At 37.3% G+C, this 72,089-nt stretch overlaps 4 protein-coding genes across 4 annotated transcripts; 3 read left to right on the top strand and 1 right to left on the bottom strand.

Annotated features, from left to right (window-relative positions):
* Nucleotides 1–1,609: 1,609 nt before the first annotated feature.
* Smp_063380 (hypothetical protein) lies at nucleotides 1,610–3,958 on the top strand (the record flags this gene model as incomplete). Its single annotated transcript, XM_018799405.1, has 2 exons — nucleotides 1,610–1,649; nucleotides 3,690–3,958. 2 exons carry the CDS (start codon nucleotides 1,610–1,612, stop codon nucleotides 3,956–3,958), a joined length of 309 nt encoding a protein of 102 aa, XP_018651197.1.
* An 8,172-nt stretch (nucleotides 3,959–12,130) lies between these two features.
* Nucleotides 12,131–15,908, top strand: Smp_063390 (putative aminoadipate-semialdehyde dehydrogenase). The gene is made up of 5 exons (XM_018799404.1): nucleotides 12,131–12,416; nucleotides 12,453–12,666; nucleotides 13,236–13,360; nucleotides 14,474–14,677; nucleotides 15,625–15,908. The coding sequence occupies exons 1-5, from the start codon at nucleotides 12,249–12,251 to the stop codon at nucleotides 15,778–15,780; spliced, it is 867 nt and encodes a 288-aa protein (XP_018651196.1). The 5' UTR covers nucleotides 12,131–12,248; the 3' UTR covers nucleotides 15,781–15,908.
* Smp_156340 (hypothetical protein) lies at nucleotides 15,866–25,876 on the bottom strand. The gene is made up of 5 exons (XM_018799403.1): nucleotides 25,850–25,876; nucleotides 21,939–22,084; nucleotides 21,674–21,902; nucleotides 18,086–18,945; nucleotides 15,866–16,483 (listed from the first exon to the last, which is right to left on the bottom strand). The coding sequence occupies exons 2-5, from the start codon at nucleotides 22,077–22,079 to the stop codon at nucleotides 15,938–15,940; spliced, it is 1,776 nt and encodes a 591-aa protein (XP_018651195.1). The 5' UTR covers nucleotides 22,080–22,084; nucleotides 25,850–25,876; the 3' UTR covers nucleotides 15,866–15,937.
* An 8,343-nt stretch (nucleotides 25,877–34,219) lies between these two features.
* On the top strand, nucleotides 34,220–60,496 carry Smp_156350 (hypothetical protein; the record flags this gene model as incomplete). Its single annotated transcript, XM_018799402.1, has 9 exons — nucleotides 34,220–34,540; nucleotides 37,895–38,097; nucleotides 38,705–38,961; nucleotides 43,880–44,541; nucleotides 45,505–45,960; nucleotides 47,802–48,255; nucleotides 54,263–54,729; nucleotides 55,148–55,730; nucleotides 60,057–60,496. The coding sequence occupies 9 exons, from the start codon at nucleotides 34,220–34,222 to the stop codon at nucleotides 60,494–60,496; spliced, it is 3,843 nt and encodes a 1,280-aa protein (XP_018651194.1).
* Nucleotides 60,497–72,089: the final 11,593 nt, after the last annotated feature.

Below are 72,089 nucleotides of genomic sequence, written 5' to 3'. Positions count from 1 at the left end.
GACATAATTTACTCTCTTTCCTAAATTAGAACCGTTTAAATTGAACGCGAAGTTTGTGTTTTGATACAATTTAATACGAGTAACTCAAAAATGCTTTGTACGTTATACAGAAGAACGTAGTCAAACTCAATTGAATAAATTTTGGTTCGTTAGTCCTGGGTTCAAACCGGATATTGGCATTTCGGTCGTTACAATGTTGCGATCTTCTCAGGTACACCATAGTGTCAAAGAGGATTCCATGAGGTTATCTTATCCACACTGTCGAATGCTTTCCTATAGTCAAGGAAGTTGATTTATGATGATGTGTTTTTGTGACATGTATATTCAGTGAATTTCGTAACGACAAGAACAAATACCTTATTTTTTCTTTATTTGTGACACCTTATGTGTAACCACATTTATATTTGAAATCTATTGTTTATCTGTATCAACTGTGAAACGGCCACCATAAATAGTCAGTTTCAACACATACTCTACTGTCCGTATTCAAATAAGCCCTATCTCCGTCGTCTTTTCTTCTGCTTTAATAGTTATGGCCTGTGACTAAAGATTTTAATAGTGTTATAACGTTCTTTTAGCACACTCTACTCTATGTGTGACTTTTAATCTGCATTATTACTATTCAAGAACGCTAACGGATTTATATTTCTCTTCACGCCGTCAGTGCTAACCATGCAGAGGAACCTTTGTTAAGGGAGTGAACTTTGGTTGTGGATTTTATCCTAGAAATAGGCCACAGGCAGCGTTCATTTCATAACAGTTGTTATTATTTTTGCTATTTAATGTACTATTTTATTGGAAGAGCTATTCATTACTTTTTTTTACTTATTTCAGCCGATGGTATTTATCATTATTTCCCGATATATTGTTAGTAACTTTGGTCAATGTTACAACATGCATAAGTCCTCTTCCTGCGGTTCACTACAAGTTCTATTCAATTGATTACTTAACAGTGATCTGTAGTTCAGCAATTTAGTCTCTACACGATCAATCCTTAAGGAATCCAGTTTCTTGACCTCGAAATCGGGCACCTACGTCGGGTTTATCAACGAAGACCACACAGGTATTGTGGCTTGACAATACTTTAACCAGCAACACCTTCTATTATTGAATCGTCCCCACTCAGTGAAATCAAAAGTCAAAAGCTAGGATGTTCGAAGATATATTTTGTAAGTTATCCATATTTCGTGAAGTGACTGATCTAAACTGGCTAGCGATCACAGTAAAAGTTGAGCACGGCGTTTCCACTCGTGATCTGGTGCGGATGCATGACAGAGCGCCTTCAGCTAGGTGGGTTCATTAAAACTAATGTGGTCAGCATCTAATGTCGAACATTTACAAAGATATTGATTTCGGGGATTGATTTACCGCTACAGAATAATTTATTCAGCCCATCAACATTTTGTTAAAAACTTTTCCTGGCACTTACACGTTCAACTAAATGGGACATCAAAAACTCAGAAAGATAGGGTCACATATCGTCTTCTCTCTGTTGTCTCTACCTACGCCCTCACTGGTTACATTTCAAATGAAGTAATAGATTAATTTTGTAGAAAGCGTTCTACAATCTTTCATAAAGTTCAACGCTCAGACGTAGTCATAGTGGTATATGATTTTAACACCCAAGCAAGTATGGTGGTCCAGTCTTAGTAAGCTTAGAAAATGCAGTATCTAAAGTATTTGTCTCATTAATTACTAACACTTAATTAGGGCCCATGAAGAGAAAACTCTGAAAATCACCATGGTTTCAGACATAGACACGGATGTATCGACCAAATGTTTACCCTTCGTCAGATTTTGCAACATAGATATAGTTTATGACATCTGACTACAGCTATATTCTTTGACACTAAGGTATTGTCAGACTCTTGATGGAGAGGTTCTGTGCGTCTCTGTTTTTGAAAGATGTACAAAAGAAGTACATCAACCTTGTACAGCCCCTTTACTCGAACACTACTGATCGAGTCAGAGCTCATGAGAGACTGTCTTCGGAATCAGTTACTTCAAGTGTTGTTCAAGGTTGTCCGCTTCCCTCATTTTTACTCGACTTTATCATAGATATGCCACTTTGATCATCTGACTTTTCAGGGGTTGACATAACACTAGGAGATTTACTTGTTGACTTAGAATGCTCAGATAACATGTTCCTGTGTTGGTGAAGATCCCAAAAAACGCAGTCTTCCGACCACCTTGGGCAGCAATGTGATTGTTCCCCTTCAAATCCAAAATGTTGTTTCTGGACTGGTTTGTGTCAACTCCTGAATTAGTGATAGGGAGTGATGTAGTTAAGTGCCTCGACCACTTCCCTAATCTTGGAGGTCTTATCATCCCTGATAGGCTGCTGTATGACGAAATCTTGGCATGAATACTGAAATCTCGGTCGACGTTTGCCAGGTTGCGTCATTTGTGGGGTAGGCGAAATACCCATCTTTCAACGAGTTCACTGTTCACTAGTTTTCTCCGTTCTACTTCATGAGTGTGAAACATAGTCACTATGATTAAGGGATATTTATAGGCTATCACCATTCAATCATAACTGTCTATGGAGCATCGCTCGTGTATTTTTGGGCAAGTGAGTGGGTGGTGCCAAAGTTAGGTATATGGTACTAGGTAGATATGGCAGATTAGTTGATTAGGTAGTGAATATTCATTAGTTGAGGTGATTAGGACATGTGTTACCTAATCACCGACTACTTTGATGCGAGGAGTTGTATGGAGTAGGAATATTTCGGAAGAAAACTAACGGGTACCAAATACATACGTGGCACCAGTCCACAAAGTTATTGACATCTGGACTGGTGTAGACCAGCTGGTTAGAATCCATATAACTAGAGACTGAAGGAAGTCAATCAGAATCGGTCGCAATAGCGCGGAAAGATTCACTCTATATCTTTCTGTTTCTAAATCCTGAAATCTTATACTTTTTCGTTTATTTTTTTTCTACACCTAATCCTTTTCACTACTACTGTTACTTTATTACTTCTACTATTCTAGGATTTGTCTTGATGACTTTATCTCGCTGTGTTATTGTGGTATGTCAACCTAAATTAATCCACGTATGTGCCATGTTCCGAATCGCGTGTCACTCACTGAAAAATATTTAAAATAACTGTGAGTGTGGGGGATGTTCAGTGATGAAATAATAATTTGCTTCTTATTGAAGAATTCCTGTAATGAAAATAACTAATAAGTACTAAGTCACTACAAACTGATTTCATTTTTATTATAACTTAACTGTGATAATTTTTTCCAAATATCCGTCATAATGATATCGTCGTTTTGTTACAATTAGCAATTGTCTGGGGTTATTGTTGTTCCTTAGGAACATATTCGATAACCTAATAGGAAATGTGTCCGTAATATGTAATGTAGGTTGAAAAAGCTTCGAAGAATATTTCAACTGATGTACAACTACTCTCCAGTTGCCTATGGTTTAACTGTTCTTATAATAAACAATTCACATCATCCATACAACTCATGACTAAATTGAGAAAGCTGTGATGCATTTAACAGCAAGACGTGCTTTGTTGATGTTTCTTTGTACAACCTATCATCATGATGCATCGAACCATATCAATAGTATATTTAGACCACATTTTGAATAGAGCAGTGCTTTTAGTACTCTGAATATTATGGTAATTTTTTTTGTTCCCATTGTTTGGTAAACATTTTTTTAAAATTTCCCATAGGCACATATGTTGGATTGGATCATAATGCACCAACTAGTCGTTCTGATGGTAAAGCTTTAATCGTTAATGAATTACTGAATAAATTGCATACTCCAGTTATGATGATAGGTGATGGAATGACAGATGCAAAAGCTTGTCCACCAGCTTCTGTATTTATCGGTTTCGGTGTCAATGTTATTCGTCCTAAAGTTAAAGCTATATCCGATTATTTCTGTACATCTGTGGAAGAATTAATTAACTTGTTGAAAAACCATAAAATGTTGCTATGAAATTATATGTTGTATATATGATTGTACTTTAAATAAATTAATATTTCCCGTATTATATGTGGATGTAATGCAAATATTCTTAATCAACCATTCCTAAACGCTGTTCATCTAATATGTTCTACTACAGTATTTTATATAAAAATTAATTTAGTATTATTTTTGTGTTTGATAAAATAGTCTCACTATCGGAGAATCCTTTTTTTCAAAACGGCAATAAACAAGTATCATTAAAAAGAATAATAAATGCAGGAGAATTATAAACTAATTTAACAAGGAAAAACTTCGCACATGGTTCATGTTGATACATTTTATTCATAACAGAATCAGTAGAAAAGAATAAATCAAAGGAAAAAACCTCCGATACATACTTGCCCCCAAATGCTTTGGTACGGCCGAGAGTGGAGGGAGTCTGCTCTCCCTCGAAATGCTCTCACATGGCCACGCGTATATAGCCTCTGTCAGGGAAGTTCTACTCACTGCCTTCTCGTGGCGGGACGAAAAGCGAGTGTCCGGCGCTTTAACCGGGTTGGTGGACACCGACAGTCCATCTAGGGGAGTCGGAAAACCCCGATTCCAAACCAATGGTGCACATGGGCTCTTGTATCCTATGGGGACAAATAACGTATGAATCAATCGTTGGTCACCGGCTACCATGGGACTGCATCTGTTCACGATGCTCCACTGCCTTGTGGATCAGATCTTTAGGTCAAACGCTCCGGATGTGGCTCTCTGAGAAAACCACCTGCTTTGGTCCAGGCACTCGGGCAGTAACCAACCTCCGCACCAACCGAATGATGAATTGTGAGGCATATGTGTTCAGCGCCTCTTTGTACCAATATTTATGTGTTTGAATGAAATAAAATTAGTCCATTCAACTGATTGTTGTTTCGCAATTCGTGACTATGCGACTCGTTCTTTCAGAATCCAGTTTCTTGACCTCGAAATTGGGGGTCTACTGAATACTTTACTCAGTCTGGCAACATTCTGTTGAAAACTTTACCTGGCACTTACATTAGTGTAATATCTCTGTTTTTTATGCTTAGTAACTACTCCTTTGGTATTTTTATGAGATACCATTTAAAAATAGATTGAACATTCCTGTATTAGATTTCCACACTTGCACTGTTTTGAGTTCCAGATGTTCTTCAATTGTAGATACGCTGCTATTGCTTTGCTGACACACGCCTTCACATCTCCACCAGGCCCATCGTGTTCACTATTGATGCTGCCCAGGTATGTAAAGGTTTTCACATCCCCCAAAGCTTTTCCGTCAAGTGTAATTCGATTGATGCATCCTGTATTCTATCAGAGAGTCTTGCTTTTCCCTTTGTGTATATTGAGACCTGCTGCTGCTGAGGCTGCTGCTACACTGGTTGCCTTCTCCTGCATTTGTTTTTGCATGTGTGATAGAAGAGCCAGATCATCTGCGAAGTCTAGATCGTCCAGCTGCATCCTGGCTATCCATTTTAACCCGTGCTTCCCTCCAGATGTTGACGTCTTCATGGTCCAGTCGATCAGCAGGAGAAAGAGAAAGGGTGAGAGTAAGAAACCTTGCCTGACACCGGTCTTTACTTCGAACGGGTCAGTGAGTTGTCCTCCATGCACCGTTTGGCAGTTTAACCCATCATAGGACTTCCGGATGATATTGACTATGGTATGATGAGTCAGTTAATTTTGAAGTCGCACTTTGCGATCAGAACCTAACGTCGACTACGCTTTCGTCGTATCCAAGTATTATGGGTGTTTTGATGACCGTACAACGCAAAGGACGTTATTACAGAAATATATTATTAAGAGTAGGTATAATGAAGAGAGTGCGAACACCACTGTATGGACCAGTCTATGGAGTGCGATTAATTGATGTGCGTTGATTGTCCTTGAAATTCACGAGGATCGATGAACTGTTTGACATTCAGTGACTCGACTGCCGGATGATTTGGCAAGGGCTCAGTGACATTTCACTGGCCCTACATATTCGTAGAACTTGAGTAAGCAGGCTGTGACTAGAACTCCACTTATACTCCGCAAGTGGTAATAGGCTCATTGATAAAGAACAGAGTCTTCAAGGAAACATTCACTGTGGGTATCAATGAAGTTCACATGATATACTATTGCAGTTCCTAATTCCATGAGAATCAACAAAGGATGACGAGCTAAAAATTTGCATATTGTATTGTGCAACTCGGCAGAATGTCTGAAATTGCTGTATTAGTAAATCCTATGATAAGATGCTAATATGTAGTAGTTCGCGCCAGGGTTGAATGTAATTTGTGTCCTGAGGGAGCGCTTGAGATTAGTAAAAAGAGATTTAAGACGAAAGATGACTCGCTATGCAGAAAGAGTATACTTACACTCATTGGAAAAAACATTCGGGAACAATAATCAAGGGGCACAAGGGCAATATCAGGACTATCCGAAAATCGAAACTGAGAGCTGAAAGGGATGCAATTTCGAATGCGTTACAATGACCTTATCACTTCCAAGGTCAGATATTTGAGAGGTCGTTAAACTTGCGTAAGTTTCCTGACTATATTACTTCTTAACATATTTTTTGCTTAACCACTTCTTAACTCATTAAAGTAAGCTAGTCTGAATGCCATCAATTAAATTTCAACCGTATATCATAATGTTTCCACATTGCACACTTATGTAATACAAAACCTACAGTCAACTGATTTATATAAGGCGGAACTATTTCACCTGATGTTAATTTAAGATGGTCAGTATTGTGGTTGTTTATCGGGCATTTCCGCAGCAAAATTTAGAAGCTTGAGGACGGATGAGTATTTCCGATAACTCAAGTAACTGCTACGTCCTCATTTTCTCTTGGGGAAAAAAAGCCGTATTCGGGTTTGAAAAATCAGACGATAATAACAAAGAAAAATCTCAATCTCCTTACTTTGGGGGAAATTTCTTCCTTTTTTTGATAAATTTTGGAGAAGCAGCAATAAAAATTGGCGAGACTAGGCACAAAACTCCCGAGTTTCCACAGGTCTGGGGAGATTTCAAGTTTTCTCCAGAATCTTATGACACTGGGCTTTTTCCGCAAAGTTTGGGGAAAACTACCAAATTTATCACGACTTTAGGGAAAAACTCAAAATGTGGGGGTTGGGATCTTAACAGGAATTGCAGTTTGTGTTTTTTCTGTTTTATAATACTTAATGGGATGTAGTAACTATGCTAGTATAGAAACTGTAAACAGATCGCGTTCACTCAAGCTATCATAAGCGATAATTAGTTTGCACCTAGTTTGATAATGACCCCAGTGATCAGTCGTAAAACCATGTCATCCTAAAAATTATATCAGCTGTGTACTCACGAATCCTTTTCACAGTTTTCGACCTTGGATTAGTTGAATGTGTTGATTCTATCCCTATACGTTCATATGGCGCATACGGGTGAACTTTTACTAAACATTGAGTAAATATTAGGATCTTCAGCGTAGTGATCTAATTATTTGAGGATCTCAGCTTGGTTAACTGTATTAAGAGACGATCTGCAGAAGTAGAAATAAGCGCCGCCGAAACGGTTAAAAATCCTCTTACTTAAGGGTTTTCAAGTTGTTGAAATTCGGAGCAAAGCGATCCCAAAACCACTCTGGGTGGTAAGGGGAAGTTCTCCCCAGAATCAAAGGTGTCACACAAATGCTCGCAACCTACAAAATAATATGGCAGAGCTCAAGACACTGTTGGATATAAAAAACCTGGATGTCATTGCTGTCTCAGAAACATGGTCAACGTCACAAGTCTTTGATAATGAGATTCAGTTAATTGGATTTTTATCTAATAGAGCTGACAGACTAAACCGTAGGGGAGGTGGGGTTATCTTGTACACAAAAAGTACCTTAACCATACGAGCTGTTGAGACAGTGGTACATGATTCAGGGACATGCAAACTGGTGCATTGCATGCTAAAATGTATTGAATTAATTGTTGTATGCCGCAGTCCAGAATATGTAGTAGATGAGTTCCTCCTAAACAAACTTAAGTCCTAGTGTAATAGGGGGTAAAAGACCTTGTAGTAGGCGACTAATGCACCATGTATAAACTGGATAAACTTAAAAGTAAGGTCATCAACAACGTCATTTGATGGCAAATAGTTAAAAAACACAGTTGCACTAGCTTTATTCCAGCACATTAGTGATCTCACCAGATATGATTTACGAAGTTCCTCGTCTCGCTTAGACTTAGTCTTCACACACGGTGATGATGTCGGTCAAATGACTTTCCTCCCACTTCTAGGAAGAAGTGATCATGCAGTCATCTTATTCAAGTTCATGGCTGAGATGGCCTGTCAATCAGTTGCGCTGGCCCGTCCTAACATATGGAAGGCAGATATAGAGGCGATAAACTCTGCAGCACTGGTTGAAAGCTGGGAAAATGACTCAGGAGCATCATTAGAAGAGGTATGGACTCATTTCTGGCAGTTATACAATCAGGTAACCCAACCACATATACCCTGAACAGTTCCAAAGAAGAAGAAACACGGCCACCCCTGGATAGGCTTGGATATTCGACGTTTACCAAAACAAAAGAACAAATATTGGACCGTTGCCATCAGCCTTGGTACAACAAGTACGGTAAAACTCTATAGGTCGGTAAGAAATAAGTGTATAATTAAAATCTGGGAAGCTCACAGAAAATATGAAATGCGGTTAACCCAATCTGTAATCAAGCAGCCTAAGAGACTATTCTCGTACATAAATTACAAAACAAGGACGCAGCATTGGATTCCCAACCTAAGTACGGAAAGCAGTGGATCTGAAATGATAGAGGATAATCAGGAAGAGCGGAGGCTATGGCAAACTATTTCGGGGCAGTTTTCACTCAGCAGCCTCTTCTAGACGAAGAACTAGACTCAAATACAAAGTCAACAAACCGTCTGCTTACCGTGGACTTTAATCGAGACTATATACTCAAGGCTCTTAGCAATTTAGACACGGAAAAGTCAACAGGACTGGATGAACCACACCCCACTGACTGTGATATTCAACATGTCACTTGGCCAAGGTGTATTACCTACAGACTGGAAGGATGCAATCGTCACTTCCATACATAAAACAGGACCAAGATAACTTCCATCAAACTACAGACCTGTCAGCATCACCAGTGTCCTAGTTAAAATACTGGAAAGGATAGTCAAAAAGACCATAATGACATTCAGGGAAACCAAAAACTTGTTAAAGCAGTAAACAACATAGTTTCAGAAAATGTTTGTCTTGCACAGCAAACCTTATGGCAAGGGAGCAATAGATAGAGGCTCTTGACAATGGGAAATCAATGGATGTTGTCTAGATAGACCTCAGCGAAGCATTCGATAAGGCACCGACAAATAGACAAGCTGGAAAATCTACGCGCTGTTTGACCTCTTCTAAAGTGGACTAAGGATTTCTTGGTAGGTCGTGAACAGAAAGTAAGAAAAAATTCCAAGTACTTCTCCTGGAAACCAGCACTTAATGGAGTACTGCAAGGTTCTGTCCTAGGTCCTCTACTTTTTATACTGTCTGTAAATGAATTCCTAAGTATAGTTGAGTCACCAATGTTACTATACGCTGATGTAAAAATCTGTCGAGAAATAACAGGAGACGCAGATGCATACGCACTTCAGGCAGACTTGAATATTGTGATTAGCTGGTCTAAAGAGTGGCTAATGCCTATCAACTCGGCAATGCGCGTCCACATGCACTTTGGGGATACAAAAATAGATTGATACAGCATAGGGAGAGTGCCCGTACCCGTGGTCCGGTCTCACAAGGATCTTGAGGTACCTGTGAGTCATAATCTTAAGACCACGGCCTACTGCCGGAAGGTTGCAGCTAAGGGGTTTAGAACCCTATGAGCTTTAAGAGATACATTTGTCAAGTTAGAAACTACCATGTTCACTACAGTATACACAACCTTAGTGAGAACTAAACCTAAAAATTGCGTTCAGGCTGCAAGCTCCTGTTTAAAAGGTGACTCGGATATCGTGGAAAAAGTACAGAGAGCAGGTATCCGTATAGTCCCAGAACTCCAGGGTCTGCCATACAAAGAGCGGCTTGAAAAGCTAGACCTCTTTTCTCTGTCCTATCTCAGACTAACAGGTGATCTGATTTTAATGTGTAGAATACTAAGAGATGATTTTGGACCATATTGCCATCAGTCATCGTTGGAGAGGCTCGATAGAAGACCGCCGATCATTCTGGAATACATGTTTAGGCTCTAATCATGCTCTAGTACGAGCACGCCTTTGCTTGCGCCTCACTGGACGCAGAAAAACTACACTAAGAAGACCCATTAGAATTAAATTGGGCGACGAGAAAGCCAAAAGTAAGTTCCAGAAACAACTGAGTTCACATTTAGGCAGTTCTGTAAACGAGGCTCACCCAGATGTTTCTTGGAAAGATATACAAACAGTGCGGAAACAGCACTAATGTCTATTAGTAATTTAAACCAACGGGTTACAAAACAAATGGAAGGCTCGTTACTCGAACACTACCAGTCGAGTCAGAACTTACGGCGAACTGTCGTCTGACTTCGCAACCTTAAGTGGTGTCTGGCAAGACTGTCCACTATCTTCATTTTTGTTAAATTCCATCATAGACCTAGTGCTGGAAATAACGTGCTCGTCAACTGAATTTTCGGGAATTCATCTCTTCCCGAAAGGTCTACTTATTGACTTAGAATACACAGATGACATAGTCCTGTTTGGTAAAGTTGCTGATAAAATGCAGAATGTTTTGTTAGCACTGAGTAGCAATGCCAGAATGTTTTGGATGCATTTCTGCCCCTCTAAATGGAAGTTGTTACTTCACGACTGGCTTGCGTCAACACTTTAACTAAGGATAAGGAGTGATGGTAAATCAGTTGATGAGGTTGTGAATCTTCATAGACTGAGATGGTCGGGCCACGTGTTGCGTATGCCTGAACACCGATTACCACGACGCGCAATGCTGACTAGTATTGGGGATGGTTGGAAGAGAGTTAATGGCTGCCAAACCAAAACATGGTATCAGTGTTTGAAGTTACTAATTTCCGGTCTGAGCCATGTTAGTAGATTCAAACTACTTGGTTGGTGTCCGCCTGGCTATCGTAACCAATGATTGGGGACTCTGTGTGACATGACTCAGAATCGATCACAATGGCGTCGGTGCATACACTCTCTATCTTCATTTAAACTGTGAGATTGAAATTACTTTGTTTCTTTCTACGAACTAACCCTTCCTCCCTATATCATATCCTTATATGAAATCTTTTTTTATATATTACTACCATTGAAGTAACTACTTCTATGAATATGGTGTTCATCTTGTGATAATGAGGTATGGCAACTTGAACCGACGCATATATGTACCTGGTCCTACGTTGTACCTGCTTGATTGACTGAGAAAGGCCAAGAACGGACAAAATACCTGTGGCATACAGGTTTTTACACCGCGTCATTAATTCTTGGGACCTGTTACCCAAAGCAGTGTTGTCCGCACCTGCAATTGACTCATTCAAGAGAAGACTAGACACACAAAAACATACTAGAAGAGGAATGACATAGGCCATATGCCTTATGTCCTTGCTACACAAATCTGAAATCCGACCTGAATCATCATTATTATTTCATAGGTTTTAACATATCTTGGCTACCTAATCACAAATTAAGTGTGGTTTATATCTTGAGATATGAACTATTCTAGTTTTTAAATCGCCTTTAATGTTATAAAAGTCAACAAATAAGACAGTCGGCCATTTAGTCATTATAAATGTTATTAAATAGTTAATAAATTTGCCTCATCAACCGTCTCATTGATTTCCTTACTGGTATATTGCACGCATATAAGGACAAAAACATAATTAAAACTCACTTTTTAGATTTCCAACTGCTTGTCCATGGAATGTTTCGTATAAATGCAAAGCTGTGAATCATTAGGCTGTTCGAATGAGTTTTATCCATCATATAATATCCTCAAGTACTGTTCCACCTGCCAACTTTGGGTAGTATCAGTAATTCAACATGTGGTCATATTGTAACCCAGGGACGTCAATGTAATTTAAAAGTTGTTTTATTATTATTGATATGTATTTGCCTGAGTTGTTTATTCTTGCCAATTCCAAGATGTAAAACAAAGTTCCTAAATTTTAATCTTTCTAAATATTTCCCATGCCTTCGGATAAAATTGTTTAGATTACACGACCTTGATTTTTAGGTATGAAATTTATGCACCCAATTTGATTATTTTTCATATTGAAACGAAAAATAATTCAAAATGGTTTATTTCATCTAAAGAAGCCTGTGGATTTATGGCCCCCGACCTTCCTACATGTTTTATTCTACTTTCATGAAGGCAACAAGAATTCGAGAAGCATTTTGCCATGGTTTGTGGTCGCCTACTAAGTCTGACTTTCTTTTTTCCCTTAACTGTCTTTCCCTGAATGAACAACAAGTAGCTTTGCGTTTCGCTTACCAACGAGATGTACTTAGTTCTATGGTACGTTAATATTTGTATTTGTACATGACTTGGTAGGTTGGAAAGCTACTTATCCGTCGAACAGCTGTACGATACCTTGAAATTTCTCCACATGATGTTAAACTAGAACGTTCTCCGGAAGGAAGGCCATATATTTTGGGTTATTCTGATGTGTTGGACTTCAATATTTCACATGGTGGCGACTTCACCATAATTGCTGCAACTTCTGAGGGCCGATGTGGGACTGATGTCATGCCTATAGAACTGCCAGGTTAGTTCCTTCTGTGTTATATTTTACTGTTGTACACTTCGACATCGTGTATCTTGTTTTCTGTAATATTCCAAATACTTAAAAAATTAGTGGTTGGATATTATCAACCAGACATCTAGAAAGAAACAACTGTTTAAAAAGCCATACTTTAAAAATAAGTAATCTATTTTAATTTGAATGAAGTTATTTGGTCTTACACAATATCTTGGCTCCATATCTTCGCATTGTAATCGTATAAAAACACGTAGCGATATTATCAGAGATTTCGCCCCTTTAAAACTCGTATAGTTGATAATCTAGGGACATTTCTCTTTTCAAAAACAGTTAGTACTCAGGAACTATCCGAGATTCAAATAGGTTAAGTAATTTAGCAACTAAATATTTGCAAATATTTGAATCATATACTTATTATTACTCCACAATAGTAACTCTATCATTCAGATGGTATATAATTGACTAAGTATTGTTCTTTAAATCCACCAACTTACTGCAGTGATGTTACTAGACCTTTGTAATTCTAATCTACACTTTTCTTCCTTGAAATGTTTTGTTTGTAAATCTCCGGTCAGCATTTCAAAGGTCCGTAAATGACTTCGTTTTGAAAATGAAGGACATATTTTCCTCTACAGAAGTGAACCGTATTTTATCTTCTGGGTCTGAAGCTGAAAAAATGAGAAAATTTTATGAACATTGGGTAGGTAAAATTCCATCCCCAAGTAACACGTTTGATGCAGTTAGTACATTCCATGTTATTAGTCATGTAGAACATGCACATTCTTGTGTTTGTTAACAGCATAAGCATATATACGGCTAGCCAACTTGAAAAATCCATTGGACACTACTTATGATTTTTTCTCGATTAATATTGGAATATGAGTTGTCGAAATGCATATCGTTTAAGCCTGTTATCACTTAGTTAATAGTATTTGGTATATCTTCCTGATCTTAAAAATACTAAATAAATACCCAGCTGAAAAGGTTTCTCATTATTGGTATCTAGTATATTTTAAAAAAACAGTAGGGCTTTTGTGTCGTGACAAACGTACTTGTCCTGAAGTGATTTGACGTCAAATGAGATATAATATTTGGTCAAGAATTATAAAGATCAGTCGACCTCTGAACTATTGTTAAAGACATTAAATAACTAGAAACTCATTCAGACTGTTTTGATGCCTAAGAAAATTTAGTATTACAACATAGTTACTCTGATTAAATGAGGGTCTTCCAGGAACATGATTTCTTTAAAAAATACGGCTTTTCCAGTAACCTTATTTAAAACATCCAAATGTTACGCTTGTTCTTTGTGTTTGTAATATAGGGACACTAGCGCTGACGCTCTACTCAGTGGTAATATTTACTGACCAGTCATTTTTAAATATACCTGTACTATTTATGAGCTAAGCAGTTGCGAATTCCAGCTCTTTGTCTTAAGGCTATCAATTACTCCTCAATACGCCTAAATAGTTCTTATGAACAATTAGAATAAAATAGGTTTGATTCGAACTGGATTTAAGAAACGTGCCAATACCCCATTGTTACGTTAAACTTGCAGTCATTATAGTTCAGTTTATGGTTTCGTGTTGCTCCCTTCTTCCTCATATTATTAATAATTGTTTCATTTTCAGTCGACACATATTTGTTCTAATTCCATATTTTTAATGCACTAGTCAAAAAAATATTGCTGTCGTTTTAACATAACTTGGGTCGATTGTTTGATATTCAACTACCAATCACTGAATCCAACTAATGTCATTCTGTTAAACAAGAATAACAAAAGTTTTAACTTACTATTAATTATTTCTTTCAGTGTTTTAAAGAAGCTTATGTTAAAGCTTTAGGATGTGGACTTCGTATCCCCTTAAAAACAATAGAATGCCAATTTTCTGACGGTGGCAATGAATTGTCGCTTGCCAATGAGCTCATAAATCAGCCAGATAAAAATTGGGCCTTTGAAAAACATAATCTACCTCAAAATCATCTGGCAGTAGTTGCTTGGTCTGAAAATACATATGTGGCAAGTTCCTAAGTACTTTATGTTTACTATTTACTTAGAGAATTATTGGTTACTAACAAACCGAGCGAGCTATAATTTTGCGTTTTTATAATTATTGAACTGTAATGTACCAACTATGCTTCACCTTTCCCAAAAAGTTATTGAAGATCGAAGTATTTACCTTTATTTTCAACTGAACTATCTCGTTGATCTCATGTTACAACTCGCCTATCACTAAGTATTTTGACGTTATTAAAATTTTTATGATTTTCGCCCAGTTTTTTAAGCTGTCTTTATCCGGACGATGATGTCCGTCCACAATTCACGTTAAATTTAAGCCTTGTCGACCACAGAGAAATCACTGTCTATCTTTTCATCCCAAAGGACAAATGAGACTGGTAGAGACGTACATCTTGTTTTGTTATCTTTTTCACTCTGCTAATGCTTCACTTTTTTGATCTATAAACAACACCCTTATCATTGAACAGCTTTCACTAGGTGACAGTTTTTATGACAATACACAGAAATATGCTTTCTCATCGTTATACATTCAGGAAAATCTTATGTGACAAATGTCGATGTAGAGCATAATGATATTATTCTTTCCGTCGTATTTATCTTACTACAGGCTGCTTTTCGGGGAACAAAGATATTCCGTAGGACTTATTTTAGTGCATTTATACCATTTCCTATAGTATCCCGAAAAGTGGTTGGGCATCAATCATTTGGACGGATTCATCTTAGGCTGCAAATTATATGCACATGATATGTGAGCGGTCGTATAATATCCCTGACCTTTAAAAAAGTGGCTTTTGCCCAAAACCCAGTACAAGTAATAATATTTGGTTGCTGAGATATGGGAACTTTAATCGTAAGCGGTTTCTAACCATACTTTATTTTTAACAGCAGTGGTGATTTTTTATGTTTAATATATACTTCCTTGTGAATGTTTCTCGTTTTTGTAGGAGGCCAAAACCAGTACCTCATTCTCCCAGCTGACATTTGAACAGTTAGTGGATAAGTTAGCAGTCCTATCGCCTGTAGATAATACTGCTTGGGATCAATTTTTGAGGAAACCTCATTCACCACCATCATCTCGTCAACGAATTCAAGTTGATTAATTCAGATTTAATTCATTGTTGACATTTATTTAGTCGCCAATTGCATGCTAATCATTGATTTTGGAATATAAATTATTTTATTTAAGGGAAAATTTCGTATATTTATGAAATAAACATTTTACTGGCCTATTCAGTTTAATTCAAGCGTCATGAGCCGTTAAGGAAAATTGATTCGAAGATCAGCTTTAGGTAAATCATTGGACCACATTAAAAAATCGTCAGTGTAATCAGGTTTGATTTGTTCGTCTGTTAGATATGATTCCCAAGCAGTTCCGAAAAAATGTACCAAAGTTGTAGTTAGCATAAGATAAATGAATTGATAGGGTACACATACAGTGTATCTTTGAAAAACATTGTGCGCCCAATGTACAGGTAAACTTAACTCCAACATTGTCGAATTTCCTGCAGTGGGTAGTTTTTCAATGAAGCGACTTGGATCAAATACTCTGTGAGGTTGATATTTGGTAGACCCTTCTCCATTCTCATCAGCAGCCCATAAATCTGGATCTGAGTAGTAGGAAGGCTCATCAAAAAGCACTAGTTCTCCTTCAGCAAAGTCTTGCTTTAGTATTTCCCCATCGCGGAGGGCTTGACGTAAACAACCAAATGGCCAACCAGGTACACATAAACGCAGCGTCTCTTGAATTAAAGCCTTTGTCCAAACCAAACATTGTGTGTGCTCCAAAGACATGCAAAGATGTGACTAAAAGGGAAAATGCTTGGACGATTAGCTTTCAGGAAAAGTACGGAGCAAAACAACAGAACGTTGGTAAAATCTACTTACAGTGTATTGCAAAGCGCCATCTAAAATCGGTCTTGATCTTTCTCAAAGGTCATCGTAAAAGGATACAAAGTTGTTTCTTAATAGTCATTTGGATTAGATACAAACAACGAAAACAGTTCTATTTCCTGGATCGAATTTCCTCAGTATTACAAATAAACTTGAATCCAACCAAAAAAGATAACATAATCACATTAATTCAATCTAGTGGACAGGATGTGGTCTCTTGTGTTGGTGATTTCAAACTAATACTCATGGCTCTCAGTAGTATATGTTTGTTATGGTACTTTCCGTCGCCATACTTGTATGTTTAAACATTTCATTTCTTTTAGTTCTCATGAAAGGATCTTAAAGCATCGGCCAATAAGTGAATCATTAAGTTACTATTGTTTCACTAACATATTTTCACAGGTTGATGATTGGAGATATCGGTAGGATTGGAGCAGTTAGACATCTTGCCTTAAAATGTGGATTGGTGTACTACTGTCTCGTGATCTACCTTCATCCATTTAATTACTTCTGTCACTAGATCAAGAGAATATTGTGTTGTAATAGCCGGTGAGGTCAGATATCATATGGTTTCACAGGTAAAAAACTTTTCCGACAAATGAGATACAATTTCCTAAGTCTGTAAATATATCTGTATGCAGTCGGAATAGTTTAGCTTTGATGCATGTTTAAGACCATTTAAAAAAATAAGTTTTAACCTGACAATTACTTGATTGAAATCCATTTTTAGTAAAACCGATTTCATTTGTTTTGATTAAATTGTCACAGCCATTATTTTCAGACTGATATTTTGAAACACATACCAACTACATTCACATGGCAATTAGAATCGATTTTATTCTCACTATTATCGAAGGGATATTTTAGAAGCGATCATTAACTATCGTCAATTCAATCTGATTCACCACAAAACACACATGACTCCTCATATGACAGGTTAAGACTTCAATATCCAGTTAACTTAGCTTAGAAGTCGAATCGCAAACTAACTAATAAGTTCCTGTTCAAGATATGTAGAAAAAAGGTGCCCACTAAACTTATTATTATCAAGTAAACAACTTCAGTCCTCTTTACCTTTTAGTAATTTTCTCTTGGAAGTTCAAATGAAGTGCAAGACTGAATCTAAACTCTTTTACCTGCCAATATTCAACAGCTACGCATGTTCAGTGCTTGGGGAATTTCTACCCTCTTGTAATCTCAGACCTTCATCATATATCACTCAGATATTCCAATATTGACCCCCAGGCTATATTTTTTATAAAAATTAAATGTGCGGATTTTTGTGTATGTATTTATCAAGCTAAATAACATAGTACTGGTTCTTTGTGTTTATTAATAGGTTGGATTCTGTGAACCCTAAGGAAATTTTCTGTTAGATCTAGTGTAGACTATGATGGTAAACCTTTCACTGAATATTATTTGATCATCATCAATTAGTTTTTGTTTAAATCACTTTATATATGGTCAAAAAATGAAAACGTATCATATAAGTGAATCTTACAGAATTTAACTCACTATAGAATGGCTGCATAATGATGTAGACTTTTGTGTTTTATGATTATATTGGACTTCTAAAAACTGTTTACATTCTTTTCTTACATTATCTTGCCATTTTGGTTTAATAGCTAGAACTGTCAATAGAGTTTTTAAAGTCTTATTCATTATATACCTAGTTATTAAACAACATTCACCAAGTAAATGAATAATATGTGTTAATGTTAGGAATTCATTGGAACTTCCTTCCTCTTTCAAATAATGATATGTATTAATGAGTTGTAATAATAGATTTGTTGGTTTCTCGCTTGTTTGTAAATATTCTAGATTACCATCTGAATTGTTAATATTTTCTTTTATTTCACTATTCAGAAATTTATCCAAATAATAATGAATTAAGGGATATATAAGACTGTGAAACATGGTTATTAACTCATTCGTATTATGAGATGATGGGTTGTTGGAAAATGGCTGTAAGATTGCTTTAAATGCATCAGACTTTTTTATAAAGTTCCCATGTATATGTAAGGATTCCAGTGAGATTATGCATTCTCTTAGATCTAAAATGAATTTTTCTCTTCCAAAACAAAATGTATTGTCTGAAGCAGTTTCGCAAAAAATTTCTGATGGACCGAAAAAAAATACTTCTGAATACACACTACATATCCACATGTCTAGACGTTTTTCAAATTTTGCACAGTTGTTAGTACTAACTAATATAGAGCCAAGTAATTGAGGATCAGCTCCTAAATGGCCGATACGTTCGAATATCTTAATTGGTAAACTATTGAAGGCCAACAACACCAGCTCAATCAATTCAGATCTAAACTGTAAAGTATCATCAGCAATCATTAAGCCACACCATTTCCGTCTGAATGATTCTAAAGAAAAAATAAACATGAAATTTAAAACAATGTTAATTTCTGTTGATTTCCTTTTGTTTTTGAAGTAAAATACAATTTAAATGTAATTGGTAATACAATTTTGACGAGTTTCTTACTACATAAGGCTTTTTAACTAGATCTTAGGTTTTGATTCAAATACTTATCTCGCACTGTTTGTCGTTTCTTTCATTGGTATACACGCAGAAAGTTTGTACGATCATGTTGAGCTATAGCTCAAGGATTCAAACACTAGGCTGCTATAAAATAAGTTATATATCTTAAATTGACCAAGAGTTAAGCTTCTAATTTGCAGTTGTTACGTAAGAGGTGACGCTTATACCTCAGTAGGAAAATGTGGCTGTGATTACAGGATTCCATTACATACAGTAAGTCAGAATCAATATGGGATTTGGTGTGAATCTGCATTTGTCCAAATCATCAGATAACATCAGCGCAAAAATGAGATTAGCATGACTACACGTCACACTCTGACTTCCTAGTGTTATCTAAACCCTTGATCCCCAAACTTTCTTCTAAAACTTTTCGAAAGAATTTGTTCACCTAGCAGCAAATTACTTTCCTGATTAAAAGTATTACGAATATATTAAGTTAATTTAAATGCCAGCTGCTTATATATACAGTCTGACTGCTAACTCTGTATGTACACAGCAAATATCTATATGGTTTTCGTTCTCAAGAATAGCCTTTAAGTTTAAATTAGTTAAATAATCATTAAAAATTTGAAAACATTTACCGCTTGTGACACTCCACTCATGTATACATATTTGAATAGGACAGAAAGCGAAAGCTTCAAATCCCTTATCAAGCATTAATGAGTCCAAATCTAGTGGATGGATGTTTCGCTCTACGTAAATAAACAGATGCAGCGAAGCTTTTGGCAAGTGATATGAACTGACATCTACTATGGTTCTGCGCATTACCTTATACAATGAATCGGAATCGCTTTTAGCTTTCCAATAATCGGCTCTTTAGAGGCTTTTCATTATTTTTTAATGGTTATCTAACTAACCTGTTAATTTTAAAGATTGTCTTTATCAAGAAGTGACATCATTTTGAGCATTAAGTTAATTGTCATATCTTTTAATCTATAATAAATATATTTAAATATCAGCATAACCCCATAGCCAAAAACACGTAATCGGCTTTAAGATATTTGCCGTGTATTAGAAGTATCAGCCAACTGTGTAACACTCAAGTGCAATGGTATGTTACTTTGTGACTCAAGAACTGAAAATTGAGTGCTAAAATCAATAATAGTCCGAAAGACATAGAGACTGAGATGTGGGTGTAATAAGTCTTTTGCATATACTTACTATACAATCCATCCTAAAAAATGATCTTCAGCTTTGTAAATACTCGTCATATTTTGTATGTATCAAAAGCAACCAATCCAGTCACAATAAATACTGTGTTACTATTTTGGTCAATTTGGGGTTATATATATCTAGAGACAAATTACTGCTACTAGACCGGTCTTATTGTTGCTCTATCCATATTTTCACGAAAATAACAAGATTTAGTTTAAGCAACTTATTTAGTGAGTTTATTAGCCGTGAAAAGTGCTAGTAAGAAACCAATCCCGATATTCCAGCAAAAATATTTGACATTTCCAGATTAAAACTCCGGTGATAGCATCATTAGTTCCATTGGTTGTCGATGGAAACAGTGTACCGTTATACTTTCTCGTCCCAACCTAAGCCTGAAATGATAACCATTTATCAGTATGCTTTACATTGGCCCAAATAACCATTTTATCGTTAAAAAAGACAACAAATACAAATCTTTGACGAAATTTAAGCAACAAACTGAATAGTAAATAATGGATGTGGTTTATTCACTTTAGTGAATGGGTATCAACCAAGTCGTCTTTTATCAGGATCCTAAACGTTTTAGTTGTTTGGGTATTGTACTTAGTTCCTGTTGGACTTATCAATAACTTCAATGTATGGCTACCACTTTAGGATAACTACAATTTATCTCGATGGGTAGTGAAAACTGTTAAGATATTCAAACTGTTTTACCTGCCAATAAGAGACTTATCAATTGCAGTCCTAAACATCAATGGGAAGATTCAAACAAACAATGCAAAAATACTTTCCCTGTTATTTTAAGACAAGTAACTCTTGTAATTTCAACAGACTGATTGAGAATCATGAAACCCCTCATGTCTTCATGATATGAAAATAAAAATTTCAAATAAATATTCCAACCGGCTTGTTTAGCATTCTCCGCAATCTACCAGAAATATTTTAACCCAAGTTCTGAATTAAATTAGATGTATCGGTTCCTGATTGCCGATCTTTCAACAAAATCTCAGAACTGTTAACTGAGTTTCTTGATATGAGTGACCAAACGGTTTCTTCTTACAACACAACAGTACTTTTCCGGAAACAGTTTCCGTTCACATTTCAGAAATTTAACATTACTGACCTATTGCCTACTTCCTTGGGATTTAAAGAAATATATTTGGACATTTTGCACCATAGTTTGGTTGACTGTAGGATGAACACAACGTGTTATGTCGCCTGTTGAGCAGACATCTTAAGCTCGCGTAATAGTAATTCTAACCCTCTGGTAGGTATCATTTTTTTTACAAGCGATGTGATTCACTTTAGTCAACAGGTTAGTAAATTAAACAGTCAGTTGATATTTCGAAAGAAAATGAGTGGGAAAGCAATTGACAAATACTTTGTTTTAAACTTACTTGGAGCTGAGGAATAGTGTAGATCTAACAGAGGAAATCGGTCATAAAGAGTGATTAATTTCCAATCTTCAACAAAAAGGACATTTTGTTTATTTAAGTAACCCCTTACCAGGGGAAACTTTTGTCTTCTAGATGCATAGAATGATGTCAAGCGGAATGATCCATTTTGGCATAGATCGTTGAAACTGTGAAAACATAAACGCTTGTCTATCGGGGGATTATTATAATGCTTCAAATTTTTAATTGGATGATCACAATCACTTACTTTTTTTGAAATACGCCAAGCTAGTAAGAATAAAAAGACTAGAAAAGACAGTATAGTCGACACAATTTTTAGTGTTAAGTCCAGTGACCGACTTTCAGTGAACAAACCCTTGTAAGTATATAATCTAGGTGGAGGTTCCATCAATTCTGAAATAAAACAAAAACGGTAACTGAAAGGATATCTTCATTTAATAAACAAAATATTCTGCATCCAGATCTAACACGGAAGAACAACATGATCAATCCAAAGTATGGAGAATTTCAGACTACCTTTCACAAACAAAATATTATTTATGCGACAAATAAGATTATGCATAACAAACATTAAAATACATTATAAGCATGAAATCACTTTAATCCCATTAACAATTCTACCGATTTAAATTCTAGATCTTACTTTGCAACATTAACACATTATGTTAGTAATCTCAGAGCGTTACCCTGATCACTAAATTATTACGGTAATTAGAATTGCTCAAAAGAAATTTGAGGTATCAGTAAACTGTTCATTTAAATTTTACTGTAATTAGTATAACCGCATGAGCATTCACCGCAGGTGCTACGTAAACTAACGAGTAACAAGCCGGAAAATTTGAATAATGAATGAGAGCAAATACACATTTTTTCTTTGATTGTTGATGTGCATGCACTACTTCATTAAGACATGATATCAACCTATAAGTGCTTTCTGACTTTTCAACGATTGTTTAGCTAAGGTCGCCCTCTTATATAAACTATTTATAAATACATTATCTTATTCGCAGAAGTGCGTCAATAATCAAAATAAAATCATTTTGACAGTGTACCGAGTAAAGCTTATCGTCATTTCAACTCGCAGATAAAAATTATTCCCAGTCTCCTTTAAGTGTATTATAATGTTGTACTTCCCAAACGTGCAAAACATTATACCAATAAATATTCAGGAATTTTCTTGTTGGACATATTAAATTCTCAAATAGTCTTAATGGAAACTCGAAATTAAAACCACATTCGTTTCAAGTGGTTTTCGTTTAACTGACCTTCGATGCATACATTATCGGATAAATTAATTCACCATGGTTCTCATTCGTTCAGCCTAATATTTGCTTTCAAAAAGACTGTGTGACATTCATTCAGTGTGATGATTACTTTAATTAGTAATCATAGAGTAATCGGTATACAGTCAAATAAATTCGAAAGTGAAAAAATCCTCTTTGACTTTTACTAATAAATATTAATTAGAGGATTCATCTCTTAAAGCAGGAAAAGCTGTGAAGGAAAAGAAGCCGCAAAATCCTGATACAAAAGGCACAGTCAGGAGTTGATGTCGTTATCACAAATCATACCATTCCGAAAAGTTAGTCATCTGAAATAAGTATATCTTTGAAAAGTTTGACATCCCCATGAAACTCAAAAAGTAGCTCCAAAACTAGGGTACATGCTTAACAAGTGAAATTTGAAAAGAGCTACAAAATCATGTCACAAAATAAGTGCAGTTAACAGACACTATATGTTGTCACTCATTCACAGTGCAAACTATTATTGATCTACACTTTTGTGTCAATTAGCTGCTGTTATTAGCTCAACCATAATTTTCTCATAATTCATTGTTTATCAAAATCAATGCGGTGAACCTCTAATTTACTAGTATATTTCAGCCTCTAAATTCGAAAGCCTACTGCCAGTCTATATATCAGGCATAATATACAACAATATTAATAGTATAAATAGCATCTTTAACTCATCAGGTATACCAAAACGTATACTGTCAGTTTCTAAAAGGCTTTTATCCTAAGGTTCTTTCACTCCTCTGGAAAAATATAAATAATTGCCTTCATTACAATAGAAAATGATGTTTGCTGACGACAAAAACAGCTTTATTCTTAAACACAGCATTTTATAGAGAAATTACTTAGAAATATGTCGATCCATATATCCACCGATTCACAATCATATATTGTGTTCTCACTTTTATACAGAGCATAAAAAAATAAACTTTTTGAAGAGTTAAAAGGTGCTGTAACGAGATTTTATGATTAGCAAAAATGAGTTCAGCAAGCTTATTTGGAACGAGTTATTTTTGTATCTAGAATGCTAGTAAGTTATCTGTACCATTTCAATAATTTTCCCAGGTAATCCATGGCTTATATCTAGCAAAAGTGTAATCATCAAGCTTTACAAGAATATCGATTTGAAACATTTGACCCTTTATAGTTAAATGGATTAGACTACATTTATTTGATCTAGATATAAGCAACTAATTCCAAGAAAAAATCGCGCAAATTCCCAAGTCACTGTACTTTATTAAGAATTTTGAAGTATATGAGATAGAAACCACCTAAACAACAAAATACGTGTATTATTAATCAACTGTACAATTATTAAGAAGCTAAAAAGAGAACTAATATTGAAAAACAATAAAGACACAAAGTATGAACTTCGAGACTTTTCAATGTAACCAGAATATAGAGCTATCAGTTTTGTAACCTAGTATAAGATAAAGAGACTTAATAAATGATTTCCGTGCCCATAAGACTGGTCATAATATTATATCTGTACCATCTGCTACGCGTAACAACTCTGGTAGCTTTAGGGTCACTATATATTCGTCCCCAGTATTAAGAAAATGAGACGCCACCTGAATAGCTGTCATTGTTATCCGATGAAAGATCTCATTTGTGTCCCGTTGAAATGGCAAGGAAGCAATGATCATACCACAGACGCAACGTCATTCCCCGTGATCCCAAAATAATATAGCGTAACATCTATTGAGTTCTAATTCTAAGACGTTATTCCTCGTGCATTCTTTCAGTGGCACCAGATCTCACTGAAGCTGTACAGCCAGTGAAATGTCACTGAGCCCTTGCCAAATCATCCGGCAGTCGAGTCACTGAATGTCAAACAGTTCATCGATCCTCGTGAATTTCAAGGACAATCAACGCACATCAATTAATCGCACTCCATAGACTGGTCCATACAGTGGTGGTCGCACTCTCTTCATTATACCTACTCTTAATAATATATTTCTGTAATAACGCCCTTTGCGTTGTACGGTCATCAAAACGCCCATAATACTTGGATACGACGAAAGGGTAGTCAACGTTAGGTTCTGACCGCAAAGTGTGACTTCAAAATTAGCTGGCTCGTCATACAATTCTCGTCTAACTTGAGTAGGCTCCCAATCATTCGACAAAAATCATCTACATTAGTGATCTGCAAAGCTTCTGTGAGTCCTTTCAATGTCCAGTCGCTATTCATTGTGCGACCGTTAGAAAAGGTAGACACGGCTAAACTTTGTTTTCTGGAGTCTCTAATAAATATTAAGTACAAAAAGCCACAGATGGCTCCCTATTGTAACCTAAACATCGACCTTTTAGTAATCTGAAGTCGAGAAGCATGCCTACACGTCTTCAGCATACTGCTGATGACCCACATTGTCGCGATGGATAAGAACTTTCACTCTATGCACCCGACACGTTTTTATGTTGGAGCTCTGGAAAGAGCGTCCAAGTATACAAAACTTGTTTACACTGACTTTTATCCCAATCTCCTCATTTTGGTGAAACTTTTGTCTGTTATGGGGAGACAGCTATAGAAAGGTTTGGGGAAGTGGCACAAAAGCCCAAAATTTCCACAGGTCTGAAGAAAATCCTCAAAGGTTTGGAGAAATCCCCAAAATGTTTCGGAAAATATTTGATTCTACCCTATATTTTCACAGAATCTTATAATACTTTGAGGGTTTCCTCTAAAACTTCCCCAAACTTTGGGTAAAACCCCAAAATTTCCATAAGGTAGTGAGACTGGGATAGACTATATAAAACACGCTCTGAGAAAACTATGTAAATACTGAACATTTAACTAAAAAAACGTCATGCTAGACTGCTGAATTCGCGTCATACAGCGGAAATAAATTTGAAAACACTTTACACGTACACGAAAACCCCGAACCCAGCTTTTTATCCAACAATAAATTTAAAAATGTCACATTCAATGCCTTCAGTTGGACGATCTGTTGAGAGACTTCAACAAATTCAGGGAGTTCAATATCTGATTTTTACACTATCTTCCTTCTGTTTACTATTGGTTCCGGGTAAGTGTTAGTGTAGTTACTCAACTAGACTAGTTCTAGTCATTTTGTTAGTTATTCTTGAGTTTGTATGTCCTGTTGCCTGAATGAGTACGCTTGTCTCACTACAGAACAGGCTGTGGAATCGACAACCAATATATCATCAAACCAAAGATTAACTGTCTGAAAAATTAAAAGTAGTGAAGAAGAATTTCGGATGAATAACTAGGCAAAGACGATATTCGGAAGAAGTAAATTAAATAGTGATGCGAACAGTGTTAACAGACAGGAGTTTAAGGATAAAAGAATAACGGAGATGAAAAACTGAATGACGTACGGCCATCACAGAGGTATAAATGTTACGAGACGAGTACCAGGTATAGCTAATTCAAGCACTGGAGGGTAATTCATAAGTGAAAACGTGTTTGTCATGTATCATCTTGAAGCTATCCACCGAGGGGGCTTTGGTCACCTCAGCTGAGAAATCATTCCGCATAAAGCTGACTCATGTTGAAGTAAAGTCCGGTCGAACTCAGGTTTTTACTCTTCGTTGTGTTATTTTTTGAGCATTGCCTCACGGGGCTTGGTTATATGGTTCTGGTAGTATGTTTGTGTTGGAGTGGCTTGACGTTATCATTCTGTAGCGTTCCATTGTCAATTCACCTCCCTTTCCCTCATTGCTCAGCTAAAAGGATCACAGGTTTTGGTGTCTATCTTCTTTAAGAACGCTTCTTCCACTCACTTCATTGTTGGGATATGCACTTGGTCTAAAAGATTTACAACTTTTTTTAGAAGACGGAGGACCACAAGATTGCAACTATGGAGTAAAACCCACGCAACGAGTTAGATGTCAAATATTATCATGTGGAACTCCTGATATTAAAACGCTACTAACCTTGGTACAAGACTGATACAAAAGTAATGAAACGGATTTCTGTTGTTTTATTCCGGGTCCTTGTGATCGGACAGTAATGAATTGAAGCAAATTTTTCAGTTTATTCCGAACGTTTATCTGGTGCTAATGGACCTTGGCTAACCAGTGACACGATGATAGTGAGATAACAGCCGTAAATAACAATTAACGGCCCTCGGTCTAGAATGCAGTTCTCTGATCTTCGCCCAGGATAGAACTCAACACACCAGGCACAAACTTTTAATTACACGATTCTGCTGAATCAGGAGATAAATTATTGATAACTTCCGGGAAACATTTAAAGATTGTCACCATATATATATATACTGTATAACTATTGAGTGACTATATCATATGTAGTTATATTTCTTTTATCCTGAGAAATTGTTCGACCTTTTAGCTACTGCCATGCGATTTACCATAACCAATTTATTATGAATCTACTAGTAACAGTCTTTCATACTCATAGCCACTTCAAGCTTGATCCTTTATGACCTTTTTTATTCCATAGTGTCATGCTGTCTAGTCTGCTTGTATATAATTTACGTACACCTGAAATAAATTATTCATACAGTGGAGACGGATATAGTGTTCTGGATTCAATGGACAGAACTAGGCGAGGAGTTATTATATCGGGGACCATTAAGCATTCAGAGCTGATTGAAGGCTGTTGATTCTGGTTGACGTGTCATTGGTTTAGCACAGGGACAATGTCATAGAATTGACATTCTGATGGGCGAATGAACCAGTTCATACCATATTACAGAGTAAAATTTTAGCCACCAACGTAAATAGAGGAATTTATGACTTACGAAACTACGTCATAAGTGAAAGACGACTGAGAAACGGGTCTGAAGTTAAATAACAATAACTATAGAAAATTATGGCAACAGCATTTTATGCAGCACGCGAAAGCTAACGATTGATTGGAATTTAAAAATGTGATAGGTTTGTTATTTAATACAAAAAGAAAATACATTTAGAACATAAATTCAGGAGCGACCGTTCTTAAAGTTCAATTTTATTTGATTTTTATCCAGATATAGCAGAAGCATCTGGTTCTTCGGGTAATTCCGGAAAAATGAAAGAAGTGTTCCGGAGAACCCTAGTTTTCTCGACCTTTACCATAAGATGCGTGTGCAAAGCCGTTTTAACCACATCTTCTACTACTTTCCAAAGTATTATTAATGGTAATGACCGGAAAGCTAATATCCGGTTTGAACCCAGGACTAACGAACCAAAATTTATTCAATTGAGTTTGACTACGTTCTTCTGTATAACGTACAAAGCATTTTTGAGTTACTCGTATTAAATTGTATCAAAACACAAACTTCGCGTTCAATTTAAACGGTTCTAATTTAGGAAAGAGAGTAAATTATGTCAAGTGTACAAACAAGCTAGACTGGCACAGACTGTGCTATACAGTCAAGGGGTTCTCAAACACAAACTGGTGCGCTAAACAACAAAAGGAAGAGTTCAATTCACTTGGTATTGTTTGATTGAATCTTCCGATTGATGTTTAGGACTGTAATTGATCAGTCTCTGATTGGCAGGAAGAGTTAACAAACATGAATTCGATACCTGAGGATCAATGAAAATGTCCCCAACAAGATAAGATCACATATCTACCTGCAGGGATTTCAGTGACATTTTCAGGCTGACAGTCAAAGGTTAACAGTCGCGCACTGAACCACGCCGTGGACTTGGGCTTGGTCAAAAACGACCTTATTGTCAATAGTCCAGCATCATACAACAGTAAAATTAGGTAAAGAAAGCAGGTCTTTAATCAAATCCACAGAATAAAAGTTCAGATGAGGAAGACTGAAGAACATAGAGTGTGGTTAGAAGAGACCTGAATAAAGAGTAAACTACAAAACAGAGAGAAGAAACAAGTAAATGACAAAACTGTTTAATAAAATGCTATGAAGGGATTTTAGGAGTTCTTCGCTCTATATTATTGGAGTAACCGGTCCGTAAATGTAGCATCTCTCTTGCTCCTTCTTGGATGACTGGAGAGGGAACGGCCTATCTGTATCATTTTTGAAACTTCTAGGGCTCTGACAAGTGCCTGTAATGGTCAAATATTTGTTTTGTGATGACCTCTATTCATTACTTCAGGGTTAGTGATGCGGGTAACGTTACATCTAAACAATTATCGTGGCCTCAGCGATTTCATTTTCTTTGATACTGAGCGATGAGTTAAATGGACGTTTCTCAAGGCATCAGCTGATACTAGAGTGGAATGGCGTATCTCCCTTGTTTTTCCCTGTTCAATTAAGTGGTGAAATCGGAACTGAAAAGTGTTGCTTCTCCTATGTTCTCAAGATCTTCACTGCCAAACCCTTTAAAGGCAAATTTTTTCATGTTCTAACGTTTCTGTTTAATCATGAACCCATAGGGATATTTTGGGTAGCTTGTATTTTGGTCGAAAGCTTCATATGGAAATATCTTCTATTGCTTCGTACTTTGGCGTTACATCTCATCCATATTGCCAAGTATGCTTCATAGCCGGAATCTTCAAGGGAAACTTTTCATTCAGTTCGGGCTACACATTTCGCCCTAAGTAAACTTCTGTGTCTCTTCTTAAACGGAATGTTCCCTCTACATGTGTGACTTTCGCTCGGATTTTGTTGTAAAGCTCTGTGGCAGTTTTCTGTTAGCCTCCATCACACCTGTGCACGTGAGGTGTGTTGAAGATGCCGTCCCACGGCTGTAATTATAGTTTTCATAGTCCCACCTCTGTCGTAAGCTACGGCAAGTATTTAACAAACGATATATGCCTTCAGACTTGCTCACTTGTAATAAGTACGCGTTACAATCACTTTTCAACAAGCTTCGTGGATGGATTGCAGTAATTATGACGCGGAAATATCCATTCACGAACATCTAGTTTCATGTTTGTACAACACATTTTGAATAGACAAAACATTTTATTGAACCTGTTGTGATTTAGTGTTGTTTTGTAAATGCATGGTTTATCTTGAGATTATTTTTTAGTAAGCTGAGTGCCGTCTCTCTTATTCTGACCAGCTTGTTTTGTTTTGTACTTCCACAAAAATGATTTGACTGTGACCTCACGAGGGTGAGGCGGTTCAAGATGAATTATTGATAGCAGCTAACAAGACGAAGATGCACGTAGTACGTAAGGCACTTCAGAATGTCCAGCATTGTATTTCCTAGTTTCGGAATATTGTGAATTCCTGTGGTATTCACGAGGAGGTCCAGCGGACAGATTACGATCCGGTATTTAGTGTGCTAATATTAATATCGCGTTTCTGGAGTCTTTTAAGCGCAGAATCGAGATGTTTGTTGTTCTTCGCCCTATTCTCAATCGCAAAGCCGTGAACATTTGTAATCGCGATATGAAGTCAAGACATATAAAAGCACTGGTGGAAGGAGAGTAAAGTCATTGACCAGCAGGCATTAATGATGAAGGCAATGACTTCAATTCACCAATTTTTGTGAGGCAGAACATCTCGTTTATTTCAAACTCATTATAATGGAGGATGAGGCAATCGTTCAGAAGTACTAAGCTCGTTCTCCTACGCTCACTAATCAGACTCATAAACAGCCTTCCTTACTTTAAATTCTACTTCCTCTCCATTCTTTGAACCCATTCCACCTTGTTACATATCGCAACTCATTGTTCTTTATTAATGTAATCTCTTGTCTGAAGGCTCTAACTATACTTCACTTTGACAACACCAGTCAGTATGAGTTTTGCCTACTAATTTATCATATATTTGTCAAATCTACTACAAATTGGTAGGCATTGTTTGAGGTTTATATTCCAATGCCTTGGTGCCCCTTCGTTCCTCTTTTTTCAGCATCATATCCTTAGTGCACGTACGCGTTTTCCAGGGTCCCCGATTCATACCAAGCACACTTTATATTTACTTCCCCATTAAATTAAGACTTCTTAAAAGTGGTATTGCGCAAATAATTAGCATCACCAGAGATCTAACACAATAATTCTGAGTTTGAATCTGGTGTGGGGCATGAGAGTGATGCCATTTTTGAAACAGGTTATGGAAACAACACTCATAGTGCAATACTAAAATATAAACACTATCATTAATTCTCTGGGATATCTGCACGAATTTACTGTTCATTATTTTTATTGATTTTATTTATTTAGCAACCCTACATAGGAAGCATACTACAAGCAGACCAATGCTTTAAATTAAAAATCATGCCCACGAAAAAAGGGATATATCTTCTCCGACAGAACTGTTTTGTTTTATGCTATCTACAGCGTAAAAGGCATCAAAAATTCAGGTCGGAAAGGGATTTACATGACCATCCTGAGAATACCATCTACAACTATAGGAACCTGGATGTAAGCTTTTACTGACTTGAAAATACTGCCATATTTTTAAGGATAGCTGTCAAATCATTTAAGACAAGGAATAACGATTTGGGGTAGTCGTTTGGTCTGACAACTTATAACCTCTAGTTAGATGCTATACGTTGTGGTAATTTTTATTAACATTCCTTTCAAAGTCCAAAAAGTGGTAACAATTGCTTTTCGCCCTTAGCTTCTTGGTAGTCAACCTGCATGTCCTCGATAATATAGGTCATCATATATTCAGTGTGTGATGTGTGACATTTATAGTTATGCATCTCAATCCCGCTTGCTTGAGTTCAGGGAACTTGTAGAGGACTGACTTAAAGTACTGGTTTGACGTGCCCCTGACCGTGAATAAACGTCAGCTATTACTAAAGAACACTGTGAGGAAGGGTATCTAATTCTTTCTGTTTTCTAACCTCCGTTCGTAGGGTTATATGGGTACGTTGTGTATTCCAAGCAAATCCACGCAAACTGTAGACGAAGATGCATATAAGATACCGAGGGTTCGATGCGTGAGCTGTTGTAGACTTAGTGTAACGACTAAAATTACAGTATTTTGTCTGAACTCATAACTGACGAACCTAAGTTTATTTGATGAGACCAAACTAAGTTCCGTACAGCGAAAAGTTTTGGATGATTCATATCAAATTATGGTAAAACACAAACTCTGTACTCAACTTGAACGGCCCTATTTTAAAAAGGGAAACAAATAACATCAAAAGTACAGAATACCTCAGATGGTACAGCTTGTTCCATACAGTAAATTATTTCCCTAGCATAAAATATCCTGCTAAACAGCAAAAACGGATGGTTAGTAAATAAGTGTTTATTGGCTGAGAATCAATTAGAGTATTCCCAAGAACATGGGATCAAATCTCTATCTCTAATGATTCGAATAACCGTCTCCAGCAGGCTGTTAAATATCAACAATCATCAACTTGACCACGCCGTAACCTTGAGCTTAGTCAAACAAGACTCCATTAGCAATGGCCTGGCAAAATGAAACAGTAAAACTAAGTAATAAAGATAAATTTTTGACCAAAGCCAAATGATAAGACCCCAGACATAGATGAATGAGGAACATAAAATGTAGTTGCAAGAGACATTAGTAAATTTTAAGTACAAGACAGTGAAAAACAGCATAGAAATAACAATTCTGTCCAGTGAAACACTGTGAAGTGACTTTCAGTATATTCGGTCCGTTACACCAGGCACTGAAATCTCCAAACTTCATACGGACACTTTTGAGTACAGTCAGTCATTGCTATCCTAGCTTACTTGCCTACCTTAATGGGTAGTGCAGGACTCATAGCAGTACGCCAGTACATGTATGAACCTAACATACAACCAACGGTTATTCTGTTCCCTCCATAAGACAGCCTATGCACTTCTCTCATATCAACTTCCGTATGCACAATCACCGTTCTTACAAGACCATCTCCATCTACCTCGTACCTATCAATCAGTCCCACTGGCCATGAGCTGATAATGGTAAATTCGTTAGCCACCAGCACTACACTTACTTTCCTTAAGTTTGTGAAGTCATTTCTGTCTCACTTTCAGTAACAGAACTTGCTCCTTCATCCATCGACTCCAGAAGGTATCAGGTAGACAGATTTCCTGTCTCCGTCCTTCTGAGTCCCTGACCGTAATAGCGCACTTAATCCCCAAACAATCACAATCTTTAGTAGCAACAGGGTGTTGGGTGTGAACATCAAGTCACCGTTCTCGTCAGATGTCGGGGTATTTATAGGACGTTCTTTCTCTACAAGGTAGGCTGATAAACTGTTATCGTGTATAATTTGTTGGTTAGAAATGGTTAGGGGCATCCATGGGACGTAGCTTATCTGTACCAAAGTCCGCCTCAATGGCTAGCTAGTGGGATGTTGAAATACCGATGTATCTCGTGTGATGTAAAATCGCTTATCCTATACTTGTTCAACATACATCACTTCACAATCCAGAAGTTGCCAGGACATATTAATGATTCAAAAAGATTTGTAATTTCACTCTCGATTTTTTTATGCTTCCTGCTGTCTCAACGATAACCAAAGCTCGATGTTCAGAGAAATCTTATCCCTCTTCCTCGTTATTTTGACTAAGGACGATATCTGTCCTAACTTGTTATGGAATTTCGGATAGGAGAGGCTGTTAGCAGCATCGTAAGCTAGGACTACAGACAGTGAAAATTCCGAATGTTTGAAAGATTACTGATTTCGGGAAGTTATATACTATCACTGAGTAATCTGTTGAACCTGTTACATGGTATTTCCTTAACAACAAAGAATGGTCAGAAAAGTTACATGGGTGTTGCCAGGCATAAGAACATGGAGTAATTTCAAAGAGTTCTTGCTTGATAGGTTATAAAGCGCTAAAACTTTCGTTGGTGTGTCTATAAGAACACAGGAAAGGGATACGAGGTAAACTAAATTCAAAGAAGAAAGATGTGAAAACATCCTATACAAATCCGATCATAGCTTTGAACCTCAAACATAAGTTTAGATCGGAGCTTTTAGTAGTAAAAGCCCAATGGAAGCAAATCGTCTCAAACATGGAGAAATCTTACATCTTTCCAAATCGCATGATGATTTCGTTTAGATGACTGCGCTGTTGCCTCAATCTTTACTTTTTATATGACCCGATACACGATGTTTGCTGCTGGAAGTGGGAGAATAAATAATGTTTTTTACTGTTGTTTCTCTATTGCCTAAACGGTGTTATCAAAGCGGAATACCCACCCTGTCCCACTATATCCCTAACACACTATACAAGGTAGAGGTGTTTTTTAATTTTCTGAGATGCGCTGTTGAACGAGTAGACCTTTTGAAGGTTTTATAACATCATTCTCAACTTTACTCATTTGGTGTTTTAATTAATCGATTCGTTTGTATTTGCCTCCATTGTATCAAATGTACTCGCGGGTAATGTTGCTGATGCCTACTTCTCGTTATTAAAATCACCAGATTTTCGTGCATGTTTTGCAGTCATACTATTCAGAAAAACTTTGTGGAATTAAAGTCGCTTGTGGACTATACAAATCGAAGAGAATTCGGTAGGACTGCATGTCACGAACATCAGAGCGTTTCGGACAAGCTCACGGCACAGCGATCCACTAAGGCTCTAATAGCTGACACACCAGTTAATTGTCGCTCTGTATATCTACTCCGACTCAATTGTTCTGGCCGGCTTGTTGCTGCGGCACATGGAGACCGTTCTGTTTGCGTTTATTGCGCTTCCACTGGTCGACTACTGTTAAGATGTATTGGTCATGAGAGATCTCCTTGGACACTAACTGTAAGTCATACTTTCAACAAGTGTTGTTTAATTGGAACTGGGTTTCGGGCATGGGTTTCCGTGCAGAGATCTGTATTGAGAAATGGTATGAGTGGGTTTCGTTCATCTAATAGTTATTTCGACCCCAATATTTGAAATGTTTGGTCCTGTATTGGCAAATAAATAAGCCACTAGCAGTTAAAACCAGGTCCCCTTACTAGCTGCATAAAGTGAGTCGCTTGATTTAGCAATTCATGGAGCTTAGTAGTCAGACTTTTGTTAACCTAGTCTTTGAGATTCCCAGCACGTGGGGTTATGTTGTGCGTACTCCTAAAAGTTCTAGTTTGTTATAACTGACCTTGTCATCGTCCTCGACTAGTAAGCTGTATACATTTCACTTTGACTACTTAATTGAGGGCTATATTGCTCGTTTTTTGTATTACACGTTAACCTAATCCGCTAATAAATTTCCCTGACATGAGGTTCTCAATTCTATTTTCCTCATATAAACATCTTGATTGTCTTCACTCCTCACAGCTCTTAAAAGTTCACATTTAATCTGTAAAGATTTGGTGTTAAAAGTTATTTGGAAATCAGCTTTCACTAACTTAAGTCATAGTCTTGGCAATGCTTGTCGCTCTCAAAACTAAACAAATGCAATCTACTCAACTCGAGCTGGTTAGCAATTCCTAAAGGTTAAGGTCATAAAAATTCACATCAATGAGTCAGCTAGTTGTTGCATGCTTATTCTTCTTTTGTCAAGTTCTAAGGACCCAAGCACTTTACTGTCAGTTATCCAGGTTTAAAATTGTCTACACATCTGATGTTGATAAATCTAATCACATTGATAGTCGGTTATTTTAGTACGTGAGTCTGGAGAATGGAAAAATTGATTAGTTTGGGGCGAGAAGCCCACAAGTGCCCAGATATGGCCGAGTGTGGAGGGCCCGCCCTATCAAAATGCCCTCACATGGCCACGCGCATACAACCACTGCCAGGAAAATCCTACTCACTGCCTTCTCGTGGCCCGGGTGTTGTTTACGAAAGTGAGAGGACGAAAAGCGAATGTGCGGCGCTTTAACCGGGTTGGTGGACACCGACAGTCCATCTTGGGGAGTCAGAAAACCCTGATTTCAAACCACTAGTGCACAGGGGCTCCAGTACACTGAAGGAAAAAATTGCCGTATGAACCAATTGTTGGTCACTGGCTACCATGGGACTGCATCTGTTCACGATGCTCCACTGCCTTGTGGATCAGATCTTTAGGTCAAAGGCTCGCGGTGTGGCCCACTAAGAAAACCACCTGCTTTGGTCTGGGCACCCGGGCAATATCACAGCCCACGCGCAAATCGAATGACAAAATGTGGCGCATATGTATTCGGTGCGCATATGTACCTTGAGGCTTTAGTAGATTTGGGACAGTGTCTTGCTCACTAGAATCGTTGACTAGGGTGACACTGGAGGACGGAGCCGAAAGAAATCCAATGTTGAAAGTCGAGGTAGGAGGAATAAGAAGGATTGAAGAGTGAGGTTGATTATGAACACTGATCTTGAGTGCTTTTAAGGATATGAGGGTGGTTATCACTTCCCGATTGACCACACCGTGGAAGGGTTCTAGAAATATCTGAAAGAGAAATCGGGTTAGAGTTAGTCTTAGTGACCTGAGAGCGTGATCGTGGTGCTCAAGAGACAACTGTTTGAAGCCAGTCACACACGACCTTTTTGTGAGTAATTTTCGTGTTAGCTCCGTGGTTTTTGAGACCTTACCTCTGGAGACGGATATCCGTTGGATAAGGCGAAGTGTGCATTTTTAGGACCGACCTTTTCTAACTTCACCCCCCTTGTGGGAAGGCAGTATCGCTGTTATGTTGGTTGTTTGGAAGAAACACTTTATTGCCGTCATACCTCTGTACAGTCAGCAGTACGACTTCGCCCTCGGACCTTGGGTTCGCTACTTTTAGTTTAACCGTCCTCCAACCGACCTTCCTGGCATGGTATAACCTTGAGGGACGATTGTTCCAGCCAGTATAGCCCGACTGGTTCATCACGACAGGCAAGCCCGACCACCACGTCAAGGTAGCAGCAGCGGTCGGATGTCTAAGAAGTCCATATGTTGGAACCTGTTCAATCGTGGGTAGAATGCAAGTCCAACCTGTCTTATAACTATACTGCCTTGTAGTATTTAACATGTCCTCCATTGCCTCTGACTCAAGTTACAAGCAGACAATAAGACAGTTTACATAGCTTTTATGATTCTACCAAAATACAGACTATCAAGCCGTATTTTGTCTAGTCCTAAAGAGTCCTTAGTCGTCCCTCATAACGGATCTATAGCAGGCTGATGTGCAATCTCTGACATCCTAGTAATTTTGTCTTTATTCATGTTGCAGAGCAAGTGATCAAATGTTTGGATAAATTAACTTATAAATACTTAACTAACCTGACTAAACAGTCAGTTGCTCGAAAATTTAATTACCAGTGCTCACAACCGACCAGTTGATATTGTTATAACATCTGTGAAAGATTAACTGTTCAAGGTAACGTGGGCTTATATTATTCATCGGATTGACTGTCTACTAGTTAAAAACACTAAACTGCGTTGTATATTCGGATCCCGCTTAACACTGATTAGAATGAACATGTAATAGCACTGATCAAGCACAACTTAATAGCCATTTACATAATTCTAGATTTAGTTGTTTACTTATGTTCGGCTATTTATTGAATTTACATTTAGTTGTAATCAAGCTCCGTGATACGGGTTGTTGGATGCAACACTCAGTTATCGCTTTATTTTTTGCAGTTTTCAGACACAATTCCCTTCATTATCCTAAAGAGAGCAAAAACAAAGGTTGAGGCAGAATAATATGAATTCATTTTATTTCGTTAGGTTCTTATCAGTTGCTTACAATCTATAATATTTTCAAATCAAAACTACAAATATTGACGTATTTATAAATTCGAGGGTGGTTAGAGATGAATATATGTATCATAATGTAGTGTAAATGCCAAGAGTTAGTAAGATCATAAAGATTTTTGTTTCAGATAAATAAAGCTTGAGAGGGAAAGTTTCAGAACACTCAACTAATGATCAGAACTTATAGTTAACAAACATTAGATGATTATCTAATGAAGTAACTGAAGACAGATTAATGGTAATCAAGAAAGATATGAGTTCAATTCAGTCAATTATGAATTAAGGAAAAATTGCAATGACGTAATCAGAACTTCAGAAAGGGTTGGAATAATGAATAATACAATAAAAAGGATGTTTCAGTTTTCCTGTATTTACTAAAACCTTGAGGAACGTCTAACAGACGACCTAGTATTTCCGTTTTAAATCTTATTACTTTGCATAAATCTCTTTTCAAATAGTTTCATCCAACACAACCCTTCTTGCTTGCGAGTGGATGTCTTGGTGGCAATGTACGGCTTTGGAATTTAGAGCACTTGGCAGCACTTGGCGATGAAAAAATAGAGGGCACTGTGGAACTGTCATCTGTATGTGTTTGGAAGCACACGGGTGCAATCGCATCCCTTGCTTTCCATCCAGTTCATCCCATACTAGTAGCGGCATGGTAAGAGATTCCTAAATGTTGATCTTCTAGTCTTTCTGTAACTTCGTATTTACCCATTTGCAGGTGCTAATTTTCTGGTCATTTGTTTGTGTCGGTACTTGAAAGCGGCATTGTTTGGCTAATTAAAATTGTTCACGAACTTCAAAACTTTAGAGCTCCAAATGAAAAAGTTTCCCCAGTAGTGTTTGAAATAAAGGCTACAAGAAACTCCTAATGTTGTTACATGACATATTCTACTCGAAAAAACTTAGCTCTACCGAAATTTATATGTTTCACTTTAGCGTTTCGGTTGCGAAAGTTCCTTTGGACAATCATCTTAATTAACGACAATTCAGTAGTCAATTATTTACACACCTAAATGAACTAAAGTCTGTTCTCTACTCCATTTTGTAAAATATAGAGCATATTGTCCATGTTTATCGTTGTAGCAGATTCATGGGTGAGCCCACGAATGGAATTCGGATTATATTATCCTGTCCCCGATTAAATCCCTAGTTTTTATATCTTACTAGAATTTACGATAAATTATTTCTACCTTAAAACAGCTTTTTCTTGTAACAGTTGGATTTGTGTTTAATAGAGAATTAATAAACTTCTTCACCTATAGGACTCAAGAAGTGGTCTTTTATGACTGGGTATCTGGTCGGATACTTTCGGCATGGCGATTTGTGTCAAATCACTCACGCGTAAGGTGGGTAAAATTCGCCCCTGATGGAACAGTTTTATACACAGCAACCGCCAATCCATCCAACACTGAGTCAGTCTATGTACATAAGCAATCTGATCAACCAGTGGTTAGGAGTCCAACAAAAGTAGTAGCTACCAAATACCCTAAGCAACCATCTTATATCCCAGTGGATCATGGTATGTACTTATAAATTTAACAATCCCATTATTTATCTTATCGGGTTCCACTTTGGTATACTAACGTTTTGTCATAATTTTTAATCCTAAACAATCGTATCCATTGTGCTTAAAACATAATCCTATATTGCTCGTTGCTTTTAAACCCCGAAACTTGCCCATCTTTCCATGACAATTAATGAATATTTATCTTACTCCCTAATAGTTATTATATTTGACACAGACTTTGTTTTGTGCAGTTGTAGCTACCTCCTTGACTTGATGTTCGGGCTTACATTTCGCGATGATCTAATCTGGAAATTAGGACATTTTTTTCTAGACCCTATCATCTCAGGCGCATATATGTCTGGTACCCCCTTGTACCAATATTTATGTGTTCAAATAAATGAACAAATCATCTCAGACAACTTAGTTGAAAAGAAGTAAGACTAAAACAACAAACTCCTCTGAAGGTAAATTTATACTGCGGACCGTATAAGTCTATGACAACAGTAAGGTGTTTATTTCAGACAAGCTATCTCCAGCCGTACTCTTCACAACTAAAAAAGGGGTTTAAAAAATCCCTACTTTATAAATAGCACACCACGTTTCCTCGAGTACTTTCACCGTCGAGGGTAAGTCCTTGAAAGTATGGGGCTAACTCATCTGAGATTACTCGAATAAGGACGTGCAACTGGTCTTAAGCATTTGCCCCTTAGGGACTGTGTTCATGTTCCCGGGTCTCCAAAACTATTCTTATCCTTGTTTCGTTTCCAGGTGCCTCAAAAAGAAGTATCCTTCCGCGGTGTGGGCGACCGCGAAGTAATGGGCTCCTTCATGGCTCTAACAGCACGCTAAATCACCACTATCATTATCATACCCCACCTTTATCGCGGGATACTTCTGTTTCCACTATCAACCCTCCTCATGTGCCACTAGTACTAATAATTCCAGTTCACGAATTGCTATATGAATCCTGTCTCAAGTTGAACAACAGTCATCACTTACGAAGGCCTTATGATCTCGTTCCATCAACGTATACAATATCTCCCGAAACACGCATACATGATCCCAGCGTTGTCATTTACTTGACCTCATTCGGCCATTGTGAGTAGCCAATACAGTATACCGTTTGTGTATCCGAAGGCGTGACATCAATTCGTGATCTTAACTATGTAGGTAAAACACTGTCTAAAAACAGAACATTGACTTCAGTAGTTGCTTATGTGCTGACCGTTTTGATATCATAGTAAAACTTTGAAAATAAAGGGATACGCCGTTACTTCGTCATCGTCTTTGCCCATGGTCTCAATGTCTGCAGTAAAAGATGAATTTTGCGGGAAAACCTTCAAAAAGCCATGCTCTCAGGCGTAGTAATCTTAGCAGATGATTTTAACGCAAAGTCAAACTGGGAAACGTAGGTTTTTTGGCGTCCCGAACGAACTAGCAGATAACCGTGACCATCTGCTGCAATTATGCTCAAATAATCGCTTATTCCTAGGAAGTACACACCCCAAGGATAAGAAAAGACATTGTTCAACCTGGTGACCCTCAACGTCAACGCAATAGATATAAATAGGTCATAATTCCATCAGCCGTCGTTGGAGAGACTTAGTACAAGACTTCCACTTCTACTGGAGCACATGTTCGGGCTCTTATCATGCCATGATAAAAGCATGCATTTCTGCGCTCTTCATTGGATGTGCAGAATTCACAACAGAAAGACCCTCTGGATACTAGTTAGAGGATGGAAAGGTCAAAAATGCATCCAAAAAAGTGTAGCTAAACATCTTGCCTATTGTAGAAAAACGGTTGGTTCTGCAGGAACTTGGAATAATGTCCAAGCAGTTGTAAATAAAGTATTGGATTTATCAAGTACTTAAATCAAAGCATTTCGAATGACTGGTGGATTTAGGTGGCATCCACTGAATTGATAAAAGCTTGAAAGCTCATCTCAACAGGCTCGAAAAATGATGAAGAGATAACTCAAATGCCAACTAACGGAAATTTTGTGTAATGATTGTGAGCAGTGGTAGGCAGCAAAATCAGAGGAAACGGAAAAGGCTGTGGTCATAGGTAGATTTAGACGACTCTACCGACTGATTAAAGAAATAGGTAGTAAAAACTCTAGAATTATTGAGGCTATCTCTAGAAAAGTCGAGACCATTATTCACCCTCGATTCAGGAGATAAGACCAATGAGCAGAACACTGCAAGAAATTGGTCAAGTACTCTCCAGCTACCCTTCGGTTACCGACCATTTCCAAACAACCTGAATCGGGAATTGACACGAGTTCCTCAACTCTTAATGAGGTTGGGAATGCTATAACTAACCAAGCGAGAGAGAGAAAAAAACAGATCGTGATTAATTAACTCCAGTTTATTTATTTATTTATTTAAACATAAATATTGGTACATAAGCGCACCGAATATATATGCGCCACATTTTGTCATTCGATTTGCGCGTGGGCTGTGATATTGCCCGGGTGCCCAGACCAAAGCAGGTGGTTTTCTTAGTGGGCCACACCGCGAGCCTTTGACCTAAAGATCTGATCCACAAGGCAGTGGAGCATCGTGAACAGATGCAGTCCCATGGTAGCCAGTGACCAACAATTGGTTCATACGGCAATTTTTTCCTTCAGTGTACTGGAGCCCCTGTGCACTAGTGGTTTGAAATCAGGGTTTTCTGACTCCCCAAGATGGACTGTCGGTGTCCACCAACCCGGTTAAAGCGCCGCACATTCGCTTTTCGTCCTCTCACTTTCGTAAACAACACCCGGGCCACGAGAAGGCAGTGAGTAGGATTTTCCTGGCAGTGGTTGTATGCGCGTGGCCATGTGAGAGCATTTGGAGAGGGGGAGCAGGCTCCCCCACTCTCGGCCGTACCAGGGCATTTGGGGGCAGTAGTGGTCCAGGTTTAGCTACTGGACTATAATTTTGGTCAGAGTTTTGAGATTAGACGCAATCTTACTTGGCTAGTGACTGAAAGTGAAGTAGTTGAGTGCTTTGACCATTACATTTATCTGACCAGGCCTGAAGGGTTACTTACGCCTGTTACCCCTCATAAAGGAGCATAGGCCGCTCATCAGCATTCTCCATCCAACTCTGTCCCGGACAATCTTCCCCAGTTCCTATTCATCCTTCTGATGTATGTTTCCAATTCCCGACGCGGTTATTCTTTGACCTTCCTCTTTTTCGTCTCCCTTCAGGATTCCAAGTTAGGGGTCTCCTCGTGCTGTAGTTTGGTGACTTCCTCAATGTGTGCCCTATCCACTCTCAACGTTTTTTCCTAATTTCCTCTTCAGCTGGAAGTTGTTTTCGCACCTATTGTTAAGAATATAAGGATGCTAAGTGGTTAGGTGCGTTAGTGTTCCATGTTTCTTACTACGACGCGTTCGATTTGGTTACGATGTTTTTTTCTAAGTCTTTACCCTGATATCAGTCTAAACCATAGAAGCTCTTCTAACGGATTATACAATGGTGTAATCTGAAAAACAATAATTAACATGCTCGGAGGACATTATAAAAATATTCATAATAGGTTATAGATTTTTTATCGTACAGTCCTTAACACACTTTTATCTCCTGCAGTGAACACAAGAAGAGGAGAACGTGAACAGGAAAACGTGATATGACACGATATTATGGGGAACCAACACAACTTTCGAAACAATTGATTAACTTGTCATGACATTCGTAACATGGAAACCTGATGCACAATCAATTCACTACCATTCTTACATAATGCTGAACCATTAAGAATTTATTCCACCTCACATGAATTAACATTAGCAATGCAAACATAGTATAAAGAAGCAAATTTATGTCAGTTCGAACACTAACAACAACATAATAACAAAGTGAAAAAAAACACAAAACGAAATACGTCTTCCATAATAGTTTATAGTAATGAGGGAAATGACACACATCCCGCCACAACCTCACGGGTCTGAGTGACGGGAACATGTGTTATATATACGTAGTCACCGTCTACCTTGATGGACGATATGGAGCAGTGTAGGAAAAGGTCATGAGGAAACTAAGGATGACCAAATCAATACTTAGCATCAGCCCATGAAGTCATTGGGTACTAAATTGAGTCATGTTAGTATATGCAGACTACCTGGTTGTGGTCCACTCGATGAACTCAACCAGTGATTGTGACGGGTGATATAGCTGAGAATCGTTCACAACAACACAAACATTTGTTTTTTTCTCGATCTTTAATTCTAGTGTTTCTTCATACGTACCTACTCGGTCGTTTCATTTCATATTCCTAATATTCAATTGTTAACTGATTGGTAGGACAAAGTAATTAGTAGTTCTGAGATTAGATGTAAGGAATTAAATACAAGTGGTAATTTAGTTGATGAAGCTGTGGATTTTCGTTGATCGAAGTGTCTGAGACATCCTACATATCCCCAGTCGTCTACACAATCACACAATGTTATGTGGCGTATGAGTTAGTTGGAAGCCAAGGAAAGCCAGTTCAATGCGTTTCATCAGTCCATTAATTCATCATTGACTGTCCTACTAAGCCATTTAATTAGATTTCGAGACTACTTCATCTGAGTCGACTCTTTAACTGTGATCAATCAGTAATATGGTCCGAAATCGATCTCAGTGGTCTAGATTCGTTAACTACTTTTCTTCCTCGACGCTTTTAGTACCGAATATTATTCCCTACTTTTTATTTCTCTAATTTATTCCCTTCTGAACCATGTTCTTGGTGTTCTATGTATTACTAACATAGATATTACTATTACCCCGCTCTTTTACTATACTCAATGTTAATTTTACCTATGTGAAACAATATTAATCGGTTCAGATTTCTGCTCGTTTTTTAACTAACAGAAACCATACGAAGTCTTAAAAACTTTGTCTCAACAAAACGGAAAACTATATATTCTTGTAATTACTTATTTGTCTCTTTTTTGTAGATGGCGTCAGTGTAACTCCCGAAGCCTCATGTGATCGCACAGTACCTCGTGATGCTCTTTTAGAATATCTTATTAATTGTTCTGACTCCTGGTTTCAAAGTCTCGGTATATGTTCTGTTTGTTCGGTTCGTTTATGTCGGTGGGCTGGGACTCTCGGACCTAAATTCCCAGCAACGACGACAGATATTCGCCTTGGAATGTCTGTAGCACAACAAGCCGCAGCTGTTATGGCCGCCAGTACTTCGTCCAACATGATGCCATCACATGTCCAACACCTACTGAACCTGACAAATCCCAATAATCGTTCTGAAGTGTATGAGCGTCTCTGTCGTGATGCCAACCCAGCTGCCGTAGCTATAATTGAAGATATGCCAGTACATGAATTCCTCCGCTCAAGAGGCAACTACTGTCGCTCCCCACGGGTTGCGATCTCGAATAATGGTGTATGTTGTGGTGGTCATGCTTGTGATTTGGTGATAACTCATCGCGAGTTAATGCGTCATTCTTTATGTCGACCTTGCCTCTCCTCATTTTGGTCTTGGGCTAATAAAAATGTTGCTTGGTGGCGGTGGTCTTTTTCTACAAATGATGAACAATCTCTAAATTCTGCGTCAAGTGCTGGTAGTAAAGCAGGCTCTGTACCAACTCCTTTATCCTTCGGAGTAAGTAAATAACAGATTTGTGCTAACGCGTAAAAATAAGGCATTATTCCTTTTTGCTGTATAATAAAATAAAAACCAATCACGACGTTGCCCAACCAAGCTATATGTGCAGATGATAACAACTGATTGTTAAACTTTGATGTATGCAAAACCCTATACGTGGAATATACAGCCTTACTTGTCAGTTATATTAGACTAGTTTTTGCGGTGCTATACGGCAAATAAGTCCTAACAGGTTTGTATTTTTAACAAAGAGCCTGCGATTGATCATTTTTAATTCGACTAGTATAGGATGACTCAAAGTAGTTTTTCAACCGCTCATCCTCATAAATACAAACTTACGTCCTTGGTCAATGGTTTTCAGGGAAAACATTGGCTAGAACTGGTGCTGCAGTTAGAAATTCTGAGGAAGGTGGACACGTAGGAAGTGTCTTTGATCGTTTTTGGCACGTCTGTTTACCACGTTATTTCAGTGCGTGAGATTGAGTAAAAAACCGAGTGATTATCGTCACCAAATATGAAATTAATCTGTGAATTCATCAAAATGATATAAAGAGTTGAGTTCCTAGATAAACTCTTTTAGATATTGACTATCAGTGTTTAAAAATCGTTAGTCTCTTGATTTAGACTTAGTCACATAGGCAAATATGGCTTTAAATTTTTTTTCTTCAATTCCCAAATACTTTATTATTGGTCATTTATCTGCGTTGACATATATTATGGTTTGATTGTTCTTTTGACCTTATGTATCGTTGTCAACTGTGGTGACTTGAGCTCATTCACTTTTGTGTAGAGTCATAGCTTCGGCTTTCTCTCTGTATTTGAGTTGGTGACATTAAATTTGGGTTGATTATTTCACAATATGGTTAATCTGTTATTGATTTGTTAGTTCATTGTAGCCTGTATTTACTATCTCAGTTTTGGCATTTTATATTCGTCTCATTGTTCTTCATGTTTATCTAGAAAACGAATAATACGGAAAAGTCCTCTCATATTGAACCTCCTGTTGGCATTTGCATTCAGTGTCAAGCTAAAATGTCCTTACAATTACAATCATCATCCAGTATGTTACTGACATGTAACCAATCTCCCGTTTTACTTCAGGGAGCTGGTTCTGAACCTAAGGAATCCGATGTCCCGTCAGTCAATGGAAAAACCCCTAAATCTCTCCGCTTAATGCCGCTTGCAGCTTTGGATCTTTTACGCTCAAGGTTAAGTAATGCTCATGAAGTTACTCCAGTAACTTATGTAGCCACCGACTTAATCAACGACTTTGTTTTCAGTCAACACATCAAAAAACTGTTAGTCAACGGCGGTGTTTCCGATCTCGATTTATCTCATACACTGTGGGACTCAAGTATTACTATACCTTACAGTCAGGCGGAACAGATAGTCTTGTGTGTCTCTTCTTCACCTAAGGTATGTTATTTCTCATAATGACAGTTTCGGTCATTTTTGTACTTAGACTAAGGAATTTTAAACTAAATATCTACGAAGTTGCCCATATCTTTTTCTCAAACGCACCCTTATTCGTTTGATAATAATAGTAGCAGTACTGCGGCCAAAATATGCTTTTTGGGTCGCCGTGTCTAATGTTTAGGATATATCTGGAGTTGTTGGTCAGCATTTTTTTCTCCCTTGGATCCGTTAAAACTAGGTTTTAAGCTCCTGATGTCAAATATCATAATTGCTATATTTTACCATGAGGTGCAATCTTGCCATCCATGGATGTTTGTGAGAATATCATTACAAAAATAAAGTGGCGCCAACCGAAACTAAAGAAAAAGTGGTCACTAGGTAACTTTGCAGTATATGCGTACCGTGCAACCTTATTGCAAATCGTTGTCTATTCATTTTGATGCTCATACTCTATACACAAATCTCTAACCAACTACCTATACACTTCAATGAATTCTTCATAATTATTGTTGCTGATTTTATCCCCTAATTCATACCTGTATTATCATGTAATTAGTCACATTGTTTTAAATGCCCTGAATTCATATTTGTGATTGGTATTTTGGTTACTACTTGTAATTGTGAAGCCTAGTAAAAAAAAGCTGCTATCTAAAATATGTATTTGCTTAAATTTTTCCTAAAATCATTGTTGCCTTGTTGCTATAAGGTTACACCCACAAGCGCATTCATCCTGCATTATATAATAACGTAAACTGAGCTAATAGAAATTCGTTTTTTCTCATGGTTGTCATTGAACATAAAAGCACAGTGACGACTTAACAGCCCTCCTACCTGAGCACAACCCCAACACTAAATATTTTGTACTTTGTGTCCAGCGATCCCTAAGTAATCCCTTTTAAACAATAGTTTGTAAGAATAGATAAAAAAGATTACTCTCCTGGTCATTGATACGGTTTTTTAGGACGTAAAACATATATTTAACAAAGGTTCGGGATATGAGCTAAGGCCCTAATGTTGCTGCCAAATTTAAACGATCCATGTGATTCGAGTTGGACAGATAGATCCCACCCAAAAGACAGTTTGATGAGAAGCTAAATGAGTTATAAAAGCAGATTAATCCGTAATACATCAAACAGAAATATGGTATTGTTTAAATATTGAGATCAATACTAAATTGTTTTATCGCTCGTTTATTTACATGAGAAAATCTCAATTATCTAAATCTGTTATGATAGTATAGAGGCTCCAAAACTATAACGTGCTTATTTTTGTCGAGATTTCTCAGTCTGTCACACTCAACGTCAAGTTATACATTCCCATAACAGCCAGTACAGTGAATAGTCGATCTAGGATCATAAAGCTCATGTACACCATTCGTTTAAAGTCAAAAATTTCTGGTCTTTCATTCCTGTGCAGAAATGTTACTTGATTCTTTTGGCTCATCTTAAAAAGTGTGAAAATCAGCTATCTTTGAGGACTACATAAGATACAATCGTATGGGAAGATTTCTAATAGACTTAACGTAATTTACTGATGTTTCCAAAAGTTAGGCTTGACAGTCAAGTTTTAATTGATTTGAGGATGAGTAACCTAAATATTAATTTCCTCCAGTCACTAATGTATTGTTCTTCATGTTCATTTCGTTTTCCTGAACATGTTACTTTGTCACATAAAAAACCTACTCATCTGGCTAGTGTCTCTGTTTGATTTCTAGTCATTTAGGGGCCGAAATCAGTAATACCATCTCATGACTCATGGCTCATGTAGCTATGTATTATTTTCCGTCTTTGTAATTAAATGTAATTAATTCTATTGATTGTTTGTTAATTTTGGTCTTTCAGCGTCGAAAAGTGGATAATCAATGTCAAAACAAAATACTTTTTAATCAATTATCTTTTGACAATACTTCAATTTTAAGACCTGTGCTCATGGATTCTGATTCAAAAGATGAATTATTTGAATCTAAACTTCCGAACACTTTTCTAACGTGTAAATATCGTCTACCGCAGGAGGCCTCTGATTTAGGAGCGTACACGCGCGACAACCCTGATAACAACTGGAATTATCCACGTCCTGCCACCATTCACTACACTTCTAGTGTCATACCTTGGATGACATCGTCGATTTTCCCGTACGTCCAGACCGGTGCTTCTCTGCTAAGATCTCCCCGTCAGCTTGGCAATTCTCTTTCGGAATCTACTGCTATGGATCAAATCTCAGGGTTACCAAATTCTAACAAAGCCTTTGTAAACGATGCACAGCATGTCGACAGTTGTGAAACTGATCAGTGTGAAGGTAATCCTACGTTATTTTAGTTGATGTTATTTATAAATCCTATGTATATTTGTGACAGATTATCAAATATGTTGTTTTTCAAACTTCTTACCAGAAAACCCTCTTGGGTATGAATAGGTGTTAATATTCACACTTTATTCTCAAAGTTCATGTAATTATTCACTCAGACTCAGTGAAGTTATTATTAGTTTATTTTACTGTATATATACGCTTGAGTTATGCTTGTTCGTGCTTCTGGCTGCTTGTGAAATACGTTTTCCCCCTTCTGAACCTAGACTCCTCTCTCTAGTTAGTGGGGCTGGACGCATCGAAATAGTTAGCTTATTTGGTCATTGGGTCACTGAGTCTTCGTTCCGTTCGCAGATTTAGTGAACTCGTAATCTCTTCAAACAGCACAAACCTAGACTTTCGTGACCCGTTTTACGTATATAAGGTTTGGACTCATCAAACTATTAACTTAACTGTCAGGTTTGCGTTCCCAAGTTTAAGTAATTACGCCTGCTACCCCTCGTGAAGGAGCATAGGCCGCTCACCAGCATTCTCCATCGAACTCTGTCCTGGGCAATTCTTTCCAGTTGCTATTCATCCTTCTGATGTTTGCTTCCAATTGTCGACGCAGTATGTTCTTTGGCCTTCCTCTTTTCCTTTTCTCTTAAGGATTCCAAGTTTGAGCTTGCGTTGTGATTCAGTTCGATGTTTTCTGTAATGTATGTCCTGTCTACTTCCAGCGTTTAGTTGGTCACATGTTATATCTATTTATTTTCCCACTACATCATTTTGTATACCATTGTTAAATTGTTTTTGTTACCTGTAACAAGAATTTTTTAGTTTCAACTAATTTTCGTATCTAAAGGTAGAAAAACATTACACGAGGAAATAAGACTTCAAACATTTCGCAAGGGTAACTGTAAGGACAGCCCGTCGGTAGACTCTAGGAAGCCTTAAGAAGTCCAGGAAGAGCCACAGACATTCCATCCAATCACTGCTAGGGGAATGTCGACGTGTAGCTTCCCCATTGGATGGATTAGCATGACCCCTATGTGCCTATTGGTTGACCTAAATGATGATTTACATTCAGCCAAAAAACTATAAATACACGAGATTTCTGTGCTATATTTTGACACTGATTTGGGGAATAAACTTCCTACTTACCAGTCTTTGTCTTCTCTCTTTTGCGACGTTGCGGGTTCTATCGTTCAAGTAGTCGAGTAGTTCGCGGCATATTAAGAATCAAAGCTCTAGATATAACAACTGGCGACGGGTTAATTTATCAAGATGTCTATTACCTTTGACCAATTCGAAGCTTTCCTAGAGCGTCATAAAAAACGTTTCGAGCAGTTGCAGATTCGCATACTTGAAACACTGACCCAGCAAATGAACCTGAACAAGAATGGACTTACAGATGTTTCTGCTAAATCGCATGATGATTATGTCATTGATTCCATTCATGAATTTCATTTTGATGGTTTGTCTGGTGTAACATTCGAATCTTGGTACAAGAAATATAAAGATGTATTTAATGTTGACCTAGAAACGTTTGATGATGCCGCCAAGGTCAGAGTGCTACTACGAAAGCTGGGGACCATTGAGCGTGAACGATACACTAATTACATTCTGCCCAAGAACCCAAGAGACATTTCATTCGAAGAAACAGTTAAAATTTTGTCGCAAATTTTCGGTGAACAGTCTTCCTTGTTCAATATTCGGTATCAGTGACTGAAGATAGTAAAAGCTGGCAACGATGATTGGGTGCAACATGCTAGTATAGTAAATCGTGAATGTGAGCGCTTTAAACTATCAGCAATGACAGAAGACGAATTCAAATGTCTTGTTTTCGTATGCAGCTTACAGTCTTCAGAAGATGCCGACATCAGAACCAAAATTCTAAGTAAAATTGAACAGTGTCCAAATATCACTCTTCAAGAGGTGACTACTGAATACCAGCGTCTGGTGAACTTGAAACATGACACCTCGATGGTAGAAAATAATGGTCGACTTCCTTGTGTACAGGCAGTAAGTGGGAAGAAAGATTCCTATATGCAAAAGCAGAACACAACCATTAGGAAGCCTCCATCCGCATGTTGGCTTTGCGGAGAGCTGCATTACAAAAGGTTCTGCCCATACAAAAACTACCGGTGCACCAAATGTCAGCTTAAAGGACATAAAGAAACATGCTGTAGAAGAAGACGCACCGTCGTTCATCAAGTGTTCACTACCGAAGACGTAAAAACTGTTCATGAACTAATAGAATAATGGTGGCATATACCAGAACAGAACATAATCGAAGAAAATATGTGACTTTAGAGATAAATGGACGCCGTGCCCGTCTGCAGCTTGATAGTGCCTCAGATATTTCACTTATCAGCCGGAAAACTTGGAGTCATATTGGTAAACCCTTGGTGCTCCCTACAACTCAGCACACAGTGCATCTGGAGGAAAGTTAAATATCGTTGGAGAGATATGCTGTCCAGTTAAAAAAGGTACTGTACAGAAGAACGCGAAAGTATATCTCACAGGAAGTCCAGGACTAGATTTGCTTGGTCTTGACCTAATCGAAATGCTACAGCTGGCTAACCAGTCTATTAATTATATATGTAGTCGGGTGAGATCGGATGTACCCACTGAGCAAAACCTGAGAAACATGGTCCTCCAGAAACATAGTCAAGTGTTCACCGAAGAACTGGGAGAATGCAGAAAGGTGAAAGCACTACTAACCGTAAAGCCGGGAGCAAGACCAGTGTTCAGACCTAAACGTCCCGTACCTTACGCAGCTCTACCAATTGTTGAGTAGGAATTAGAACGACTCCAAAGAAGCGGAATTATAGAACCAGTAAATTTTTCTGATTGGGCAGCACCAATAGTGATTGTTAAGAAACTTAACGGAAACATCCGGCTATGTGCAGATTACTCTACAGGACTAAACGACGCACTTGAAGCACACCAGTACCCATTGCCAGTACCAGAAGACTTGTCCGCGAAACTGAATGGAGGAAAGTATTTCGCAAAGCTAGATTTATCAGAAGCTTACTTACAGATTCCAGTTGCTGAAGAATGCAAACATTATTTGACGATAAACACGCATAAAGGGTTATTCCGATATAACAGACTTCCTTTTGGGGTAAAGACAGCACCCCCAATCTTCCAACAAGTCATGGATACCATGTTACAGGACATTCCTGGTACTGCTGCCTATTTGGATGATATACTTATTATGGGTACAGATTATGCAGACTTGGATAAAAAACTGGATACGGTTCTGAAACGGATAGAGGATTATGGTTTCAGATTGCGTGCTGAAAAATGCGATTTCTACATGGAGCAGGTACATTACTTGGGATTTATAATTGACAAGAACGGAAGGAGACCTAACCCTGAAAACGTTAAAGCGATTAAGACAATGCCTCCACCAACTGATGTAACAACCCTGCATTCTTTCTTGGGAATGATTAGCCATTATGGTGTTTTTCTCCCGAATCTGCATCGTTGGCGCGCACCGTTAAATGATTTGCTAAAGAAGGATACCAAATGGGTCTGGTCAAAAGAATGTCAGGATGCATTTTCAAAACTGAAAAAGCTGCTCTCCTCAAACCTACTGCTTGCACATTATGACCCAGCACTCCCTATTGTACTTGCAGCAGACGCATCGAACTATGGAATAGGAGCTGTGATCTCACATGTTTACCCTGACCGGTCCGAGAAAGCCATTGCCCACGCATCCAGATCACTGACAGTGACAGAAAGAAACTACAGTCAAATAGAGAAGGAGGCACTAGCCATTATCTTCGCGGTTAAAAAGTTCCACAAGATGTTGTTCGGTAGACAGTTCACATTATTAACAGACCACAAACCCCTACTGACAGTCTTTGGGTCCAAGAAGGGTATTCCTGTTTATACAGCTAACCGCTTACAGAAATGAGCAACAACGCTCTTGGGGTATGATTTCAAGATTAAATACCATCCTACGACGAATTTTGGACAAGCTGATGCACTCTCAAGGCTGATTGGTTCCCAGGCAAAACATGAAGACGTACTGGTCGCCGCAGTAGAAGCTGAAGCGGAAGTTCAGGCTGTGTTAACAGATGCAATTGCTGCCCTGCCGATCACATTTGAAAATATTAAAGAAGCAAGCAAAAAAGATAATACCTTGAAGACTATCCGCCATTTTCTACTCAATAAGTGGCCCTCAGAACGATTGCAAGGAGAGATTTTACAATACTTCCGTCGACGAGAATCTCTCACAATTGTCGATTCTTGCATCATGTTTGGCCAACGCATTGTTATCCCCAGCACTCTCCGAAGACGAGTACTCAAACAGTTTCATATGGAGCACCCGGGAATGAGTAAAATGAAATCACTGGCACGAAGCTACTCATACTGGCCTTCTATGGATCAAGATATAGAACAATTGTGCCACAGCTGCGAATCATGTCTAGAAGCGGCGAAGAACCCAATGAAAGTAAATCCACAACCGTGGCCGAAACCAGATGGTCCCTGGCAAAGAGTACACGCGGATTTCGCCGGCCCGATACAAGGCAGGAACTTTTTAGTCATTGTGGACGCCTACACAAAGTGGCCGGAAGTATATGAAATGAAAAGTATGACGTCGGAGAACACAATTTCCAAACTATCCAGTCTATTCTCTTGTTTCGGCGTCCCAGAAATCTTAGTAACGGACAATGGCACTCAATTTATGTCTTCAACGTTCAAACGGTTTTGCGATGAAAATGGTATACGGCACCTTCAATCTCCTCCATACCATCCCCAATCCAATGGACAAGCAGAGAGGTTTGTAGATACGATTAAAAGAGCTTTGCTTAAGGGGGAAAGAGAGGGTAACCCGGAACAGGTGGTCAGAAGATTCCTAATGACCTACAGAGTCACACCTAACCCGGTGGTGCCAGAAGGGAAGTCACCAGCAGAATGTATGTTTGGAAGGAAAATCCGGACGATATTCGACAGAATATTACCACCCAAGAAAACAACAAAGCCTGTACATGAGTATCCGACGAGCGACCGCAACTTAAAGGTGGGTGAGAAAGTACTTGTAAAGTGGTATCAAGGCGGTCAGAAATGGAAACCAGGCATCATAGGACGGCGTATCAGGAAGGTACTTTATTTAGTCCGGAGTAGGGACGGAAAGTGTATCAGACACATTAATCAGATTAGGAAAGATCATAGAACAGCGACAGATACACGACTACCGTTCCACATGCTGGTGGATATAACGCAGAAAAGCCCGGAAGAATGCCGCAACCAACGACTTTGAAAACGTAAAAGTGAAATCGCACAGCCGACAAGGGTGCTGAGCAGAAAAAGGAGAGCAACAGCAATGTTTCAAGTAGATCCTAAAAGAAAGTCATACGTCACAAACTTCAAAGAGGGGAGATGTAAGGACGGCCCGTCGGTAGACTCTAGGAAGCCTTAAGAAGCCCAGGAAGAGCCACAGACATTCCATCCAATCACTGCTAGGGGAATGTCGACGTGTAGCTTCCCCATTGGATGGATTAGCATGACCCCTATGTGCCTATTGGTTGACCTAAATGATGATTTACATTCAGCCAAAAAACTATAAATACACGAGATTTCTGTGCTATATTTTGACACTGATTTGGGGAATAAACTTCCTACTTACCAGTCTTTGTCTTCTCTCTTTTGCGACGTTGCGGGTTCTATCGTTCAAGTAGTCGAGTAGTTCGCGGCACATTAAGAATCAAAGCTCTAGATATAACAGTAACCTTTTTCGTATATTAATTCAGTTACTCTGCGATTTTTGCCAGTCCCGAACGTGCATTCCAACTTTTCAGGCGAAGCTCTCTGAGAAGCAAAAAATACGAAAAATAAAACCCCTAGACAAATTTGACAACCGAGATTTTGGATGCGTTTTTTTCAGTTACACTGTAAGTTCAGTCGTGGGTACTGACTGCCAAATTACTGAGGCTCGTTTGTATTTACACAGTAGATGTGATAACTACCAATTATTTTGTTTTCTCAACTTGTTTGCTTTCAGGATCCAACCGAAGTTCAATGACTGCGTGTTGCCGTTGTGGTCGTATTGTTCTTCAGACCTTTCCCGTTGATCCTCATTCAAATATCAGTGCAGTCGTCTGTGAAAAGCTAGTTTATTCTGAGAATCGGTACTCAACTCCTAGTTCCCAGAAAACTCATGACAGCATTATTCATTCACAATGTTCAACCAACCAAGATCCCCATACTCCCACAGGTCATCCTTCTTATCAGTTTGACTTATCGCTATTAAGCTCTCGTCCGTCTGGTTCAACGTCTCTATCTAACTTATCCAGAAATGTGGACGCTAGAAAGTCAGAAACTACTGAAAGATCAGTAAACGCCGTGCTTCATTTGATTGACCAAACTGGGAGTAATTCTGTATTAAATGCGATGAATCGTAGTATAACTGAAGTTATAACTGGTCTCTTTGTTGACATGGGTGAATATGGATCCGCCTCTAGTCTTCAAGTGAGTTTTTATTCATATAACTAGAGTGTTTTGTTTACTTCTTTACCGACTACTGTATAACAGGAACTCCACTCTCTATCACTCCAAATTCTGCTGATTAGTTATCAAACAAAACTACTACCCTAAGAATATGCTATTTTCAAGATTGTTCAGATAATCCGTTTAAAAAAAATCAAACTTGGTAATGTTTTAGTTCTCAAGTGATATTCAAATCCACATTCGAACAAGTCAGACGTACCCATATAATTACTCTACTATGGGCAGTAAATCTAAAAATGAATTAGCCTTATGTATTCTTACAATGAACTAATCTCATCTCTTTACAATATAAGTTTATTATATACCTCTATCTTCCCAAAGTACTGTTAATTGTTGCTAGTTTGTTATATAACTAATCTTTTGTTTTTTCCCTTGACAGGATGTTACACATCGTATTTGCCGGTGGGAACTGAGTTTATGCAGTCCTATCTATAACACTCCTTATTTGTCTTCATCTGGTGAACGTGATTCAGCAAGAAGTGCGTGCTCACCCATGCCAACCAACGTTGCTGTATCATATAACAATAATAGTCTTGTCGTTCCTCACGCTCGTTTGTTTAATGATTCATCCGTCTGTCTTTCACCAGATGGACACCTTCTTGCTGCATTTGTTATTCCTCGGGAGACATCGTGCTATACATTACAATCATCTCAGTCTTCCGCTTTACTTGGTACACTTCTCGCCGTGTATCGTCTGCAACCGGAACATAGTCGTGGTCAGTGCCTGTTCGCTCGCCGCTTCACCGCATCTAGTCCTGTGTGTGTTGATTTCAGTCCTTTAGGAGATTTTTTGGCAGTCGGGTTAGCAACCACACGCATACCTTCAGAACCATTCTCTACCACGAGTGAGTCGTCTACGCAAGAAAGTCTTTTAAGATATGGCAGTTCTTCATCGCTCCAGGACCATGCAGACCTCCGTCAGCCAAACGTTAAATGTTCGTGCCAAAGACAATCCTCTGTCGGTAAGTATTTGGATATTATTACTCTACTTTCATGATGTTTACAAGGAAATGAGCATATGGGTGGAACAACATGATTCATAATTACATAATTTTGTCATTTGAACAGACACATCTATATTTTGTAAATTGTACAGTTATTTTAACAAACATTTCCACTTTCGTTATTTAAAGGTTATTATATATCATTTATTGTAATAAATAAAGGAAAACTATCTGTAACTGTTATGTTCTTCACCATCTAATGTCCCTTAGATACTGTATTTCACTCGACTTATTGCAAACCAGAACAAGCATTGAGAGAAAACAATGTTTATTCCAATTAACTTGAAAACACAAAAATATAATACTAGTAACATTATATAGAATTAACATGAACATCTCTATTCATTAACCCGACCGTTGCTGCTACTCTTTAGGACTAGACAAAATACGGCTTGATAGTCTGTATTTTGGTAGAATCATAAAAGCTATGTAAACTGTCTTATTGTCTGCTTGTAACTTGAGTCAGAGGCAATGGAGGACATGTTAAATACTACAAGGCAGTATAGTTATAAGACAGGTTGGACTTGCATTCTACCCACGATTGAACAGGTTCCAACATATGGACTTCTTAGACATCCGACCGCTGCTGCTACCTTGACGTGGTGGTCGGGCTTGCCTGTCGTGATGAACCAGTCGGGCTATACTGGCTGGAACAATCGTCCCTCAAGGTTATACCATGCCAGGAAGGTCGGTTGGAGGACGGTTAAACTAGAAGTAGCGAACCCAAGGTCCGAGAGCGAAGTCGTACTGCTGACTGTACAGAGGTATGACGGCAATAAAGTGTTTCTTCCAAACAACCAACATAACAGCGATACTGCCTTCCCACAGGAGGGGTGAAGTTAGAAAAGGTCGGTCCTAAAAATGCACACTTCGCCTTATCCAACGGATATCCGTCTCCAGAGGTAAGGTCTCAAAAACCACGGAGCTAACACGAAAATTACTCACAAAAAGGTCGTGTGTGACTGGCTTCAAACAGTTGTCTCTTGAGCACTGCGATCACGCTCTCAGGTCACTAAGACTAACTCTAACCCGATTTCTCTTTCAGATATTTCTAGAACCCTTCCACGGTGTGGTCAATCGGGAAGTGATAACCACCCTCATATCCTTAAAAGCACTCAAGATCAGTGTTCATAATCAACCTCACTCTTCAATCCTTCTTATTCCTCCTACCTCGACTTTCAACATTGGATTTCTTTCGGCTCCGTCCTCCAGTGTCACCCTAGTCAACGATTCTAGTGAGCAAGACACTGTCCCAAATCTACTAAAGCCTCAAGGTACATATGCGCACCGAATACATATGCGCCACATTTTGTCATTCGATTTGCGCGTGGGCTGTGATATTGCCCGGGTGCCCAGACCAAAGCAGGTGGTTTTCTTAGTGGGCCACACCGCGAGCCTTTGACCTAAAGATCTGATCCACAAGGCAGTGGAGCATCGTGAACAGATGCAGTCCCATGGTAGCCAGTGACCAACAATTGGTTCATACGGCAATTTTTTCCTTCAGTGTACTGGAGCCCCTGTGCACTAGTGGTTTGAAATCAGGGTTTTCTGACTCCCCAAGATGGACTGTCGGTGTCCACCAACCCGGTTAAAGCGCCGCACATTCGCTTTTCGTCCTCTCACTTTCGTAAACAACACCCGGGCCACGAGAAGGCAGTGAGTAGGATTTTCCTGGCAGTGGTTGTATGCGCGTGGCCATGTGAGGGCATTTTGATAGGGCGGGCCCTCCACACTCTCGGCCATATCTGGGCACTTGTGGGCTTCTCGCCCCAAACTACACAATGGAGCCTTCAACCTACGCACCCTATTTCGAATCGACGAGCAGGACTCCTTGGCTAAAACTCTGGTATGTCGTACGATTGATTTATGCTGTGTCTCTGAAACACGGATACAGGATCCTAGTGTGGTCATTCACTTGACCTTATCTCGCGAAAACAGAGGGCCGACGAGATACACCCTTCGTTTATCTGGCGACACGATGGCTAGTTCTCTGAACTTCTTCATACAGCTAAACATTCAGACATAGTACTCGTTGCAGGTGACTTGAATGCCCAAGTATGTAGCTTAAACCCAACAAAAAGACATTAAAGTTGTTTTTTTAGTATCCCGGCTCAGCGAACAGATAATGATGATCGTCTGCTGCACCTGTGCTCAGACAACCGTTTATTTTTAGCAAACACTAATATTAGCACAAGGAGAAACATCGTCCAACATAGCGACTCATTGCACCAAACCACCGATGGACTCAGATAGACAATATTGCCATCAGTCATCGTTGGAGAGGCTCGATAGAAGACCGCCGATCGTTCTAGAATACTTGTTTAGACTCTGACGCAGAAAAGCTACACTAAGAAGACCCATTAGAATTAAATTGGGCGACGAGAAAGCCAAAAGTAAGTTCCAGAAACAACTGAGTTCACATTTAGGCAGTTCTGTAAACGAGGCTCACCCAGATGTTTCTTGGAAAGGTATACAAACAGTGCGGAAACAGCACTAATGTCTATTAGTAATTTAAACCAACGGGTTACAAAACAAATGGAAGGCTCGTTACTCGAACACTACCAGTCGAGTCAGAACTTACGGCGAACTGTCGTCTGACTTCGCAACCTTAAGTGGTGTCTGGCAAGACTGTCCACTATCTTCATTTTTGTTAAATTCCATCATAGACCTAGTGCTGGAAATAACGTGCTCGTCAACTGAATTTTCGGGAATTCATCTCTTCCCGAAAGGTCTACTTATTGACTTAGAATACACAGATGACATAGTCCTGTTTGGTAAAGTTGCTGATAAAATGCAGAATGTTTTGTTAGCACTGAGTAGCAATGCCAGAATGTTTTGGATGCATTTCTGCCCCTCTAAATGGAAGTTGTTACTTCACGACTGGCTTGCGTCAACACTTTAACTAAGGATAAGGAGTGATGGTAAATCAGTTGATGAGGTTGTGAATCTTCATAGACTGAGATGGTCGGGCCACGTGTTGCGTATGCCTGAACACCGATTACCACGACGCGCAATGCTGACTAGTATTGGGGATGGTTGGAAGAGAGTTAATGGCTGCCAAACCAAAACATGGTATCAGTGTTTGGAGTTACTAATTTCCGGTCTGAGCCATGTTAGTAGATTCAAACTACTTGGTTGGTGTCCGCCTGGCTATCGTAACCAACGATTGGGGACTCTGTGTGACATGACTCAGAATCGATCACAATGGCGTCGGTGCATACACTCTCTATCTTCATTTAAACTGTGAGATTGAAATTACTTTGTATCTTTCTTTCTACGAACTAACCCTTCCTCCCTATATCATATCCTTATATGAAATCTTTTTTTATATATTACTACCATTGAAGTAACTACTTCTATGAATATGGTGTTAATCTTGTTGTGATAATGAAGTATGTCAACTCGAATCGATGCATATATGTACCTGGTCCTATGTTGTAGCTGACTGACTGACTATTTATTCACTAGCACTGATTGGTTAGGAAACGGAGCAATCAACACATTCCAATGTCAGCCCGACCTCAACTAGCCAGAATCCTATGTCGTGCAAACAATAACAATATGGTTTATCACTAGTAATTTCTTATCAGATAGGTGAAAGGCATTTGTAATAAGTGTTTTATAGTTTTTCCCATGCATACTAAAGCCAATCTATCCTGGTTCTTTATGAGCACGGCAATAATTCTGCATTATAGTGTTGAACAAGAGACGAATGCAGAATTATTATTTTATTCCCCTATCTACGGCGTGATTGGTTTCAATAATAATGTCTATCATTTTACTCGGACTTCTTAGTATTATCTTGTCTCATTATAAATATTTGTTGTCATGTTTATAGTCTCTAGTTTGTCATTTTTGTTTGTCGTTTCAAATAGATTTATTAACTGATATTTGCAGTTCTTGAGAAATTCATTTGTTTAGTAATATGCTCTGACGGTTGCAATAGGCTTACATTGATATCGATATGTCAGCTTTTCTGATGTACCATTGATGTTTAATGTTATTGAGTTGGGCTTTATCAACCAGATTACCTAACGTTTATAATCACATAAATTTCAGAAATCAGTCATTAAATATTATAATTTTACCGAATTGCGTTACATTGTTATGTGTGTCGATCAACTTTCAATGTTAATGATCTTTCACTGTGTATTAATTTACACTTCTACCATTTAATACACATTAGAAGTTCAGTGTTCTTTTTTACATGTTCGCTCTTAAAATATAGTGATTCTTTTTATGTTTTTTCTGTCACTGATATTTCTTTGCATCTCTTCACCATAGCGTGCGTTTTCCACCTTCAACGTTCCAAAACACAGAAGGGTGAAGTTCGTCGAAGCCTGCGTGATATTCAAAATATCAAACATCCTGCACTGTTGGATCCTGTCTCGTCAAGATATCTTGAATTTTCTAATCCATCTTCAGAAAAATTAGATCGTTGGCACCGGTTATTACTTTCTGCTCAAAGTGGAATCTCTTTGAATACTATTGTTTGGAATGCTAATGGCAGCATTCTTTACGGTACTACCAAAGGTCTCATCGTAATTTCACATGGAAATCAATCTTCTTCCGTATCAATTCTACCACTTCGCTGTACCAAGTCACATATGCAGTCTGTGAACGACTGCGAAATTTCTTATAGAAGAAAACACTTTATAAATCAAGCACAAACCATTACTAGTTCCTCTAACATTTCTGTTCCCCAGTCTCGTGCTGTAATTTAAATACTGACTTCTTTAAATATATGTATATTTAGGTTTACTGTGCATTTAGTTTATCTTAATTTTTGCTCATTTTACTGGTAAATTATCCGTAATCATATTTCTACTGGATTCAAACAAAAAATAGAACTTTTGTGACGATTTCAATTCCATATTCAGAGTACCTATCTTAATTTTCTATCTGCAAACCGGTAGTGATTAAAATAAAACTTTATTTTTTATAACTTCGTTCCATTTTTTAAAAAAAATTTAAGTTTCACTATTATACTACAGTTCATATAATGTTGTTCTTTCATTATGTAAAACAGATTTCTACTAAATCAATCATGTTTGTTTCTAAACCTGCTCACTGACTACTCAGGAATCGTTTGTTCACTATATTGTGCGATTTTAACTATTTTCCCACTGTTTACTTGCGTTTTACCAAAAGCAAAAGATATTTTGTTTCGTACTAATCGTTTCATTTTTGTTACACAAGAAGTTCATGTTTATGTTAGAACTTGTTATTATGTGAATGGTTTACTTCCTTGTGTTTGTTTTCTTTTTTTGTATAATCTTCTACCTCAGCTATGTCCCAGTGATCTTTAATGTTACTAACTCGGTTTTACTTTTATTTTGAAATTCTAACTCAATTCTTATTAAAAATATATATTTCCGGTTTGAGTTTTATCTGGTCTCTTTTTTATTCATAAACTTATTTTCTTTAAATGGGATTACAAAGTATCTATGATGAATGTGCAACACAGTGAATTTTTTTAAGTTCATGTAAACTACAAGTAACTTCAGTTATGTAAATACTTTTAGTTATTTCTAAGTGTTTTTCATCGAAGTCAATGCTAAAAGTTGTAAGTTAATCGTACCTATTGTTATATTTTCTATCATACAACAGTAAAAAACGGGATAAATCACCACTCATTTATTTTATCACATATTTTTGTTAGTAGCTTTACGATTTTACAGGATATATATATCTTTTTAGCTGACTCATTTCGTCATTATTTTATTGGACATTTTTTGATTATCATTCGGTGGTGGTTTGTGCTTTTCTTAAATAATCTACAGTATTCAGTTTATTCATTGATCCTGGGAACACTAGAAATAACAAAATCACTTATTCACCCTGCATATTTAAGGAAATCAGTAATGTGATCCTTTGTTAAATTGACTTGCCTGTGATACATAATACGGACAAACGTATTACATATGGCTTGTTCCATAGTTAACTGGTAGTCAGTTATTTGTGTATAATAAATGGTTCTGCATATGGTATATAGCGTTTATTGTCGCTGAATGAATAACATTATATACATGAGTAAATGTTTTACTTATCGATAAGCAATCGACCTTCACGGTAGGAACCATTAGCACTGATTAAAAATCGCATCTTTTTATTTATATATGGAGTAAACTATTTACACTACCTACATGCAGTAACAGTTAACTGTATCACTTCATCTTTAAATGTTAGAGTCTTTCAATTGTTTGACGGTAGCGAAATAACCATAGGTTATGGAAGATTAAGATCTTCATAGTATTCGATGACAATAGAGTGACTATCTTCTAATCAATTGTAAGGATTCAGTTTCTAGGTCACTTTTAGAACCTATGTTGTGCACTGAATATCTTCTGTAATTTCGCGTTATCGTATCCATGATCGCTTAATTTCGAAAAGCGTGCATAATATGTGGTATTTGGTTAGTTTCTCATGTAAGTAGTCTATGTAGTTCGGCTAAAGAAACAAATGTGAAGATCCAAATCAATATAAAACAATAAACGGTAGCTACACATAACTAGTATTTATTAGCTTTATTTACAAGTGAGAAGACATTGGTAGCATGAAATTAGTAATGAAATAGTTGTTGGTCTGTATCCAAACTTATTCTAAATTATCTTTTCAGATACAGGTGACCCTACTTGACTACGAATATCTTTAGTAGTGGACCAGATCCATCTTAGTGTCTGCGAGTTATTCAGATGATTATAGGTACCTATCACGAAGTCATTAGCTTCCAGAAAATAGCTTCGTGGAGAAGGCTGTTTCCTGAGATCCTATGTACATTTATTGATTTACTAAATTCTATGAATTCCTAAGAAGTGAATCAAGAAATCTTGATCCTAAATAGCTAGTGTTTGTTTGTTTTCGTCAAATAATGAATGGGATTTGATTATTGACCAGAAATTTCCAACAGCGATTCGTGACTAATTTACAACCGCCTAACTGGTCCAAATTATTTTATTGTTGGGAAATGTGAACTTCATAGTTATTTGATACAACGTTCCCTTACATCAACCGTACTCATCCTATGAGGTTAACTCTTTTTTTAAAGTAATTTATCAGGTATGGATTCGTATACTTGACTTTCAGCTACGTTCTAAGTGTGAGGGCTAGCGATACTATCAGTCTCCCTAAACTAAGGTAGGAAAAGTGGAGTTTGGACCTGTGAATTATTGACTGAGTTGGACGCTTCAACCATCAAACCACCATCCTGTTTAATGTGTGTGCTGTAGTTTTCTCTTTATATTTGGAAAATAACTTTGTTCATTATTGTGAAACCGTTTATCTAGAATGTGTATTTATCGGAAACCGTTTTTAAACAAAAAATTTGTGAACCTCACTTTGCTTAATATTAGCTGATGGACGTTTACAGTTATATTAGAAGGATTGAAAAGTGCTAATATTTAGGGACGTTTCTGAATTTAGGGATGATATGAATTGGAATCATTCTAAAAGTTATGGACTTCTAGTGAAACTAAAAACAGTCACTTTCTGTAAGTCTCGAAATTTAAAAATAATACGATCGATTCCCATATCTGGACTCTATCTTCGTTAAGGTTTGTTCTATACGACTTTTTAAAACAGCTCATTTTTTTTATCTCCATATTTAGTTATTTTACTGCTAAATTGTATAAAATTCAACTAAAATGGTGTGATGTACGAAAGGTGATTTTTCGTCAATTGTATACGATGAATCCGATATTTGAAATCGATTGACCGTCATTTATAAATGTGACCTCAGAATTTTAACTCTGGATGAAATATATCGACCTGCTATAAGCAATGATTGAATACATTAAATAGATCAATCTATAAACAATGAAGCTTGTTATTTGTCTCATTAGTATGACACTTACGCCTGGTTGCGGTTTCTGTGCGGATTGTTACTCAATATCTGAAATGAAAAAATTAAGTATTCCTTCTAAACCATTATCAGGTACTTCTAACTAATTACCGTATTTTTAACCAAAGGGTATCTTCTATTTCTGAATCTTAAAAATACACGGCAGTTTATATATATGGCTTGTATTTATTTGTATTTTGAGTGATTCATCATCTACACAATCGTATTTGACTAGTCTCGATCGCTGATCGTTCCAGTTTATGAGAAAAGACAAATTCTCTTATAATAACCGCAAGAATCAGCTTGGTCAACATAGTGTCTAAAATACTAACCTGCAATCATCCGACGCTTAAATAGGGCTCATATATAGCAAACCTGAAAAACCGGGTTGTTTTTTACCTACATGTGAATGTATTGATTGAATAATTACTGTTCGGGTTTTTGAACAGGCATTTTTTTCTTGACCTTAAAGTAGTATTTGATCCCGCTGATCGAGTGGTGTTTTGACAGCGTTTCCTACCGAATACTCTCTACTCCCACACTTTTATTCGAGCTGACAAATGGGGGGGTGGAGATAATGATTGACGTGGCAGAAACATTCACTTTGTCTTCCCTTGGATCTTGAGTTTGAAAATGTTTTTTTTTCGTTCTTCTCTCATATTGTCTATAATAATTCTTTTTGCTACTACTGATACGATTGATAATTTCATCTCTCTAGCGTGTGATATATGGTCTTGACTTATTCACATTATACTTCGCAGCATTCGTTTCTGTTTCACTTTATGGCTGTGAAATATGACCATTAAGAGTAGAAGATACTCGTAAGTTACAATATTTGATGACAGATGTCTTAGAAATATTGCTTGCATCTGTTGTGATCACCAGGTAAGTAATAGTGAAGTTAGATGCAGGGTATTAGGGAATGATGGTAAGTCAGTTGATGAGGTTGTGAATCTTCATAGACTGAGATGGTCGGGCCACGTGTTGCGTATGCCTGAACACCGATTACCACGACGCGCAATGCTGACTAGTATTGGGGATGGTTGGAAGAGAGTTAATGGCTGCCAAACCAAAACATGGTATCAGTGTTTGAAGTTACTAACTTCCGGTCTGAGCCATGTTAGTAGATTCAGACTACTTGGTTGGTGTCCGTCTGACTATCGTAACCAATGATTGGGGACTCTGTGTGACATGACTCAGAATCTATCTATTTAGCAGTAATTTAATAGTTTATTGATCAATATTTGTATGTGAATGTAGGCTTACGTTGTATTGAAGCATTGACAGTTATCTAATTGAACAGTCTTTCAACACACATGAACAGTTTATTCTTTTTCAGTTATTAGGTATTGATTCTCAAATAGCATAGGCTTGAATAAAGAAGGTATAGCACACTAATAAGTAATTCCTAAATGAAATAAAAGAGTTATCAATTAAATCTCCTTTCTCAACATCAATATAATGTTGAAAGACCAATACCTAATGATGAGGTTGGAAACAAAAAACATTTCACAAATTCAAGCCTATCAAAGTGTGAACATAAAGAATTGATTAATGAAAGACATATCCGAGTGGGTTTGTAGGCTTCTTTATTCTAACTAACACTTAGTTATTTTTAATAAAATTCATTCTGTCTACTCTTTTTCTAGACACCTTTTTTTCATTATTGTCTAGATTGTTTCTTTGGTGTTTTCTCTACAGAAACTGTCTTTTTCTATACTCTTCACTAAATAAATGGATAGATGAAAATGTCTATGTTCGTGCGTATATTCCTCCATTCAAGAAAAAAAATGAATGATAAAAGATAGACATCAGAAATGGTTGACCTGACCTCCTTTCATTTCTCTATCTTCTTGTCTTAGTTACACATTGATTCTTATTATTTAATGAAACATAATCATTTGATTGATAATTATTACAAATACAGTGATAAATATAGTAGAAAAGAATAATATAAATAATAATAACAGTGATAGATTACTTGTATAATCGCTGATCAAAATGTATGAAGGTTAAACTTTGAAAGAGACTGTTCAGAAGCAATCGACTTTCATTGTATATTTATTCTAAAGTATATAAGTATATGTACGCGCAGATGCATAGGGCAGTGCGAAATTGATTTTAACCTATAACTAGCATAGTAAAAGACTTAGAAAGGCACGAAATACTAAACCGTTTTGTTCACCTTACACTAATCATAGAATTAAGTATTAACCGTCAATCATATATGGATTTCTTAAATAATATAGCAGCATTAAATTTTATCCGATATCGTTTTTAGATATATGTCACTTTAGAAGCGAAAGTACATTAAATAGACACAACTGAATGGTTCCTTATACAAACTAAATGAAATACTCAAATACTGTGAAACTATTCGCTCTAGTTTAGACGAAAGTTCTTATAAATGAAATTGGATTTGAAGTTTTTCAACCAATTTTAAGGAAGTGTAAATCAGTAAACTTTAAAACATTTCATGTTCCGTATGTATGTAAATATCTCATACAGAAACACCTATGTATTATACGACCACAAATTGTCTATTTCTGTTTTTTTTTTCCTGAAGTTAGTAATGAGATCTGAGTATGATCAGTCTCTGCTGTCATATAAACTCGTTGAATATATGTATTGATGTTATTTGTAATTACAGTTTGATTATATTTTGAATAACAACGGAAATCATATGATAAATTCCAAATAAGATGAAAAATACTTCACGAATCTTACTACTGTCATATGTACAAACTACCATAGATTTTTTCATCACATTTTTAAATAAAACTAATGGTCAAGAGTCTGTCAAAAATAAACTCATTATGGTAGAATTATTCTTTAGAGATATATATTTGAGATGTACTAGACTGTTACATAATAATTATTAACTGATGATTAAACAATTTTGTGAATTGGTTGAAGTTAGATATTAACACCATTGGATGCCGGCCAGCTCAGTGGTCTAGAGGTTGAGCGCTCGCGCGCGAGACTGATAGGTCCTGGGTTCGAATCTCGCGGGGTGGGATCGCGGATGCGCACTGCACAATGTGGCGAAACCGCCGTCCAGTGCCTCCAGGTTTTCTATGGTGGTCTAGCTTCAATTGACTCATGATTTCAACTATATAAACAACTACATAAAATTACTAAAATCTCCACAAAACCCCCTTCTAAAAAAGAATAATGTATTAAAAAGTTAGTTGTATGAAATCAAGAAGTTATTCAATATGTAAGAAAAGTTTATTGGATATTTATAATAGATTAAGATAGTAGTACATTTTCAAGAGAAATTGATATTTCATCTGAATGGAAATTATAATATTCCATTGAATAATTATTTATTGTCCTACGTTCATAATAGAAATCATATAGTGATAATATTAAGTAATACATTTCAAATATTCTAAATTTTATGACATTTTTTATTTCATTTATGTATATAATGAACTTTTAAACTTTTCACTGTAAATATGACGTATTGTATATAAATAACATAGATGACAATATAAAATATTGACTGCAAGACAAATAAACAACAACCTTTGTGTTTATTCTGTATACTATTTGTTGTTAAGATCTATAAACTTTGGGTGCGTAGGTTGAAGGCTCCATTGTGTAGTTTGGGGCGAGAAGCCCACAAGTGCCCAGATATGGCCGAGAGTGTGGAGGGCCCGCCCTATCAAAATGCCCTCACATGGCCACGCGCATACAACCACTGCCAGGAAAATCCTACTCACTGCCTTCTCGTGGCCCGGGTGTTGTTTACGAAAGTGAGAGGACGAAAAGCGAATGTGCGGCGCTTTAACCGGGTTGGTGGACACCGACAGTCCATCTTGGGGAGTCAGAAAACCCTGATTTCAAACCACTAGTGCACAGGGGCTCCAGTACACTGAAGGAAAAAATTGCCGTATGAACCAATTGTTGGTCACTGGCTACCATGGGACTGCATCTGTTCACGATGCTCCACTGCCTTGTGGATCAGATCTTTAGGTCAAAGGCTCGCGGTGTGGCCCACTAAGAAAACCACCTGCTTTGGTCTGGGCACCCGGGCAATATCACAGCCCTCATACAAATCAAATGAAATTTGTGTGGTGCATATATATCTGGTTCCCTTTGTACCAATATTTATGTGTTTATATAATAATAAAATAAACCTTACTTGAATACCTATTCTTAGTAAGTTATTGAGCACTGGTATAAAATGGGTATGAGGTAACCGTTTTCGAATATTTTCATGTCTATTAATCCAAATTTTTAATTGTACACTAAGTCTAATAAACAGTCAAGTTCCACAGTATTCATGACTTCGTAGCGTATCTTCTTTTTTACGTTCAATTTACGTCCAATATCAAGCATTTATCGATTCATTCGGTGAATACTATATATAAGGGCATGATTTTCGTTGGGGATTTCATTGCAGTCATCTAAAGCTCTCTGCATATGTCTTCTATGAACACTGCACTATAACACATGTTAACTTGAAGAACGAAAAGACACGCACGGTGAAAGTTAGGACTTGAAATCAAGTCCCCAGTGAAAACCATGCCCTTAAATTCAGTATTTGCCAAATTAACATAAAAATGCTAGATATTGGATACAAATTGAACGTAGAGAAGATGAGCTACAAACTTATAGACAATTCAAAACTTGACTTTTTACATCTGTCCTATGAAACAGTGTCAGTTAACTGTCTGATATTTTGTGTGTATTTCAAGCTGTGTATGTGTTGATGGGATATTGACTTAAGTGTTACTCATCTAATGAGACGATAGTTCTTATCTCAGCTTGACGAGTAATAAGTGAATATATAATTAGGTTGGTGAGTTTATGCTGTGAATAAAACCCTCGATATTTCATATTGTTCGAGATATTTGGCTTAAACTTCCTGACTCTAAGCAAAAGCAATCACTGCCCTGAGATACTTCATAACGTTTTTGTTGAATAAAAACTTAGCACTTAAAATTTCTTGAACGACTATTATAAAGCAAATTACCCCCGAAGATTAACTCGAGTTTTAGATGAAAGGCCTCTAAAACAGGACGATTTGATAATTAATTCCTCTTTTTAATTCTTGACCATTTGTCAAAAGAACACCAAATACAGAACATAACATTTTAATAATACATTTAAACAATTTAATAATGATGAATAATTTGATTCGCTTTTTATTAACATTTTATTATTGTGTTATTAATCTATGAAATTATGCTAGTAGAAGAATAAACCGATTTGATGTTAGAATTATCTGCGGAATCCACATGAGGTAATCATTTAGAAGTTTATTTATAGTGTGATTGGTCAATTAAAGTTTATAACCTTATGTATATTAACCTTATTGGCTTATGACCTTTGACCTTACTACATAATATTTGTTATACAGAATTTGAAGATTCAACCAATAAGCAATCAACTCATGAATTTAACTGTTAAGAGAATTTACTTACAGGCTTCGTAATTTGAAATTAGTTAGTCAGCCTTCTAGTTGGGCATTGACTGTATATAGAAAAAAAGTAATCAGATTTTGGATTATAGAGAATTTTAGGATAATACAAATTGTTGATCAGATAAAAATAAACAATACTTTTTCCTTTCTGAGATTATTTATATCATAAGCTATAGTGTTTTAAGGTTAGAGGTGAATTACTGAGAAATAAGTTATAGATAACAACTTTTAAAGGAATATGTAATCAGAGGGGGTTTTGTGGAGAATTTAGTATTTTCACAGTTGAAATCATGAGTCAATTGAAGCTAGACCACCATCGAAAACCTGGAAGCACTGGACGGCCGTTTCGTCCTATTATGGGACTCCTCAGCAGTGCGCATATACGATCTCGCTTCGCGAGATTCAAACCCAGGACCTATCAGTTTCGCGCGCGAGCAATTTTTTTTTTTGGTATGATGATAAAATGTCAGGAGATTTATTTATGAAGTCATGACCAAATAATAGTGTGTAGATTTGAAAAGAAAATTGATATCATCTTAAACATTGGACAGATATACAAATATTTAGTGCACAAAATGATATAATGTATTAGTAATCATTTTATTTCATAGAACAACTATGTCCATTTGTATTATTCATAGTAAATTATATATCTGAATGATTATTGTATGTGACACCATTTTATTTTTGACCTAGGTTATATTTGTTCATAAAAGATCCATTCATTTTTACTTTATATAAATTATCATATATATACATGCTATTAATCTACTTCGTTATATTTCAGATAAAGTTTAAATATTTATACTTGACCTGAGTTCAAATGTCGCGTTTTTTTGTTTGACTTATAGTCCACACATAACTGTATAGTTTGAATCAAATGATTGATTTTTTTATGAGTTAATGCCAATTAATTAAACATTGACAAATTGTATAGAGTTTACCTTTTTTGAAGAATATTCCGTAGTATGTGTACTTGAATCATTCTATGAATTACTGAATCCTTGATATTTTCGATTGCAAGTCTAACTATTTTGTCAGAATCTATGAACTAGTGATTACCCATTCAAATCGACCTATGATTTAGAATAACAGTAGTTGTATTTTTTTTTTACCTTGATTTAGTTTATTCTGTATTTTCAGAATGAGAATTCATGGAGATTGTAGTAATTTTAACAATTGATTTCATGAGATGATGTAAGCTAGACCACCAATGGAAACCTGAAAGCAGTTGACGGCCGTTTCGTCCTAGCATGGGACTCCTTAGAAGTGCGCATCCACGACCCCGTATGCTGGACTCGAACACAGGACTTTGAGTCTCGCGCGCGAAGGCTTGATCTCTAGACCACTGAGCCGGCATTCATGTGTCAATATCTAACTCCAATCGATCCATGATCTTGCGCAACCCCTCAAGATGGATTTCCTGAAGTTCTAGAGAGAAGCCGCCACCAGTGGAGTCCAATCGGTGTCGGGTGTAAGATAGTTATCCACCTCGGACAATAGATGAATGGTTTCGCAAGATCATGGACCGATTGAAGCTAGACATCAACACCGCTGGATGCATGCTCAGTATTCCATATTTCACAACTCTTCACCATAATACCCGAAATAAATGATCATCAAAAAGGTTTCGTCAGTGGATAGTGGGTATCACTGAAGGGCCAACGATTCGACTTGATGAATAGCTTTCAGTAACCATATAAAATAAATAATAAAACAGATTAATAAAAGCAACACAACTAAGGATTCACCGAAATAGTATTAGAACTCCTCAGTAGTATCTAATAAAAAGCCATCAGGGTTAGAACAAAACAACCTCAGGTATTATAGCGAACATGTAACTTCCAGGCTACTGAGGTGGGATTCAATAATCTTTATTTCGAACTCCAGTCAGTTTGTGGTAATAATTTAGCATCATTGATGGGTAATTGTTTCACACTTAATGTGGTTGAACTCCACCATTTGTAAGTCTTTATCAATTGATATCTTCAAAATGAGTCAGTTTCCACAAAACTTCCAGCTAAGTAGAAAAAAACCCACAGAACTCAAAAAGCTATTGCTATCACTAAAGATAATACTGAAAACAATACTAACAAAAAAGAAGTGAACATAATGAAAAGCGGTAGAGAAGTAACAAAAGAGATATGAATATTAAGTACAAATTATGTTATAGGCGTTGGTGATGCAGAGCACAATGCAAGTGTTCACTCTGATGTTGTTGCGATGTCCATCATACTTTATTTCCAGTAGTATATCTACGATTACGCAACATAAACAGAAAGTTGAGACGTCAGTTAGTCAATTAATAACAGTTGATGCCATTTCTGTGCAGTTACTGAGTCAAGTAACAGTATGTTCTAACCTTATAACTGTGATTTGTATACATGAGACAATTCGTTTAACGTATAGTGGTTTATTTTTTGGGCGACTTTGACGGAATCATGACAAAGAAATATAAATCCTTAATTATTACATATACACACATAGACTCAATCGTGTTATTGATTACAAAATAAATCAGATACTAAATGTGTTTAAGATTTAAACATTAAACGACGGACAAACATTAAGAGGTACAGTTGATAAATAATACAGCATCTCAGAGAATATTAAGCGTAACTAAGTTTTTATAAGCAATGCACGAAATAGAGGTAGTTAAATAGACGCATATATGCGGTCATACACAAATGTATAAAAACAGTCAAGGTTACAAGTAACTAATTATTAAGCCAAAGTATGGTACACAAAATAACCAATAAGATCAAAATTATTCAGCTGTACAAAACCTAGAACAAGCTCGTGTATGTGACATTATAAAATCACTGCAATAAGATTTTTGGGTTTAATGTTGGGATGATCCTGAAAATTTCTCGCAATCGACATGACAAGCTCAGGAAACATTAAGAAGTATTTCATCCAATCAGCGTTTGATTAGAAGTTTTGCTAGAAATATCGCGAGAATGAAGTCACATGTAGAAGTTCTGATTGGCTGATTACTACACTGCTACTATGTTTAGTAGTACTCTGGAATTTGCAAGAAAAC

The sequence above is a fragment of the Schistosoma mansoni genome, chromosome 3, assembly GCF_000237925.1.
Source record: "Schistosoma mansoni strain Puerto Rico chromosome 3, complete genome".
Classification (NCBI taxonomy): domain Eukaryota; kingdom Metazoa; phylum Platyhelminthes; class Trematoda; order Strigeidida; family Schistosomatidae; genus Schistosoma; species Schistosoma mansoni.
The sequence above is the reverse complement of the archived record's forward strand: the minus strand, read 5'-3'. Positions and strand labels throughout refer to the sequence as shown.

Coding starts and splice junctions, on each gene's coding strand:
- Smp_156340 (XM_018799403.1), bottom strand. CDS start 22,079: ATGGAACCTCCACCTAGATTATATACTTACAAGGGTTTGTTCACTGAA. Junction 21,903..21,938: donor CTTGGCGTATTTCAAAAAAA/GTAAGTGATTGT, acceptor AAAAATTTGAAG/CATTATAATAATCCCCCGAT. Junction 18,946..21,673: donor ACACTATTCCTCAGCTCCAA/GTAAGTTTAAAA, acceptor TTTTTTCTTTAG/AATCATTCAGACGGAAATGG.
- Smp_063390 (XM_018799404.1), top strand. CDS start 12,249: ATGTTTTATTCTACTTTCATGAAGGCAACAAGAATTCGAGAAGCATTT. Junction 12,417..12,452: donor GAGATGTACTTAGTTCTATG/GTACGTTAATAT, acceptor ATGACTTGGTAG/GTTGGAAAGCTACTTATCCG. Junction 12,667..13,235: donor CATGCCTATAGAACTGCCAG/GTTAGTTCCTTC, acceptor ATCTCCGGTCAG/CATTTCAAAGGTCCGTAAAT.